The following is a 72,089-nucleotide window of genomic DNA, read 5'->3' as shown; positions in this document are numbered from 1 at the left end:
CAGCCTAATCCTTTTAGGCTCCTTTCCAGCAGCACAGAGGGAACTGCAGCATCGTCTGGGTGGGGGTGATGTGAATTGGATTCTGTGTCCAACTGCATTGCATTGGAATACCAGAAGCATTACCCAGAAGTGTGGTTTTGCTATTCAAAGCCAGCTACTTACCTACCTATCCATAGAGGGGAAAAAAAGTCCCCCGCTTATTCATCATCAGGCAGCATGTTGTTCCCAGCCCTGTAGTGGGCTTTCTAATGACCATTGGGCTTAAATCTGCCATCTTGGTCCCGATGACCAGCACCCATGATCTCCACCGTAGAGATGGCGAACCTACTTCTGAGTCCTATTTTGGAAAGTGTCACAGAATTTCTCGGATCCCTGTGATCTCCTGCAGAATTAGCGCCACCTCCTCTGGCTCCCACAGCATTTTCACCAACTCTGTTACAACTCTTAGCAGCTCTGACGGAATCATTTGTTTCCTGTGTGTCTCCAAATCCCTCGAGGACAGGGCAGTGTCTTACTCTTCTGGGTATTCCAGGATTTAACACAGGGCCTGGTAGGACTTGGTATGCATTTTGTATAAACAGCTAAATTCTTTGGACCATGGGAACCTATTTCCATAGCTGTAACACACAGGGAGAATTTGGCCTGAAAGTCTCAAAGCTCTCAGGGATTGGGAAACATTTTCCATCTGCAAGGCCACATTTGCACCGGGCCTATGAGTTTGTCTGTGGCTCTTGAACCATGTTTTTTGAAAGTGACCCCAGCTGTGGCCTGAGTAGGTCACGTTCAAGGTGCCTCTTCTCCTAGGTCTCGGATGTGAACAAATCTAAACACGAGGCCCATCCTCTTAGAGAAGCCAGGCCTTCCTAGGAGACCTGTGACTGGAAGGGCTGTCTCCTCCCCCAGGATGAGTTCCATGTAGGTCAGTGTCCCGGCCATGAATGAGGCTGGGGGGTAGGCTGATACAGGAGCAAACATCCAAGAAGGGCTTCATCCCAGCAGCTCCTCCTGTCCACTCAGGCTGGGTCCTGCAGCCAGGGGGAGTACACACATCACAGGAAGGCCAAGGTCGTAAGAACTGTTTCCTGCCTCCAAGGACAGTTTGGGGCAGTCATGTTTTGAGTCTTCAAACCTCTTCTCTTGGTTTTACATTGAACAAGCAGACAGAAAATCAGTAAAACTATAGAATACTTAAAGGACATTAGATTGATAATCGACCAAACTGATATTTTCAGAATGTGTGACCCAGTAACAGCTGAACACAGTGACTTTCAAATGTTCAATTAAAAAAAACCTCAAATTTTTCAAAGCATGTTCTTTAACTACAATCTTAAACTAGAAAACAACACCTAAAAGATATCTGGAGGTCCCCAAATATCTAGAAATTAAGCAACACATTTTAGATGAAATTCAAAAATATTGTTAATTAATCCAAGTAAAAGGAACAAAGACATACATATGAAACAAAAACTAAATAGATAGGAAGGTGGTAGATTAAATCTCCATCATATCAATAATTATGTTAAATATAGACTATTATAATTAGAGGAAAAAAGTGTCAGACTCCACAAAAAATAAGATCCAAACATATGCTGTCAACTTTAAATGTGCTTTAAATATAAAAACACAGGTAGGTTAAAAGTAAAAGGTTGGAAAAAGATATACCATGCTGACCACCAGGAACAGAAAAATACATCTTATCCCTTCCTCCTCCCATTAACTGCCTCCATTTGCAGAATCTAAGCAGAATCTAATTGTAATAGAAATGTTCATAAGGGTGGAAATAAAGCTGAGTCACAACAAATAACCAGCATTCCCTCGTATTGTAAAATGAATGACATAGCAAAGAAAAGTTTGAGTGTAGAGAATTAGAAGTGGCAAAGGGCATTAGCAGATTGCTAATTTCCTCACCTGATGAAACAGAGATGAGAAAAAGATCTATTTAAATTTGGAATAAAAAGATATAAAAAGATTTGGAATAAAAAGAAATAGAGATTTAAGAATAAATAGAGACTTGGTCTTGGAGGGCATTATGCTAAATGAAAAAGGTCAGACAGAGAAAGACAAATACTGTATGATATCATTTATATGTGCAATCTAAAAAATACAACAAACTAGTGACTATAGCAAGAAAGAAGCCGACTCACAGATATAGAGAACAAGTTAGCAGTTACCAGTGTGGAGAAGAGAGGGGGGAGGAGCAATATAGGGGTAGGGATTAAGAGGTACAAACTATAAAGTATAAAATAAGCTACAAGGACATATCATACAACACAGGGAATATAGCCAATATTTTATAATAACTATAAACGGAGTATAATCTTTAAAAATTGTGAATCACTGTATTGTACACCTGTAACATAATTTTAAAAAAGAATAAATAGAGATAAACATCAGAAAACATTTTAAATTTAGTATCACTGAAAATAAAACTTTGGAAAGTAAACAGGTGTACAAATTACTTCAGGGAAACCACTTTCCAAATCTTTCAAAGCATAGAGACTGATGACAGAAAAAATACGGGTGAATGCATTTTAATTAGAATTGTTGTAACAGTCATAGAAACTAGAAACAAAAAATTAAAGGAGATAACTTCTGAGGCTTAGGACTTAATTTGGGGGAGGGGTAATGAGAAACGTTTAAAGTCATCTGATAACTTTATTATTTGTCTTGTACTTTTATCATGGACCCTGTGCCTAAGATGGTATGGGGCAGATTTCTAGCTCTTTTTTTCTAATAATTCATTCATAAAAGTTTTTATTGAGTTACTATGTCCCAGACACTATTCCAGTCACATACACATACATGTATATATTTAAAATAAGAAGCAAAACAGATCGGCTCTCTCATGAAATTTAATTGTTAGTGAGGTTATGATATTTCTGTAGGCATATGTCACTAGCAGGCATACATTTTTTCAGAAGTAATTTGGAAAGGTACTATCTTGATTCTATGTTCAGAAAGCCAAATTGGCTAATATTCTAGGAGAAAGACATAGCTAACTATGGACTTCCCAGTAGAGCCTGTGATGACAGAATCCATGAGAATCTGTACTTTAAGGATCCCTGATAAAAATCAGGGAGACTAAGGAACCCTACATGGTAAAGTCACTCACCATACAGATGAAGTTAAAATGACCAAATCCTCAATTATCATCTCCTAGAAAAACAGAATGTGGGTCTTAAAAGGGACCTAAGAAACTATTGCATCAATTTTATGGATATGGAAACTGAGACCTTAAGAAATTAAATGAATCGTTCAATTGGTTATTCTGAAACTTCAGTCAAAAATCCATATGCCTCACAGATTTAAATTCTGTTTTCATCCTGCCTTGGTGTAAAGTACAGGCTCTATTTAAAGCATAGGAGTGTCGCTTTTCATTATATTTATCGTAAATGTGCCCCAAAATGACTAAATAGAAGGTAAAATCAATAAATACAGTGACATAAATAACTTGGAGTCAGAATCTTAGGATCTATTCTTGGCTTCTTTACCAACATGTTTGATGTTCATTGGCAAGTCACTTGACCTCCTTTACTTCAGTAAAAGTGAAGACAAAAGCAAATCCACAGACATATTGTGAGATTCTGTGACGAATGGTGCTAATTAATTCAGAATGAGTCAATATTCATGTGCATCTACGAAAGATAATAGTCATTATAGAAAAGTCCCCACACAGGGCCTTAAATATACTTCATATACTAACAATGTGAAATGGCTCCTATCAGATGTAAAGATATATAGGTTTTATCTTTCTTGTAAAGTGTATCCAGACACAAGCTGGCCTATTTCCAAGTCATTTTCAACAGAGTTGCACAGCTGTAAAATTTCTCATAGTTGGCAAATATATAGAGCCCCCAAGGGTACCTCCATCCATACAAAAATGCCTCTTCTTCTACCCTGTTTAGTGTTCTCAGTGACTGAATGGAGTTGCCAATTTCATGGTACTTATTTAGGACTTTTGGAAGGAAATTTCATTTTATTATATATCAGTGGTTGAATGAATTCATCATTCAACCTATGAGTCCCTATGAGTCCCTAGGCCTAAAAATATCATCATGATGAATGTCCCTGGGGATAACCCTCAAATAATGGGATATGAGAATCAGTGGATTAAAGTAGAGTAAGGCCAGTGACTAGAAAATTCTGGATGGATTCTATATTCTTCTCTGCGATCCCTCTGGAGAGCATATCCTCAATATTGCAACCTATATTGGCTTTTTCTTTTTCCCATATCCTTCTCACTACTGACTTATTTGTGCTTACAGGGAACATCTTCTAAATAAACTATATACAGCCAAGTTTTTCTCTCATGCTGTGCTTTTAGGAGAAATTAAATTGAAAGGCCTATACACTTATGCGTTGAATAGCTGCCCTCTTACCTAAGGATTTCACTCAGACTATTCCCCACTCCTCCCCTTTTAGATCATCAGAATTTTTTCTAATTGATTCTTTAAAAATTATCACATGGACATACTGTAATATCTCCTCTTATAGCAATAAATTTTCTTTTGATACATTTCTTCAACTACAACCTTTTCCTCTACTCTCCTTTTCTACAAAGCACCTAAAATGATTTGCCTTTGCTCTATATTAGCACTGCTTCATTTTTGCTCTCAATCTACTCTGGATAGATTTTCTTCTCCACTACTCTATCCAAATTTCATTCTACCACCAATGAGCTCTCCAATGGTCAATAATTATTCATTATCTTATGGGACCAGCATTTGACAGAATTGACCACTCCTTTTTGAAATACTTCCTCCTCTTGGCCTCCGGGACAACACACATTCATGCCTTTTTTCTTAATTTTCTCCCCTTTTGGGGGCTATTTTTCCAGATCCTATTTATATTTTTTACTTTTGAAGTTTGGAGTGCTCCAAAGTTAAGTCTTTGGACCTCCTCATTTGTAATTGCCATACTTCTATTAGAGACCTAATCCTGTTCCACGCCTTTGGATGTCATTGATAAGTTGACATCTAGCAATATTTTCCCAGACCCAACCTCCCCCTGAACTACTATTGCCACTTGGTTTTTGAATAAGCATTCGTACTTGGTAGCTGAGCTCCAGCCACACTGACCTCCTTACAAGTATTTGGGCATGTCATGCAACCTTCCACCTTAGGTCATCTGTATTTCTTCTCTCTGCCTGGAATGCTCTCCTCTTTATATCCTGGGAAAGTTTGCTTACCTTGCTTAGGTCTCTTTACAATTTCACTTCATTTAAGAGAGCTCTCCCTAATCACCCTAAAATACAACACCCAACCGCTTCACTTCTATTCGTCCGATCCTCACATTTATTAATAAGATGTATGCGGTGTGCATTTTTCAAGTGAAACTGTCCTCCCTGACTGCACTCCAGGAGATTTTGTGGGTAAAAAGAGCACTGGTTTGGGCTTCCCTGGTGGCGCCGTGGTTGGGAGTCCGCCTGCCGATGCAGGGGACACGGGTTCATGCCCCGGTCCAGGAGGATCCCGCATGCCGCGGAGCGGCTGCGCCCATGAGCCGTGGCCGCTGGACCTGCGCGTCCGGAGCCTGTGCTCCGCAACGGGAGAGGCCACAACAGTGAGAGGCCTGCGTACCGCAAAAAAAAAAAAAAAAAAACCACTGGTTTTGGAGTCATATAATCCTTAATTTTTGACCTACAATTTACCTGAGATGCTATCTTAGACAAGGTCCTTGGTTCAGTCTCAAATGTAAAATGAAGACAGCAATATGTAATATGTTCAAACCGTATTTGGACTCATATTTTAGTCATTATAGAAAATACCAAAAGAAAGTCAAAAACGCAAACGATCTAGTTAGATTTTTGGAGGGTAAATTTATAACTTAATAATATCATTATTCAACATCTCATACCATACATAGAAGTTAGAGCCAAACCATGTAATTAGAATTATTTTAGTAGACTTATAACTTAATTTCATTACTTAGCATTTTGCCCTTAGGTGAAAATTGGAGTCCCTTCCTCTGTAAATTGGCAGAATAAAAAGTACATTGCAGGTTTTTTATTGTTGTCCTTCTTTATTGCAGTATAATTGACATATAACATTATATTAGTTTCAGATGTACAGCATAATTTGATATTTGTATATATTGTGAAATGATCACTACAGTAAGTCTAGTTAACGTTGTCACCATATGTAGTTACAGAATTTTTTTTCTTGCTGTTAGAACTTTTAAGATTTATTCTCTTGGCAACTTTCAAATATGTATGCAGTGTTATTAACTATAGCTGCCATGCTACACATTACATACTCATGACTTCTTTGTTTTATAACTGGAAGTTTGTACCTTCTGACTCCGTTTACCCATTTTGCCCACCCCCAGCCCCCAGTTCTGGCAACCACCAATCAGTTCTCTATAATAATGAGCTTGGTTTTTAGATTCCACATATAAGTGAGATTATACAGTATTTGTCTTTCTCTGTCTGACTTATTTCACTTAGCTTAATGCCCTCAAGATCCATCCATGTCACTGCAAATGGCAAGATTTCATTCTTTTCGTGGCTGAATAATACTCCTTTGTATACATACAACATTTTTTCTATTCCTTCATCTGTCAATGGACACTTAGATGTTTCTTTTTTTTTTTAAGAAGATGTTGGGGGTAGGAGTTTATTTATTTATTTATTTATTTATTTATTTATTTATGCTGTGTTGGGTCTTCGTTTCTGTGCGAGGGCTTTCTCTGGTTGTGGCAAGCAGGGACCACTCTTCATCACGGTGCGCAGGCCTCTCACTATCGCTGCCTCTCTTGTTGCGGAGCACAGGCTCCAGACGTGCAGGTTCAGTAGTTGTGGCTCACGGGCCTAGTTGCTCCGCGGCATGTGGGATCCTCCCAGACCAGGGCTCGAACCCGTGTCCCCTGCATTAGCAGGCAGATTCTCAACCACTGCGCCACCAGGGAAGCCCCACTTAGATGGTTTTGATATCTCAGTTATTATAAATAATGCTGCAATGAATATAGGGGTGTGTATATGTTTTTGAGTTAGTGTTTTTTTTTCTTCAGATAAATACCCAGAAGTGAAATTGCTGGATCATTTGGTAGTTCTATTTTTAATTTTTTGAGGAAACTTCATATTATTTTCCATAGTGGTTGTACCAGTTTACATTTCCACCAACAATGAACAAGCATTCCCTTTTCTCCACATCCTTGCCAACACTTATTATTTCTTGTCTTTTTGATGATAACCATTGTGACAGGTGATATCCATTGTGAGATGATACCTGATTGTGGTTTTGATTTGCATTTACCTGATGATTAGTGATGTTGACCATCTTTTCATGTGCCTGTTGCCCATCTGCATGTCTTCTTTGGAAAAATATCCATTCAGGTCCTTTGCCCATTTTTTAATCGAGTTTTTGGTTTTTTTGATGTTGAGTTGTATGAATTTTTAAAATACTTTTGACTACTAACCCCTTATCAGATATATGATTGGCAAATATTATCCCCCATTCAGTAGGTTGCCTTTTCATTTTGTTAATGGTTTCTTTTGAAGTGCAGAAGCTTTTTAGTTTGATGTAGTCCCACTTGTTTACTTTTGTTTTTGTTGCCTTTGCTTTTGGTGTCAAATTCAAACAATCATCACCAGGACCAATGACAAGGGGTTGACTGCATACGTTTTCTTTTAGGAGTTTATGGTTGCATCCATTGAGTTGTCTTATGGTTGATTCATTCACTTTCAATTTCTCCAGCCTCTCTCCTTTGACAATACAAATTTTTAAAACTCTAAGCCAGTTTCCTCTTATTTCACTGATTTCACAATGTATCTCTTAAGAAAAGTCCATCAAATTCTTTCAAGCCATTAATACAAATAAGTTTTCTTCTGTGTACATCTTTGTCCCTCTTTTCTCACAACATAACATAACCACAGAATACATTTCAAAAATATTCATAAGAATTCCTAATATTTCTTGACTCCTAATTCTTCACAACCTGTTATACCTCCTCATTCTTTATTCATTCATTTAGCTAGTCACTTCTATTAATTACGTGCCGGCCATATGAAACAGATTAAGTATTTTGGTTTCATATGTAAAAATATATTTTTCTCTCCTAGGTCTGATACTCTTTGTATTGAAACCTATAAAATTCCCAACTTGTATGTTTCTCACCAGCCTAGCGTAGGCTTCAGAGAAGACTAAAATGATTCATAATTACCTAAAAGTAAAGTACACAGTATTTCAAAAGCATTGGAACAGAATGGTGATTTTACTTTTTTTTCTTTTAACCGTGGCACAGATATTTAAAAACTGGCTGCATAGAATTCAGGATTGGTGATCCCACTTATAGCATTATGCAGATGTAAAAGCACAGAAAATGAAAAATAAAATTAACAAAGAAAGTGAAAACTTATTCTTCTCTTGAGGAATGTTGTGCAAAGCACCAAGAATTATATCTTGAACCCCATATATTTAGAACCCATCAGTTTTTTAAAACAAAAAGGAAAGCAGAGATAATGGCTTTAGGATACTAAAAATCCTGCACCAGCACTTCTCTTTCCACATGAGCCAACATGTTCCACTGCTCTGTTTCAATCTATTTATCCTCCTTCTCATTTCCATTTATCCTAGTATCTTCTAAACATGGCTCATTCAAAATCCCCTTTCTAAATCTGGATTTAACTGTGGCTATTTCAGGGTATGATCCTTTTCCTGTATCCAACAGAGTCTTTTTCTAGTAGTTCTTAGTACAAAAAAGTATGCCCTCAGTCATGAGAGCCTCAGACCAAACAGAGTTCTTGGATTTGTGAGAAGATTAAGTAGCCCAGATAAAGTCAATAACAGAGATCTAAAACATCCCTGGCACATTTCTGATAAAATTTCCATTTAATTAATGTTCTATTTCTAAACTTAATTTTCAAAATAGATAATTTCAAAAGAAACAGTAAAAATAATTACAGTTGGGCCTTACTAACCCAAATAGTTAAAGCTTAATAGATTCATTAAGTCCATGTATACTTCAGACTATTATTTGGAACCTGAGAGTCAGGTCTCAAATGATAGTTAAAAGTCCAGCTAAAAACTCCTTTATTTAAGAATGTCAGAAATGTAGATATTATGTTTCTCTCTTTACTGATTGAATGAGGCAAGCACAGCCAAGGTACATTTCAGCATATCAGACGCCACCAATAGCATTCCAAGAAATATCCAGTTGCCATTAGCAAAATCACAAACATTTTCATAGAAAACATAGATAATTACACAAGAATAAATCTTTTAATTTTAATCACCTTAAACTTTCTCATTTCTATTTGAGTGCAAATATTATTATTTGCAAAATACAAATTTCAACAATGATTTTAGTGATAAAAAGCATTTTCTTCATTCAAATTAGCATCACCATTAAAGAATTCATTTCACTCTGAGGTGTATATCTGATTAGACTCAATTTTAGATCTCAATTTTATCGATTAAAGTTCCTAACTTAAATAAGTCTGTCATGCTATTTAAAATGTATCAAAAATTATGTATATCCTAACCCACAATTTCTAAGAGCACAAATACATCTAATAGCTATTTTATTCTAACTTTAATACAACTCTTCAGCTCATAATTTTGTACGCTTTAGGTGAAACTTTGACCAAATCTGGATAAGAAGCCTATTTATAAATTTACAAAAATATTTTCAACTCAGTAGACATATCTTCTCTTACCTAAATGGTATCTCAATTCCCAGTGTTTTATCCCACATAAAAATACATCACAAAACAGTTTGAAGCTAACTAATTTTCTCTGTTTCACCAGCCTGCTCAAGCTCAACCTGTTATCAAGCTCAACTTCCATCTTGTGGCTAAAAGATTTATTACTGGTCCCTTCTCCAGAAATTGTGTGTGAGTGGACAGGAAGGAGCTGGTCTCTAGAGTCTTCTTTTTAGACAAAAATGAAAAGGAGCAGTATATTAAATACAAAATACAAAAATATAGAACTTAATCCATTAGGTTGAAATACTTTTAATACTAGAATTTGCTGTTCATATAATCTCATAGACTTTTTGCTTTATTGCTAATAAAGTCTCTTTGAAAGGCACAACCACTTCACTCCTGTAGTCAAAACTGTTGAATTCATGCATGTAATTCCTAATTCTTGAAAAATTCTATTTTAGAGCATAAAACACATTATATAATAAGTCTAATATCAGTTTGGGAACACATGCACAATATTGCACACACTAATATCCTTCATGATTGGCATAATAATACTTTTATTCAATTAATATTTATTGAATGTTTACTATGTGTCTCACATTTCCATGCCTTTAGCTCACCTAAGTAAAACCTATTTCCCCAATAAAATAATTGAAATTATTTACTGAAGGATGTATATATTTTTAAGTTAGTACGTAGTTTTTAAAGTCTCAAGACTATTTTTCTGACATCAACATGACTATTTCAGAGCAGCATTCACTTATAGAGACAAAACTCCCCACTTGAGAAACTTAATTCTCTCTTAGAAAGGTAAAAGAAGTAAACATGAAAATCCCATGAATATCCTGGTAATAGCATTCTTCTTATCTTTTAAGTTGTTTGCCAACTTAGTACGATCATCCTCATCTTATGTGTGCAAATGTGACTTTCTCAATTTAATTGCCACTGAAAACCTTAAATAAGTTCTAAATATGCATTTTAGTTTTGTTGTTTTATGTCTATATTCCCATTCTGATTGATGAGTGGTTCTCATTGGCAGCTTCCAATGTAAGTCCTTTCTGCTGGCAGATGAAAAGCCTACAGTATTTTCTCACAAATTGTTCCCTGCAGTAAGAGGCCCATTTGTTTACATCTTAGTAGGTCTCTTATTTCTTCTTTGAAAAATCCTCAGCACACTCAGTATCTGTGAGTCTGTTTCTCCTTTGTTATACATGTTTGTTTGTTGTACTTTTTAGATGCCACATATAAGTGAAAACATATAGTATTTGATTTATCTGTCTGACTTCTTTTACTAAGCATAATACTCTCCAGGTCCATTCATATTGCCATAAATGGCAAAATTTCATTCTTTTTAATGGCTGACTAATATTCCATTGTATATATAAACCACATCTTCTTTATCTATTCATCTGTCAATAGACCCTTAGGTTGCTTCCATATACAGAGAATGAACTAATGGTTGCCACGGGAGAGAGGGGTTGAGGGAGGGTCAAAATGGGTGAAGGGAATTGAGGAGTACAAATTACTAGGTATGAAATAAAATAGTTATGACATATACATAAAATATATAACTAATAAGGGCCTACTGTATAGTGCAGGAAACTCTACTCAATACTCTGTAATAGCCTATATGGGAAAAGAATCTAAAAAAGAGTGGATATATGTATATACATATATAACAGATTAACTTTGCTGTACACCTAAACTAACACAACATTGTAAATCAACTAAACACCAATAAAAATAAAAAATAAGTAAATAAATAAATAAAATAAGTTACAAGGATGTAATGTACAGCACAGGGAATGTAGTTAATATTTTATGATAACTTTGTATGGAGTACAATCTATAAAAATATCCAATTACTATGCTATACACCTAAACTAATATAACAAGTCAACTAAACTTCAATAATTAAAAAAAGAATTAAAAAAATCCTCAGTACATCTGAAACATATAATATTATAAGTCAACAATGATTTAATTTAAAAAATTAAATTAACCTCAGCACACTCAGAGAACTACAATTGGAGTGGCCATTCCTTACGTAGTTCAGCCAGCAGGCAGCAAACATTTGTGTGCCTAACAATTGTCAGCCATATGTAATCAGACCCTTCCTGCCCAACTTATTCTTAGAACCTTCCAATTATTAATTGTAATTTTTTTACATACAAGCAGGTAGTTTCTCCCATTCTCATCTCCCCACGCCCCAGGATATTCAGAGATGCCTATCACTCTCCAGCTCTTCTGCCTTTTAGGTCCATTTCCCACACCACTTACTGCCCCAAACTGCCAGGAGCAAAGCAGCTGGTAGACCCCTATCTACCTGTGTCATGCCACATACATGGTTTGCTCTTTACCACAATTTTATGGGGTAAGTACTATTACCATCCCTATTATACAGATGAGGAGTCATGTCAGAGATTTTGAAATCTTGCCAAAGTCATAAAGATACTGTGGTTGAGTCAGCTAAGGGCATATTCAGATTGTACTGATCTAGCACATTTTCAGCATGGTCAATGTGTGAAGAACAGTTCCAAAACATTTACCTCACCCGTCCAGTACAAGCAATAGGATAGCCCATTAGCGTTGGCTTAATTAGTATAAAACTTTTTTTTTTAACATCTTTATTAGGGTATAATTGCTTTACAATGGTGTGTTAGTTTCTGCTTTATAACAAAGTGAATCAGTTATACATATACATATGTTCCCATATCTCTTTCCTCTTGCATCTCCCTCCCTCCCACCCTCCCTATCCCACCCCTCCAGGCGGTCACAAAGCACCGAGCTGATCTCCCTGTGCTATGCGGCTGCTTCCCACTAGCTATCTACCTTACGTTTGTTAGTGTATATATGTCCATGCCTCTCTCTCGCCCTGTCACAGCTCACCCTTCCCCCTCCCCAAATCCTCAAGTCCGTTCTCCAGTATGTCTGTGTCTTTATTCCTTTACCCCTAGGTTCTTCATGACATTTTTTTTCTTAAATTCCATATATATGTGTTAGCATACGGTATTTGTCTTTCTCTTTCTGACTTACTTCACTCTGTATGACAGACTCTAGGTCTATCCACCTCATTACAAATAGCTTAATTTCGTTTCTTTTTATGGCTGAGTAATATTCCATTGTATATATGTGCCACATGTTCTTTATCCATTCATCCGACGATGGACACTTAGGTTGTTTCCATCTCCGGGCTATTGTAAATAGAGCTGCAATGAACATTTTGGTACATGACTCTTTTTGAAGTTTGGTTTTCTCAGGGTATATGCCCAGTAGTCAGAATGGCCATCATCAAAAAATCTAGAAACAATAAATGCTGGAGAGGGTGTGGAGAAAAGGGAACACTCTTGCACTGCTGGTGGGAATGTGAATTGGTTCAGCCACTATGGAGAACAGTATGGAGATTCCTTAAAAAACTACAAATAGAACTACCATATGACCCAGTATATAAACTTCTAAAAATTCAGTTTTGTTCAGTTGGTAGAAATATTGAATTATCTATTTTCTATTCATGAAGAGCAAGAAGGAGTTTCTGTCAGTCTCATAAATGAAGAAAAACATGTTAATTTTTTAACGTTTCCTAGTTTTTAAAATGACTTTTATTCATAACCAGACTAATCAATTTTATAATCCAAACAATATTGACCATAAATTTGGCTATCTGTTAGTTTTAGACTCAAGATCACTCAAGTTTAGTTGTGCAAAATGTGGACTCCAACTCAGCATATTCTAGCTACTAGGATATTTGCTGGCTATTTTCTATGTAAGTGTTTTGACATCCATAGATTTCAGAGCTCCATAGGTCAGAAATTATATTTCCTATTTCTTATTTCCCATAGATTCTGCTATAGCATCCATGCACATAAACTCTTATTAAATACTTATTATGGATGAATAAAAATATCAGGGTATGTCCAGGAAGAATAAGACAACACTGAAAATTTTCATGCCACCATTACTTCTACCACTTATTATACATCGAGTTACTGCCCACAACTACCAGAGACTGCATCTTTGATTTTAGAAGTACTGTGTGGATAATTTTATGTGTTGACTTGACTGGGCTAAGGGGTGGCCAGACGTCTGGTGAAATGTTATTGTTGGATATGTCTATGAGGCTGTTTCCAAAAGAGAAAAACACTGAATCAGTGGACTAAGTAAAGAAGATCACCCTTACCAATGTGGCTAGGCATTATCCAATCCTTTGAGGGCCTGAATGGAACAAAAAGCCTCCCAGCCTTTGTAAGCCAACCTCCAAGCTGGATCCTGGGGCTCCAGGTGCCAGGCCAACTCTTGCAAACCCAGGCTTCTGGACTGGCCCAACACCAGGCTGGCCCCCATGAACTTAGTCTCCAGGCACCCCCCAGTGGTCACCAGCACGCGGTCAGCCCCAATAGACCCAGGATCCAAACCAGCCCACACAGACACATGTCCAGGATCCATCACTGCAGACTTAAGTGCCAGGACCACCTCAGTGATCTCAAGCTCCATGTCCACCACTGTGAACCCAAACACCAAGCTTTCCCACCTGCTGATCCAGGCACCGGAACTGACTGTTAGAGGACTCTGGCAGGAAGCCCAGCCCACCCAATGGCAATGGCAGACAGTCCACTCAGAAACTGGTAAAGGGCTTTCCTTGCCAAAACCAGTCCGTAAAGACTAGAAGAGGTACCTCAAATGAACAGGCACCAATGCAAGACCACAAGGATCATGAGTAATGGATACCACCAAAGGAAATCAAGAAATCTACAATGACTGACCCTAAAACATGGAGATCTGTGCACTGTCTGACTACAGATTTATCATACAGCCTGGTGACTATAGTTAACCATAATATATTATATACTTAAAAGTTGCTGAGAGTAGATCTTAAATGTTCTCACATTGCACACCTTAAACTTACACAATGTTATTTCTCAATAAAACTGGGGGACGGGGAAGAACAAAAAGGTGGAGGAAGGACAAATTTGCTCCCTCTCCTTGAGCTGGGACATCCATCTCTCGTGCCTTCAGATATTGGGCCTAATTCTCAGGCCTTCAGGTTTGAACTAGAATTACATCACCAGTTTTCCTGGGTTTCCAGGTGGCAGAAGGCAGATATTGGTAATTCTTAGCCTTCATAATCATGTGAGCCAATCCCTGGTGATAAATCTCTTTCTATATATCTATTTATATATTCTGTTAGTTTTATTTCTCTAGAGAACCCTGACTAATATGGATTTTTGGCACTCAGAGTGGTACTAGATGAACAGAATTTTAGGATTAAGCTCAGAGATTCAAAGAGGCTATTTCCTACTTTTTCATTTTCCTTCCTATCATTCAACAATATGCACACATACACACACAAATCACTTGAATTTTTGAGTTATACTGAACTCCGTTTTTATATTGTACAGAGAATATTTTGCTGAATTAAAATATAAACATTTATCTTCTGGCAGTGACATAATTTCTCTTTCAAGTACTAGGTGACTTATCATTTACAATTACTCCAAGCCTTTAACTACAAAGTCATTCTTCATCTGGGAATTGTATACAATGCTCTTTTGATGGCGATTAAGCAAGAGACTTTCTACTAAAATCCATATTATCTTACATCAATGCTGCTTAAAGAAAGGAGACATTATCAGTTTTATGGGCTTCAACACATCCTATTTTCTGATTCAACTGATGGGATAAACATCAAATGGTATAGCTGCAGTCTGAAATAGATGGATGTATATAAGTTTAGATCATGAAACATATTCACCTTTATGTGGAGGAGTAGTACTGCATCAAAATCATCACAAATTTTCAGTGGCATATAATGATAAGTATTTAATTATTTCACTGTTGGGCATAAGCTGATCTTGGTTACATTCAGCTGAGAGGAAGGCTTTGCTTTAAGCCATGGATCTCTCTGAGCACGGCTATTCTCCTCACTGAGATTTAGTGTCATGTCTCCTCTATGTGTTTATTCTAAGTTCAAGCTTGAGGAAACAGTAGCTACCAGGGGAAGCTCTTCTTTTGGTAGGGGCAGAGATGCAAAGGAACAAGTGGAAATACACACGGTCTCTTAAGGTAATTAGCACTTGTCACTTCTCTTGTATTGGCCAATACAAAACACATGTTTGAACCTAAAGTCAAGCAGTAGAAAAATATACTCTGCCCCATTTCCTGGAAGGAAATACAAAGTCACATGGCAAAGGATATGAGAAAGAAGAGTGAAAAGTTAGGACCACTTATTCAAATTATCACATACACAGAAACATCGTATAATGGGGATTCTTATACATTACCACAGAAATGGAATTTCAGAATTATTGTGCTTGACTGAATTTTAAAATTTAAATTGCTGCCCGAAGTTACAATAGGCCTGATATCACATACTGGTTATTCAGGCTGCATTTTATGAAAAGAAGCTTGACAATAAATCTATATGCTGAAGTTCTATGGGAATAGACACATTTATTTTTATCAATCTAAAGAGAAGCTATCAAAGGTGCAGAGATCCTAAGAGTTAGGCAAGTAAACAGTGGTAATATGCTTAAACATATGGCTACATTTATGTTTATAAATTTCTATAAAAATATATTCCTTTGATCTCCTTCCTATCATCCAAATATCCAAACTGCTTTAATATGAAATATTGAATATATTTATCTACATTTAATTGCAGAATGTCCAGAAATATAGGTTCCTTCAATATGATTCAAACAAAATCATCCACTTCTTGAAATTATACAATGATGACACCTGAACACTCATCACACAAAACCCTAGTATTATGGCCTCACATCATGCTATATGAGACTGAAACTTTTACAGCCTATTGAAACTTATTTATTTAGGCATTTTGAAAATTTTTTAAAAAGTAGCAAAGGAGAAACATTTGCTCTTCTATTTGTATTATTTTAAATAGACGATGCAAGTAGCTCACTAGAAATGTATACATAAGGCACTCAAAATACCCATTTATCATATTCTCTGGGCCTTTATTTCTAACACCAGAATCATGTAATTTATAGTGGTTTCTTGACTGTTGTATCTGAATCTGAGGTGAAAAAATTTAGCTGAAGTGCTTTTTATCACCTGTGATCAGGATCACCAAGGGGTTAGAATCTCCAGAAGAGAAAGTTTGAATCATTTTACCAAGAAAAGAACAGCATCGAGCTGAGATGCTGAGGACAAATGGAACATGGAAGGGGTATTGTAGGAAGGAAGCTGTAAATAAGACCCGTAGCATTCTTATGCATTGAAAAAAGGAGATATTTTATCCTTATTTTCTTTCTTGTTCTCTCTCACTCCTGTGTATGTTCATGTGTTTGTGTGTGTGTGAGTGTACTTAATATTAACCAATTACCCTTCCTTTCTCCCCATTTCTATTTTGTATAAGGGGTTGGTAGTTAATGTTAAAGTGTAACATAGTTTACAGAATATCAAAGTGAGATAATGACTAAACTTGAAAAGAAATAAACAGCACCTAGATATTGAAAGACTAATAATAATTAAAAAAAACTAATAATACTTAGAGACTTTCAGTATTGCAGGACAGTAAGCAGATTTTCACTTGTACATAATTAGATATATTATGCGGGGAACAGACATGATTTTGTATTTCTTCTTTGGTTTGTACTTTTAAGTATGAGTAGAAGGCCTATTAAAACTTACATGCGGATTCAGTAGACTAGGTGTAGATCCTGAGATCCTCATTTCTAACATCAGTACCATAGACAATACCAAGGCTCTTGGTCCATGGACAACAGTTTGAGCAGCAAGCCTTTAAAAGCTACTTTCTTAGAAGAGTATTTAATAAAAAAGCAACGAAAAAATACATCTTGGGCTTCCCTGATGGCACAGTGGTTGAGAGTCCGCCTGCCGATGCAGGAGACACGGGTTCGTGCCCCAGTCCGGGAAGATCCCACGTGCCACGGAGCGGCTGGGCCCGTGAGCCATGGCTGCTGAGCCTGCGCGTCCGGAGCCTGTGCTGTGCTCCGCAACGGGAGAGACCACAACAGTGAGAGGCACGTGTACCGCAAACAAAACAAAACAAAACAAAAACATCTTAAAACAATTTATGTGTAGGGAAAATTTTTTTAATCCATTTTGACCCCTCCCTTCTTTAATTTTTCAATTTCATAAGTACAATTCAATGTTTTTTTTTCTATACAGAGTTCAATATAAGTTTTTTCCCAAATAGTTTTGTAATGATCCCTTAGACTATATAAAGTTAAGAAAAATAGAAAAACTGATAGAAATCTTTATAAACAGGCATAAGCTTGGTCAAATTTGTGTTGATAATTACAAATAAATATAAATGTGTGTGTATTAGAATAACATTTGAATCAGTTGATAATAACCCCTCAAAATGATACTGCACATTTTTATTTATTTATTTATTTTGAATTATATTTTATTTTATTTTTTATACAGCAGCTTCTTATTAATCTATTTTACACATATTATTGTATGTATGTCAATCACAATCTCCCAGTTCATCCCGCCACCACCCCCCTGCTTACCTCCCTTGGTGTCCATACATTTGTTCTCTACATCTCTGTCTCTATTTCTGCCTTGCAAACTGGTTCATCTGTACCGTTTTTCTAGATGCCACATATAGGCATTAATATGCGATATTTGTTTTTCTCTTTCTGACTTACTTCACTCTGTATGACAGTCTCTAGGTCCATCCATGTCTCTATAAATGACCCATTTTGTTCCCTTGTATGGCTGAAAATATTTCATTGTATAGGTGTACCACATCTTCTTTATCCATTCATCTGTCGATGGGCATTTAGGTTACTTCCATGACCTGGCTATTGTAAATTGTGCTGCAATGAACATTGGGGTGCATGTGGGTTTTTGAATTATGGTTTTCTCTGGGTATATGCCCAGTAGTGGGATTGCTGAGTCATATGGTAATTCTATTTTTAGTTTTTTATGGACCCTCCATACTGTTCTCCATAGTGGCTGTATCAATTTACATTCCCACCAACAGTGCAGCCCTTTTCTCCACACTCTTTCCAGCATTTGTTGTTTGTAGATTTTCTGATAATGCCCATTCTAACTGGCGTGAGGTGATACCTCATTATAATTTTGATTTGTATTTCTCTAATAATTAGTGGTTGAGCAGCTTTGTGCCTCTGGCAATCTGTATGTCTTCTATGGAGAGATGTCTATTTAGGTCTTCTGCCCATTTTTGGATTGGGTTGTTTGTTTTTTAATATTGAGCTGCATGAGCTGTTTATATATTTTGGAGATTAATCCTTTGTCCAATGATTCACTTGCAAATATTTTCTCCCATTCTGAGGGTTGTCTTTTTGTCTTGTTTAAGTTTTCCTTTGCTGTGCAAAAGCTTTTAAGTTCATTAGGCCCCAGTTGTTTATTTTTGTTTTTATTTCCATTACTCTAGGAGGTGAATCAAAAAATATCTTGCTGTGATTTATGTCACAGAGTGTTCTTCCTATGTTTTCCTCTAAGAGTTTTATAGTGTCTGGTCTTACATTTTGGTCTCTAATCCATTTTTGAGTTTATTTTTGTGTTTGGTGTTAGGGAGTGTTCAAATTTCATTCTTTTACATGTAGCAATCCAGTTTTCCCAGCATCACTTATTGAAGAGAGTGTCTTTTCTCCATTGTATATCCTTGCCTCCTTTGTCATAGATCAGTTGACCGTAGGTGAGTGGGTTTATCTCTGGGCTTTCTATCCTGTTCCACTTATCTATATCTCTGTTTTTGTGCCTGTACCATATTGTCTTGATTACTGTAGCTTTGTAGTATAGTCTGAAGTCAGGGAGTCTGATTCCTCCAGTTCCACTTTTTTCCCTCAAGACTGCTTTGGCTCTTCAGGGTCTTTTGTGTCTCCATACAAATTTTAAGATTTTTTGTTTTAGTTCTGTAAAAAATGCCATTGGTAATTTGATAGGGATTGCATTGAATCTGAAGATTGCTTTGGGTAGTATAATCATTTTCACAATATTGACTCTTCCAGTCCAAGAACATGGTATATCTCTCCATATGTTGGTATCATCTTTAATTTATTTCATCAGTGAATTTATTTCATACAATCTTTTGTCTAGCTAGGTAGATATATTCCTAGGTATTTTATTCTTTTTGTTGCAATGGTAAATGGAAGTGTTTCCTTAATTTCTCTTTCAGATTTTTCATCATTGGTGTATAGGAATGAAAGTGATTTCTGTGCATTAATTTTGTATCCTGCAACTTTACCAAATTCATTGATTAGCTCCAGTAGTTTTCTGGTGGCATCTTTAGGATTCTCTATGTATACTATCATGTCATCTGCAAACAGTGACAGTTTTACTTCTTTTCCAATTTGTATTTCTTTTTCTTCTCTGACTGCTGTGGCTAAAACTTCCGAAACTATGTTGAAAAATAGTGGTGAGAGTGGGCAAACTTGTCTTGTTCCTGATCTTAGAGGAAACGGTTTCAGTTTTTCACCATTGAGAATGATGTTGACTGTGGGTTTTTCATATATGGTCTTTATTATATTGAGGTAGGTTCCCTCTATGCCTACTTTCTGCAGGGTTTTTATCTTAAATGAGTGTTGAATTTTGTCAAAAGCATTTTCTGCATCTATTGAGATGATCATATGGTTTTTATTCTTCAATTTGTTAATATGCTATATCACATTGATTGATTTTCATATACGGAAGAATCCTTGCATCCCTGGGATAAATTCCACTTGATCATGGTGTATGATCGTTTTAATGTGTTGTTGGATTCTTTTTGCTAGTATTTTGTTGAGGATTTTTGCATATATATTCATCAGTGATATTGGTCTGTAAGTTTCTTTTTGTAGTATCTCTGGTTTTGGTATCAGGGTGATAGTGGCCTCGTAGAATGAGTTTGCGAGTGTTCCTTCCTCTGCTATATTTTGGAAGAGTTTGAGAAGGATAGGTGTTAGCTCTTCTCTAAATGTTTGATAGAATTCACCTGTGAAGCCATCTGGTCCTGGACTTTAGTTTGTTGGAAGATTTTTAATCACAGTTTCAATTTCAGTGCTTGTGATTGGTCTGTTCATATTTTCTATTTCTTCCTGGTTCAGTCTTGGAAGGTTATACCTTTCTAAGAATTTGTCCATTTCCTCTAGGTTGTCCATTTTATTGGCATATAGCTGCTTGTAGTAGTCTCTTATGATGCTTTGTATTTCTGCGGTGTCTGTTGTAACTTCTCCTTTTTCATTTCTAATTTTATTGATCTGAGTCCTCTCCCTCTTTTTCTTGATGAGTCTTTTTAAAGGTTTATCAATTTTGTTTATCTTCTCAAAGAACCAGCTTTTAGTTTTATTGATCTTTGCTATTGTTTTCTTTGTTTCTATTTCATTTATTTCTGCTCTGATCTTTATGATTTCTTTCCTTTTGCCAACTTTGGATTTTCTTTGTTCTTTCTCTAGTTCCTTTATGTGTAAGGTTAGATTGTTTATTTGAGGTTTTTCTTGTTTCTTGAGGCAGAATTGTATTGCTATAAATGTCCCTCTTAGAACTACTTTGTTGCCTCCCATAGCTTTTGGATCGTTGTATTTTGTTGTCATTTGTATCTAAGTATTTTTTTACTTCCTCTTTGATTTCTTCAGTGATCTCTTGGTTACTGAGTAGTGTATTGTTTAGCCTCCATGTGTTTGTGTTAATTATGTTTTTTCCCTGTAATTTATTTCTAATCTTATATAGCATTGTGGTAGGAAAATATGCTTGATATGATTTCAGATTTCTTAAATTTACTGAAGCTTGATTTGTGACCCAAGATGTGATCTATCCTGGAGAATGTTCTGTGTGCACTTGAGAAGAAAGTGTAATCTGCTGTTTTTGGATGGAATGTCCTTAAATATCAATTAAATCTATCTGGTCTGTTCTGTCGTTTAAAGCTTATGTTTCCTTATTAATTTTCTGTCTGGATGATTTGTGCATTGGTGTAAGTGAGGTGTTAAAATCCCCCACTGTTATTGTGTTACTGTCATTTTCCTCTTTTATAGCTGTTAGCATTTGCCTTATGTAATGAAGTGCTCCTATGTTGGGTGCATATATATTTATAATTGTTATATCTTCTTCTTGGATTGATCCCTTCATCGTTACATGGTGTCCTTCCTTGTCTCTTGTAACATTCTTTATTTTAAAGTATTTTATCTGATATGAGTATTGCTACTCCAGCTTTCTTTTGATTTCCATTTGCATGGAATGTCTTTTTCCATCCCCTCACTTGCAGTCTGTATGTGTCCCTAGGTCTGAAGTTGGTCTCTTGTAGACAGCATATATATGGGTCTTGTTTTTGTATCCATTCAGTGAGCCTCTATCTTTTTGCTGGAGCATTTATTCCCCTCACATTTAAGGTAACTATCGATATGTGTGTTCCTATACCATTTTCTTAACTGTTTTGGGTTTGTTTTTGTAGGTCCTTTTCTTCTCTTGTGTTTCCCACTTAGAGAAGTTCCTTTAGCATTTGTTGTAGAGCTGGTTTAGTGGTGCTGAACTCTCTTAGCTTTTGCTTGTCTGTAAAGCTTTTTTTTTTTTTTTTTATTTATTTATTTTTGGCTGCATTGGGTCTTTGTTGCTGCATGTGGGCTCTCTCTAGTTGGGGCGAGCAGGGATTACTTTTCGCTGCGGTGCACAGACTTCTCATTGCGGTGGCTTCTCTTTGTTGTGGAGCATGGGCTCTAGGCGCGCAGGCTTCAGTAGTTGTGGCACACGGGCTTAGCTGCTCCACAGCATGTGGGATCTTCCCAGACCAGTGATCGAACCAGGAATCAAACCTGTGTCCCCTGCATTGGCAGGCAGATTCTTAACCACTGTGCCAACAGGGAAGCCCCTGTCTGTAAAGCCTTTGATTTCTCTGTCGAATCTGAATGAGATCCTTGCCGGCTAGAGTAATCTTGGTTGTAGGTTCTTCCCTTTCATCACATTAAATATATCATGCCACTCCCTTCTGGCTTGTAGAGTTTCTGCTGAGAAATCATCTGTTAACCTTATGGGAGTTCCCTTGTATATTATTTGTTATTTTGCCCTTGTTGCTTTTAATAATTTTTCTTTGTCTTTAATTTTTGTCAGTTTGATTACTATGTTTCTCAGTGTGTTTCTCCTTGGGTTTATCCTGCCTGGGACTCTCTGTACTTCCTGGACTTGAGTGACTATTTCCTTTCCCATGCTCGGGAAGTTTTCGACTATAATCTCTTCACATATTTTCTAGGGTCCTTTCTCTCTCTCATCTCCTTCTGGGACCCCTGTAATGCGAATGTTGGTGTATTTAATGTTGTCCCAGAGGTCTCTTAGGCTGTCTTCATTTCTTTTCATTCTTTTTTCTTTGTTCTGTTCCATGGCAGTGAATTCCACCATTCTGTCTTCCAGGTCACTTATCTCTTCTTCTGCCTCAGTTATTCTGCTATTGATTCCTTCTAGTGTATTTTTCATTTCAGTTATTGTATTGTTCATCTCCGTTTGTTTGTTCTTTATTTCTTCTAGGTCTTCTTTAAACATTTATTGCATCTTCTTAATCTTTGCCTCCATTCTTATTCCAAGGTCCTGGATCATCTTCACTATCATTATTCTGAATTCTTTTTCTGGAATGTTGCCTATCTTCACTTCATTTAATTGATTTTCTGGGGTTTTATCTTGTTCCTTCATCTGGTACATAGTCCTCTGCCTTTTCATTTTGTCTGTCTTTCTGTGAATGTGACTGCAGGCTGCAGGATTGTAGTTCTTCTTGCTTCTGCTGTCTGCCCACTGGTGGATGAATATACTGCACATTTTAAAATCACTGGTGAGCTGTAGACTGTAAGGGTAAATACAAATTAAATAGAAAAAAGTTAATAATCCCTGCAAAAGGGAAAGAGAACCCCCCAAACATGTACACCTTTTTTTTAGAGCATTTACTTTAGAAAACTTGTAATTGTGAATCCTTTCTCTGCCCCCTTTGAAATGAATATAAATGTGTTTAAAGGTGAAATAAGCCTCTTGCCAGTTTTACAACCCAGGAATATTTCCTGAGGATCTGGAAACCATCACTTTGAAGTGTAATCACTCAAGGAAGAGAGCACTCCCATCTCACACTTTCCTGGTGCAATGGGATCCCAATTTCTGCTGGTACTGACTCCAAGTGGCACACCTACCTCTGATCATAAAGATGTTTCTTTTTCTTTTTCTTTTTAAACAAAAGCAGTTAGCAAACACAGGTGGCTGCTCCAATTGACAAGTGATCTTAGGATGAACTATGTATGGCAAAAGGTGATGTCAAGTCCCTTACTTGAAGACTAGTGATTGTTTATTTTGAGAATATGTATGTAATGGGGTATATTTGCTTGACCATATAAGAGGTGAGATTTTTTTCTGCCTTTGCAGTCTCTTTAGAGAATTGCCTGTGAAGTTTATTGCATCCTGCTTTAATGTTTATTCAATAATAAATTTTTTTATATATTCTACTTTTGTGGATAGGTTTTCTGGATTTGGAGGAGTTTTTTCTTTAACCATATATCCCCAGTAATACTTGAAGGAGGCAATGCAAGGTAGGCTGCCTAGTGTCACTGTCTGGGACTTCTCCCCAGTTTAACTCCAGTGTTAAACGCCATGGGGTGAGGTTGGAATATAAGGAGGGCTACTTTTCTCTACAATAAAAAAGCTGAATTGAGCAGAACAAACACAGACCAAACACCTACTTTGCTTGCCTTTCATCTGAAAACCCAAACCTAAAATCATAAAATTTTTGCTCTCTAGTGATGGAAAAAGCCAATCCTAAATATGTCAGCAACAATAAAAAGAAAGTACGCAAAAGTCAGCAGATTTGAATTTCTTGCCCTTAGCCTGTCTTAGGTCATATAGAGTAAGAAGAACGTTCAGAGAATGATTCCAAGATTTTCTTAATTTGTTGAAGTGAGAGAAGAAGGTAACTGTATTTTTAAGGTCCTTTGAAATTTTCCTCCATCCACCTCTGGAGTTAGATTATTCCAAACCAACATTATAAATGGAGTCGGGAGGTGGAAGAATGGAGAGAAGGAAGAATGGAAGTCTTGCTAGGATAATAAAAATAGAACAAAATGAGATAGTTATCAAAGAAAACGAGATATATGGAAGTCAGGCAGTATAGGGAGCACAAACGGGCATAGGAAAAGGAATATGGCATCCACGTAGCTGCAGAAATTGGAAAGGAAAGCAGGGTATGCAAGTGCCAGGAAGCCCCTGATTTGAAGTATCTATTAATTATACCAGTGAAAAATCCCCAGAAGATGTTCAGTTTCAAATGAATTATTCATATTGTTAAACAATATGGCTTTTTTCTCTGCCTGGAAATATCTCTCCTTCATATTGTGCTTGTTCAGTGCTAAGGTATCACCTCCTGTTTGGTCTTTGCTTGCCTCATCACCATTATTGCATACACCACACTACATTTTTAAAAAAATTAATAGACTATTTGGAACTATATTCAGTATCTTGTAATAACCTATAGTGAAAAAGAATCTGAAAAAAGAGTATCCATATATACTCTTTTTCAGAGTATATATATATATATATATATATGGATCTGAATCACTGCTGTACACCTGAAACATTATAAATCAACTATACTTCAATTTAAAATTTTTTTAATTAACAGACTAGCTTTTAGAGCAATTTTCCGTTTACAGAAAAATTGAGCAGAAAATATTGAGTTCCGGTACACCCCCCTCCTCCTGTACACAGTTTCTCCTGTCATTCATATCTTGCTTTATTTGCCATTTTTATTATACTTCCCTAATTGTTCATTAACTCTTTAGTGCAAAAATTATAACTAATTCAGCGCTAAGCAAAGATATTCAATAAATGTCACTTCAAAAACTAGACAGAATGTAAACTGGGTAGTAGAATCATGTATAACTTATTTTCAGTATAGTTTTTTATATCAGGGACCATTCTAAGAAGATGATGAAAGCCATAAACTCTCTTTAGAAAAAAAACATGCTAATACATGTGTATGTACATCCAACTTTGAACATACTGGTTAAAAATAGCAGGATCTCTCAATGTCAGCACTATTGACATTTTCTGTTGCGAGGGGCTGTCTGCTGCATTGAAGAATGTTTAGCAGCATTCTCAGCCTCTATTTACTAGATTCCAGGAGCATTTCCCTCCCCTATAATGACAATAAAAATGTCTCCAGACGTTGCCAAATGTCTCCTGTGTGGCAAAATTGCCCCTGCTTGAGAATTTCAAAAGAAAATTTCTCCAGACCACAACTAGGAAAGTCTGCATTAATATGAAAACTGATTACAAAATAATGCTAATTGGGGGTCCATTTTGAAAAAGTGTAACTGAGAAAGGAGAGAAAGAGATGACAAAAGGATAAAATGATTATGCATAAGAAGGAATTGATCAAACACAGTAGACACTGGGTAAATGTCGAGCATACATTTATTGTGGGTTTTCTAACACACGTAAAACAGGTAATTATTCAGAGAAGTTTTTAGTTGCTAATCTGGTATATGAATATGACATTTGTTTCCAGCCTTTTATTTAATTTACAAATGAATTTCAAGTGTATATTTTTAAATTATTCCTTGAGAAAATGCAATAAGACTTATTAAATTAGTAACAAAAATTACCTATAAAACCAGAAACACAACTCACAAAGCTGTTTACTGGTTACCCAGTCATTGATCCACATTACTAAGTCCATCTAGAATACATAAATATGCAAACCAACCTTGAGCAGGCACCCTTATTTGTAGGGCACTTGGAGCTACAAGGAAGCCCTGTAAAGTGAAAGGAGGGCATGATCTTTGTTTTCAAAGAAACAATTGTCCACTGGTATTTTCAGGAACAGAATTTAAAGTTTAGTTCTGGATCAATTTACTTTCTAAGCAAAAACTGTGAGGCAAAAAACTCCTTAGTCTCATGAGCTCCCTTATATTAAGGTTAAAAGGTCTTGGTTAGACTCAAGGATAGTTTACTTCAGATGTAAGAAAAGGTGAGTCATAACATCTCTGTGAAGACCGTCTGACCAAATCATGCACTAAACATCTTCATGTGATAGCTAGGACTGCAAACACTGGAAGCAAGTGAGCTTGGGTTGGAATCTTGTGCCTGTCCCTTGTAAATTACATGGAATTAGAAAAATCAAATAAACTTTCAGTCCCGGTTTTCTAATAGTATAATAGAGATCATAGACGTTTAATGAGACCACGTACTGGGAACATAGCTATACTCAACTATGTTAGTTATCAGTAAAGAAACTAATATATGTTGAAAAACTACAATGTGCAGAAATTTTGCTAGGACTGATAAATGTTACAGTAATTAATTTTCTTTATATAAGTAATATAAATAATGTTGGTTTTACTATTGAAGAAACTGAATTCTCTGTAAAAATAAGGTACATAACACTTCTATGTTTTCAGTGAATGATAGACCCCTGACAGACATGTCAATTTTACAGACCTCTTAATACATTATTACGAGACTAATTAGATACTGTTTCAGTCTTAAATATAAAATTTCTAAATGGTAAAGGTGACTTTGAGCTAGTCTAACAAATCTGGATATTTCTATGTATTTATCATATTTTCACTTTTATTAGTGAAGAAATTCCCCAAAAGTTCCCTCCCTTGTGTCTTATGTTTTTGCTTGTTTGTTTCCTTGAGGCCAAAGATCTGTGTTTTATCTGTGTATACCCCAGTGTGTCCTGCACAATGCCCTTATCTGATTGATCTCTGAGAGTGGAGTTTAAATGAGGTAAATTAAATTGAATTGCTTTAAACCGAAAGCTCCTTTCAGCGCTGCTTATTCCTGTAGATTCCTGGAGTTCACTAGAGCTGAAATGCTTCAGACAGCTGTTTTTCATTACTGTATATTAAGTCACTGTGAGGTTGGCATGAAGAAATGAAAATGTCTTGACACAAAGAGTTAATGTGATTACAAGGACTTACACTATTAGAACAAAACGTCTATCTAAGGTATCTGGCTCAGTTCCAGAGCATTTGGTCTCATACTCTGCTACCTTCTTTGTATGAATAATTATGATTTTTAATTGAAGTGTATATCAACGTTTATGTACTGGTTTGGCCGCTGACGTGTCAGATGTGTAGTAACTCTTCAAATGAACCTGAATTGTAACTCTAACCCCATAAATTAAATTCCAGGATTACTTTTTAAAAACTTCTCTTGGCTGCCACCTTGTGCTGATTTTTCAAAGTAGCAAAATTCAATCTTGAAGAAAGAAGTACAGGTTTCCAGCCTTGTTGAGGCTGGTAATTTACATATGAATAACAGATAATTTTGTGATGAGGTTAATAAAGATCTAAAAGTAGCATCTCTTATCTTAAAATAGCATTTATGATAAATCTGTCTTTTTTCCCATTATTTCTACAAGTAGTGTGACACAATAAACTTGGGAAAAAAATAGGAAAAATATTACCTCAATCCCTACAAAATATATGTGATATCGTGACATTAATTTAAAACTTTCTCTTTTACACTGGTTACTTTCTGAAAACTTTAAAATTAGATTTGGCTGCTGAACAAATATTAATGTAATAAGAAATTGCATGTATTATAAGACAACTTACACCTTACCATCAATTTTTAAAAGTATGCAGTTATAATGAATTATATAGTATATGGTTAGTTTATTAGCTAATTTGATAACTATTCAAATAGAAATTACTAGTGGATAAATAACATGATTTATTAGAGTATATGCAATGTGTATGTTCATATTTTTTTCTTGTCTTGATGACCATGGGTCATCTGCTCTCTGGGAATACATCTAATATGTTCCAAAACTAAGTTAATTACTTGTCTAAGCAAAGGCTGTGAGTTTTCTCAGAAGAAATGAGATCATTCGATTGGGACTTATCATTAAAAGAGCAAGATAGGGCTTCCCTGGTGGCGCAGTGGTTAAAAATCTGCCTGCCAATGAAGGGGACACGGGTTCAAGCCCTGGTCCGGGAAGATCCCACATGCCGTGGAGCAACTAGGCCCGTGAGCCACAACTACTGAGCCTGCGCGTCTGGAGCCTGTGCTCCACAACGAGAGGCCGCGATAGTGAGAGGCCTGCGCACCGCGATGAAGAGTGGCCCCCGCTTGCCACAACTAGAGAAAGCCCTCGCACAGAAACGAAGACCCAACACAGCCAAAAATAAATAAATAAATAAATTTTTTAAAAAAGAGCAAGATAATTGCTACAATCTAATAATAAAGAGTGAAAAGGGAACATGGGTTAACCACAATGTCATCAATCATACTGATGGAAGGAGGTTAACTAATGATTGTTAAAGCTTCAAATTCACAAACCATGTGAACTATTTGAAGGTAAAGTTAGATAGTATTGGGTCTTAAGAACTCTGCTTTTTTTTTTTTTAATGCATTAACCATATTCACATACTGCCAAGATTGCCAGCGTGAGAGTTGTTGGTTTCATAGGACAAATTCATAAATCCTGCCTCAAATCTGTTTTCATACCTGAAGATGGCTAAATTCAACTGAAGTCTGAGTGGGGCACTACTCTGATGTAGTGGGGAACTCAATCTTCATCACCCTCAGTTAGGGAAACCTGGACAGAGTAACTTTCATTTCTTATTGTTCAGGAAGTAACCCTTGTTGAGATTCAAACTCAGCAGAAATTATAATTGTTTTATCTTTCAGCGAGGAAACAACTTGATATAATGCAGACCTCTCACTGCAAAAATTAAGAGCAAAAATTCCTAAGGAGACAGCATCAAAAAGAGCAGCCTCAGGTAATCTTTTTTCCAGTCCAATTCTATTTCAACAACTCCTTGATGTCTATGTTCTTATGGACACTCACAGGTATTCATATTTATTATGAATTCTAGGAATTATATTTTGTACCTACTACCATATAGGATAGTTTTTCATTATGTTATTTTAAAAATCATTTGCCGTGGTATGTTCTTTCTTCTAAGAAAGCAATGGAAAAAGAATGCAAGACACCATCATTTGAATTATTATTGTTTTTTAATTTATTGAACATGTGCCTTTCAATTAGGTCTGGTCCAACTTTCTCAAGGTTTATGCTTTAATGACTTTATGAAATCTTTTCCATTACGCCTTTGAAGTGGTCCTGTTTTCTTAATGGAAGAAATGTATTTAAATTGTCTGAGAGCCAAGTTTTCTCTCCTTGCTTGCTGCCCTAGGATATGTGAGACTAGAAACTCTATCAAAAATATTCTTAATTTACTTGCTAGCATTCGCTCTCTTGGTAGGAATCATTTTGATTAGGAGGGAAAGTGCTTTTTCATTGTCTTCTTTCACTGGCAAATAATACATTGCATTTGTGTCTTTCTTTACTGAGCCTAGAGCCTTTAGATTCATTATCCAATTAATTCTCCTAACATTGCTATAAAGTAAGAATGGGGAATATTTCCCAATCTACATGTAGGGAGATTAAATGTCTTATATTATGTCACCAAGCCACTAAAAAAGCAGAGTTAAGAAAACTGCTTTAGGCTTGCCTTCATTACAATATTGGGTCATTATTTCTCATATTGCAAGAAGCTCTGCTGAGATAGCTGGAACTAGGAGTTGAGAACTAAGCAGGTTTTTTCGTATTTAATTGTAACAGTGTTCTCTAAAATGGCCTTTTGAAAGAATAATTGAGAATATAAATGCATTTATATTGGCAGAACATAGTACATGGTATTTTAGTGATTATGGAACGAAATCACTTTTGTTTTTCTAGTTATATAAGCTAGTTAACATCCATTAATAAATGAAAATTTTAATATTCACTAATAAGTGAAAGCATTTTTACTTTCTCCTTTTCATTTTTTATGGATAAACTACTTTGGGGACTTCCCTGGCAGTCCAGAATTTAGGACTCGGTGCTTTCACTGACGCGGGCCCAGGGTTCTATCCCTGGTGGAGGAATTAATATCCTGCAAGCATGGCCAGAAACACAAAGACAAACTACTTTAATCTGTCCTCTTTATCACATGAGGATTATGCAGGTCAATCTCATTTTTATTTGATTACTTTAATCATGTATTTTTGAGACTTTTTATATTCCTACAGAAGTAATTCAAGGAGCACCATTATTTTTATTATTTTTATTTTCAAATAAGATTTCATTCAATCTATAAAAAGACCAAAAATTCAAATATTAAATATCTTACATGTTTCTTGATTTCCCATCTTTCCTTGCTGCGTAAGAAAACTAACAAAATTACTGTTTGCATGGTACGTTTGACCATACTTTGACTATAACTATAACCCAAAAATTGAAATGTCGGAAACTCCAGAAGCACAGAGTTCCTTGTGGGATTTCAAGCCCAAGTCTTCAGGCCAGGGAAGACCAGAAACTGAGATAAGCTTCAGCTGCACACTTGAACTTTAGGCTCTTTAGGAGAACACAAATTTGGGTTCATTTGAGATTTTCTTTGTTTAAGTCAATAGATAATAGAGCTGAAGGAACCTGTTAAGATGTCCTTGAATTTCTTCTTTGCATAAAACAACTTTAGGAAAAATGAAAGCTGAAGGTCCAGGGGCACCTGAAATATTATCAATGGTGTCCCTGCTCACACTGGTAGATTTGATGCCACCTTATGGAACTCAAGGTTCACTACATTACATGTTAAAAGAGCCGCAAAACCCAAGTTCCATGGGAGGGCTTATAACTGAAATTTATTCAGTAGGAAAGCATTTCAATGTATAAATAAAAGGCAGGGGATTAAATACTAAATTCTATTATAATACTTTTTAAAAGCTTAAAGCTGTTACATTTTACATTGCATATCAGATATAAGATTCATTTTCCATTGGCAATGTAAGAATTGTTTTTTTAAAGCAAATGTGTAGTCATATTTCAGACATTCAGAAAAGCTTAATTCCTTTGTTATTCTGTTTCTTATTTCTGTCCTATCATTTTATTTTACCCTTAATTTCTTTGTTCCAAGTTACATGTAGACTACTAAGTTACTCAAATGTGGCTAGAAGTAGAATAAACATATCTAATTTTTAAATTATCATAATTCTGCAAATATTGAGACTAAGCAGAAAGACTAAGCCAGAGGATACTGACCTTTCAAAGACCCCTTTGTGAGCTTGTGTAAGGAGCATGAACACAGGGGTAGGAACTTCTACTAAATCATACAAGGGAATGAATGAGTAGGAATTAGGATGACATCTGTAGCTTTTATTTTTTAAAAAAATGCTCTCAGAAAGGATGAGGCAATTGAGATGTGCTAGTCTCCAGCATGTGAAAAAGAAAAGGGAAGCTTAATGCGGATATATGCTTGGACCCCACCCAGGCTTCATGAACATTGGACGTGGGTCTAGATAAGAGCTTTCTTCCAAATGAATTCAAACAGAGTTTTAATTTTAATATCTAATGAAATATAAAAAGCAGTTTCGTGGGCATAATAGGTAAGTTATAGATTATTTGATGGCTCTAAAACACAAAATCTTTCATTGATCTAAACTCTTATGTTCAGTGATTCTCAGACCAGGCTGAACAATCAGAATCAATTGGCGTCTTTTACACGATGCTTTTCTTATCAGGAAGGCTTCCTATGATCTGGCACCGAGTAGTAGCTCAGATAGGTGTCACACGTTCGTGGAATCTGCCTAGATTCCCAGCTCCAGGGATTTGGATATATGTATAAAATTTATTGTCATCACTGGTCTTTGGTGAGCTGAAAGAATTTCATGGCAATTCTTGACCATATTCCTGTGAATCTTCTTCCTACTCCTGCTCTGCTGAAGCATTTGTCAGAAAATATGACGAGGAGGAACCTGTGAGTCTGCCACAAACAGGGTCAAAGTTGATGTTCTCAGGAATAATTTTCTTTCAGCTGTGCATAACCTTGATGTTATTCTTCTACTCCAGTATTTTTTTTAAGTATACTTTTTTTAACATCTTTATTGGAGTATAACTGCTTTAAAATGTTGTGTTAGTTTCTGCTGTATAACAAAATGAATCAGCTATATGTATACATATATCGCCGTATCCCCTCCCTCTTGCATCTCCGTCCCACCCTCCGTATCACACGCCTCTAGGTGGTCACAAAGCACTGAGCTGAACTCCTTGTGCAAGGCAGCTGCTTCCCACTAGCTATCTATTTTACATTTGGTAGTGTATATATGTCAATACTACCCTCTTACTTCATCCCAGCTTACCCTTCCCCCTCCCTGTGTCCTCAATTCCATTCTCTACCTCTGTGTCTTTATTCCTATCCTGCACCTAGGTTCATGAGAACCATTTTTTTTCTTTTTTTAGAATCCATATATATATGTGTTAGCATACAGTATTTGTTTTTCTCTTTCTGACTTACTTCACTCTGTATGACAGACTCTAGGTCCATGCACCTCACTACAAATAACTCAATTTCGTTTCTTTTCATGGCTGAGTAATATTCCATTGTATAAATGTGCCACATCTTTATCCATTCATCTGTCGATGGACACTTACGTTGCTTCCATGTCCTGGCTATTGTAAATAGTGCTGCAGTGAACATTGTGATACATGACTCTTATTGAATTATGGTTTTCTCAGGGAATATGCCCAATTGCTGGGTCATATGGTAGTTCTATTTGTAGTTTTTTAAGTAACCTCCATACTGTTCTCCATAGTGGCTGTATCAATTTACATTCCTACCAACAGTGCAGGAGGATTCCCTTTTCTCCACATCCTCTCCAGCATTTATTGTTTGTAGATTTTTTAATGATGGCTGTTCTGACTGGTGTGAGGTGATACCTCATTGTAGTTTGGATTTGATTTGCATTTCTCTAATAATTAGTGATGTTGAGCATCCTTTGTTCTAGTTCTGTGAAAAATGTCATTGGTGGTTTGATAGGGATTGCACTGAATCTGTAGATTGCTTTGGGTAGTATAGGCATTTTCACAATGTTGATTCTTCCAATCCAAGAACATGGTATATCTCTCTGTTTGTATCATCTTTAACTTCTTTCATCAGTGTCTTATAGTTTTCTGAATACAGGTCTATTGTCTCCTTAGGTAGTTTATTCCTAGGTATTTTATTCCTTTAGTTGCAATGGTAAATGGGAGTGTTTCCTTAATTTCTTTTTCAGATTTTTTCATCATTAGTGTATAGGAATGCAAGAGATTCTTGTGCCTTGATTTTGTATCCTGCTACTTTACCAAATTCATTGATTATTTCGAATAGTTTTCTGGTTGCATCTTTAGGATTCTCTATGTATAGTATCATGTCATCTGCAAACAGTGACAGCTTTACTTTTTCTTTTCTGATTTGGATTCCTTTTATTTCTTTTTCTTCTCTGACTGCTGTGGCTAAAACTTCCAAAACTATGTTGAATAATACTGGTGAGAGTGGGCAACCTTGTCTTGTTCCTGATCTTAGAGGAAATGGTTTCAGTTTTTCACCATTGAGAATGATGTTGGCTGTGGGTTTGTCATATATGGGCTTTATTATGTTGAGGTAGGTTCCCTCTATGCCTACTTTCTGGAGAGTTTTTTTATCATAAATGGGTGTTGAATTTGTTGAAAGCATTTTCTGCATCTATTGAGATGATCATATGGTTTTTATCCTTCAGTCTGTTAATATGGTGTTACACATTGATTGATTTGCATATATTGAAGAATCCTTACATTCCTGGGATAAACCCTACTTGATCATGGTGTATGATTCTTTCAGTGTGCTATTGGATTCTGTTTGCTAGTATTTTGTTAAGGATTTTTGCATCTATGTTCATCAGAGATATTGGCCTTTAGTTTTCTTTTTTTTTTTTTTTTTTTTTTTTTTTTTTGCGGTATGCGGGCCTCTCACTGCTGTGGACTCTCCCGCCGCGGAGCACAGGCTCCGGACGCACAGGCTCAGCGGCCATGGCTCACGGGCCCAGCCGCTCCGCAGCATGTGGGATCCTCCCAGACCGGGGCACGAACCCGTGTCCCCTGCATTGGCAGGCAGACTCCCAACCACTGCGCCACCAGGGAAGCCCTAGTTTTTTTTTTTTATGACATCTTTGTCTGGATTTGGTATCAGGGTGATGGTGGCCTCATAGAATGGGAGTGTTCCTTCCTCTGCTATATTTTGGAAGAGTTTGAAAAGAATAGGTGTTAGCTCTTCTCTAAATGTTTGATGGAATTCACCTGTGAAGCCATCTGATCCTGTGCTTTTGGTTGTTGGAAGATTTTTAATCACAGTTTCAATTTCAGTGCTTGTGATTAGTCTGTTTGTATTTTCTATTTCTTCCTGGTTCAGTCTCAGAAGGTTGTGCTTTTCTGAGAATTTTCCCATTTCTTCCAGGTTGTCCATTTTATTGGTATATAGTTGCTTGTAGTAATCTCTCATGATAATTTGTATTTTTTCAGTGTCAGTTTTTACTTCTTTTTCATTTCTAATTCTATTGATTTGAGTCTTCTCCCTTTTTTTTTTTTGTGAGTCTGGCTAATGGTTTATCAATTTTGATTATCTTCTCAAAAAAACAGCTTTTATTTTTACTGATCATTGCTATTGTTTCCTTCATTTCTTTTTCATTTATTTCTTATCTGATCTTTATAATTTATTTCCTTCTCTAACTTTGGGTTTTCTTTTGTTCTTCTTTCTCTAATTGCTTTAGATGTAATGTTAGGTTGTTTATTTGAGATGTTTCTTGCTTCTTGGGGTAGGATTGTATTACTGTAAACTTCCCTCATAGAACTGCTTTTGCTGCATCCCATAGGTTTTGGGTCGTCTTGTTTTCATTGTCATTTGTTTCTAGGTATTTTTTGATTTCTTCTTTGATTTCTTCAGTGATCTCTTGGTTATTTAGTAGTGTATTGTTTAACCTCCATGTGTTTGTATTTTTTCCAGTTTTTTTTCCTGTAATTGATATCTACTCATATCGTTTGGTCGGAAAAGATACTTCATACCATTTCAATTTTCTTAAATTCACCAAGGCTTGATTTGTGACTCAAGATATGGTGTATCCTGGAGAATGTTCCATGAGCACTTGAGAAGAAGGTGTTTTCTGTTGTTTGGGATGCAGTGTCCTATAAATATCAATTAAGTCCATCCTTTTTAAAGTGTCATTTAAAGCTTGTGTTTCCTTATTTATTTGCATTTTGGATGATCTGTCCATTGGTGAAAGTGGGGTGTTAAAGTCCCCTACTATGATTGTGTTACTGTCAGTTTCCCCTTTTATGGCTGTTAGCATTTGCCTTATGTATTAAGGTGCTCCTATGTTGGGTGCATAAATATTTACAATTTTGTGTCTTCTTCTTGGATTGATCCCTTGATCATTATGTAGTGTCCTTCTTTGTCTCTTGTAATAGTCTTTATTTTAAAGTCTATTTTGTCTGATGTGAGAATGGCTACTCCAGCTTTCTTTTGATTTCCATTTGCATGGAATATCTTTTTCCATCCCCTCACTTTCAGTCTGTATGTGTCCCTAGGTCTGAAGTGAGTCTCTTGTAGACAGTATATATATGGGTCTTGTTTTTGTATCCACTCAGCCAGTCTATGTCTTTTGGTTGGAGCATTTAATCCACTTACATTTAAGGTAATTATCGATATGTATGTTCCTATTACCATTTTCTTAATTGTTTTGGATTTGTTTTTGTAGGTCTTTTCCTTCACTTGTGTTTCCTTCCTAGAGAAGTTCCTTTAGCATTTGTTGTAAAGCTGGATTGGTGGTACTGAATTCTCTTAGCTTTTGCTTGTCTATAAAGGTTTTCATTTCTCCATCGAATCTGAGTGAGATCCTTGCTTGGTAATCTTGGTTGTAGTTTTTTTCCCTTTAATCACTTTAAATATGTCCTGCCACTCCCTTCTGGCTTACAGAGTTTCTGCTGAAAGATCAACTGTTATCCTTATGGCGATTCCCTAGTATGTTATTTGTTGCTTTTCCCTTTTAATATTTTTTCTTCTATTATTTTTTGATAGTTTGATTAATATGTGTCTTGGTGTGTTTCACCTTGGATTTATCTGTGCTTCCTGGACTTGATTAACTATTTCCTATCCCATGTTAGGGAATTTTTCAATTATAATCTCTTCAAATATTTTCTCAGACTGTTTCTTTTTCTCTTCTTCTTCTGGGACGCCTGTAATTCAAATGTTTTTGTTTTTAATGTTGTCCCAGAGGTCTCTGTGACTGTCCTCAATTCTTTTCATTCTTTTTTCTTTATTCTGCTCCCTGGCAGTTATTTCCACCATTTTATCTTCCAGCTCACTTATCCGTTCTTCTGCCTCAGTTATTCTGCTATTGATTCCTTCTAGAGAATTTTAAATTTCATTTATTGTGTTCTTCATCATTGTTTGTTTGCTCTTTAGTTATACTAGGTCCTTGTTAAATGTTTCTTGTGTTTTCTCCATTCTATTTCCACGATTTTGAATCATCTTTACTATCATTACTCTGAATTCTTTTTCAGGTAGACTGCCTATTTCCTCTTCATTTGTTTGGCCTGGTGGGCTTTTACCTTGCTCCTTCATCTGCTGCATATTTCTCTGTCTTCTCATTTTGTTTAATTTACTGTGTTTGGGGTCTCTGTTTTGCAGGCTGCAGGTTCATAGTTCCCATTGTTTTTTGTGTCTACCCCCAGTGGATAAGGTTAGTTTAGTGGCTTGTGTAGGCTTCCTGGTGAAGGGAACTGGCACCTATGTTCTAGTGCGTGGGGCTGGATCTTGTCTTTCTGATGGGCAGGGCCACTTCTGGTGGTGTGTTTTGGGGGTGTCTGTGGACTTAGTATGATTTTAGGCAGACTCTCTGCTAATGGGTGGGGTTGTGTTCCTGTCTTCCTAGTTGTTTGTCATGGGGCGTCCAGCACTGGAGTCTGCTGTCCATTGGGTGGAGCTGGGTCTTAGCGTTGAGATGGAGATCTCTGGGGGAACTCTCGCCAACTATTACATGGGGCTGGGAGGTCTCTGGGAGTCCAATGTCCTGAACTCACCTCTCCCACCTCAGAGGTTCAGGCCTGACACCAGGCTGGAGCACCAAGACCCTGTCAGCCACATGGCTCAGAAGAAAAGGGAGAAAAAAAGAAAGAAAAAAGTAATAATAATAATTATTAAAGTAAAAAAAAAAATCATAAAAAAAATAAGGAGAGAAACCAAACCAATAAAAAAATCCCCCAATGATTACAAGCGCTATAAAATATACTATGATAAACATAAAAACAAATCAGTCACAGACAGCAAACCCCAAGTCTACAGTTTCTCCCGAAATCCACTGCCTCAATTTTGGGATGATTCATTGTCTATTCAGGTATTCCACAGATGCAGGGTACATCAAGTTGATTGTTGGGATTTAATGCGCTGCCCCTGAGGCTGCTGGGAGAAATGTCCTTTTCTCTTCGTTGTTCGCACAGCTCCTGGGGTTCAGCTTTGGTTTTGAACCCACCTCTGCGTGTAGGTCGCACTCAGGCATCTGTTCCCACCCATACAGGAAAGAGTTAAAGCAGCGGTTGATTAGAGGACTCTGACTCGTTCAGGCTGGGGGGAGGGAGGGGTACAGTAGTTATAATTGGAATGACCTTGCAACAGCCTGAGGCACGCCGTATGTTTTCCCGGAGAACTTGTCCCTGGATCACCGGACCCTGGCAGTGGCGGGCTGCACAGGCTTCTGGGAGGGGAGTTGTGGATAGTGACCTGTGCTTGCACACAGGCTTCTTGGTGGCTGCCGTAGCAGCAGAGTTAGCATTTCATGCCCATCTCTGGGGTCCGAGCTGATAGCTGCGGGTTGCACCCATCACTGGAGCTCATTTAGGTGGTGCTCTGCCTTCTTTGTGCAGACAGGAAAGGAATCCCCTCTCCTCACGCACCCTAAAAAAATGGTATTTTGCCTCTTAGGCAGTTCCAGGCTTTTTTTCCTTCTGCCAGCGTTCAGTAAGTGTTCTGTAGGAGTTGTTCCACATGTAGATGTATTTTTGATGTATTTGTGGGGAGGAAGGTGATCTCCACGTCTTACTCCTCTGCCATCTTGAAGGTCCCCCTCCTATTCTTCTACTCCTTAATCTCAGTAGCTTCAAAGGGAGTCCAGCAGAAGATTGCCGATAACATCCTCCTTAACAGCTGACCTCACCAAGCAGCACAGGTGCTTTTCCCACTTTTGCAAGGCTCCAGTTGAATTTGTGTTTTATTTTCTGTCTAATGTCATCAGGGTTCGAGGTTCAGGTGAACATGGTCTCTTTCAGTTCCTCCTATCATATAATTCTGATTGGTCTTTTCCGTTACTCTTTCTTGCCTTGCCATCCTCATCTTTATATCTACAACTGAGAAGCTAACTTACTTTCTTCATTGCCACATTTCTTTCTATCCAGTCATCATGATTCATTTTACTCTCTTCTTTTTCTCCAGATGAAAGATAACTCTGCTCTTTCAGAGCAGCTATTCAAGTATTATTTCTCAGGTGTTTTTGTTTTTGTTTTTGTTTCCAATGAAGGCGTTATTTTCATTTCTTAGCCAATGTGCTCATCATTGTCAATTCAGATGGTGAAGGGATCTTCTGGAGAGGATTCTCAGGCAAAATTTTCATCACAAAGATGAGAGTTGTGATAAAAACAAGTAATCTGTAAAGAAATCAATACAAAATTATCTAATCTTAAAGATGTACACCTTACTTTGCAGACCCCTCATGAAACATTTGAAGCCAGTCTCTGAAGTAGATCCCAGACTATCAGTTATTCTAGTCACTGCCAATAACAGTGATGCTACAATGTTTACCCAGTGTCCAACTTATAATGTATATTACGTTTCCTTAATGGCTTCTAAAGCATCGAAAACAATCTCCTTAAGGAAAGTTTAGTTTGTGAATAAAAAGTGAATAATAACAAATACAAGTGCACAGTCTGCTGGAGTATAAAGGTCTCTGTCTCCTTCCAATATGTATGTTCTATAGGAGAGTGTGTTTGCTGCCAGAGAGTGGGTAGCTGCAAGGAAACTAAAGTGGGAAAGAAGACTGGTGGTTTAGATCAGAGGTTGGCAAACATTTTCTTAAAGAGCCAGAGAGTAAATCTTTTAGGTTCTGAGCACCAGATGGTCTCTGCTGCAGCTAGTTAACTCTGCTCTTGTCACATGGAAACACTCATAGGTGATATGTAAACAAATGAGCATAGCTGTTTTCCAAGGAACTTTACCAAAAGAGGCAGCAAGCTGGATTGGGCCATGGGCCACAGTTCGCCAACCCCTGTATTAGATTATTATTAATATTTGGTGTAGTTACATTATAGAAAGGGAACAAGAGTCATGAGTTTGAGATCCACCTCTGGCACTATGTAGAGACATTTTTTTCTATTGTGTGATTTTACAGAGACTAAATAAAAATCATTCAGAAAATGATGCTAATCCTTTAAAATTTTCAAAATGGTTAATTTGTCTGGTACAGAGAAAGGAAGGGAGCTCTTACTCCAAATATATGGAATGTTTTCTTAGTTTCATTCTGTGTGAGTCATCAGAATTTGTCATGGCTCCCTTAAGAAGTTCCAACAGAGGAGAGGGCACATGAATCCCTGAGGAGTACAGGAAAGATGCAGTTAAAACTTTTTTTCTTTTCTCACTAAATTCTTTCTGATTTTCAGGAAAGGGACAGCCAGTATTTGCTGATACCAAGCCATTCTTTTTATTTCAACCCTCACTCCTGACTAAAATTATTTTTTCTGGATCCCATTCCATGCATTTATTGACCCCAAGATTTTCAAGATGACCCCTTTTGTGGGATTATGGAAATCATGGTATCTGTGTTTTGTCAACAAAAAAAATAATGCAAGAGGCTGCAAATAAAAAAATATTTATTTGCGGTCTTAAGAATCGCAGTTCAGAGATTATCATACTAAGTAGAGTAAGTCAGACAGAGAAAGACAAATATTATATGATATCACTTGTATTTTTTACAAAAAAAATACAAATGAACTTATTTACAAAATAATACAAATGAACTTATTTACAAAACAGAGACAGACTCATAGACATAGAATACAAACTTATGGTAACCAAAGGGGAAAGTGTGGGGAGGGATAAATTAGGAGTATGAGATGAACATGCTACTATATATAAAATAGATAAACAGCTAGGACTTAATGTATAGCACAGGAAATTATATTCAATATCTTGTAATAACGTATAATGGAAAAGGATATGAAAATTATGTATATATATACACACACACACATATATATATATATCCAACTCACTTTGCTATACACCTGAAACTAACAAAATATTGTAAATCTACTATACTTCAAAAAAAAAAAACAAAAAACAAAAAAGAATTGCAGTTCTGGAGACAGAGTACAGTAAAACCCAAAGAATGTTTTGAGGAAGAGAAAGAGAAAGAGTCAGGGGCTTATAAAGACAAAAAGGTACAACGTTATTAAAAGTTGCCTGGTGAGAATTGTAATTGAGCTGAGTGAGAAAATATTTGTCCTTAAGGAATCACAAGTTGTTTTAGGGTAGGGGTCCAATAAGAAGATAGACTGCCACAAGATATTTTACCATAAGGTTCTGATAAGTATCTTGAGTTTCTAGCAGATGTTCTGGATGTCTTCATTAGGATAATAAGTGGTCAAAAGTTCAGATTCCTTCCAGGCTGAGACATGCATAAGTTACACTTCCTCAGTGGCCTCCCAGCTACATTTTAGAGAGCTCTCTTAGCAATACGGATTCCATTTTGATTTTCCTTCAACAGTTTCTATCATTCCCAACTTTTCTATCTATGTAGGCACTTTGTGGCATGTTTGGATCAACTTCTTTGTACAAAACCATAATTGTTCAAAAACCCTCCAGAAGCTAATGTGACCCTGCCCTCCTTGTACTTCACCAGAACCAGCCCTGGAGACCACATTTGTAGTCAGCCTGCGCCACAGAATGATCAGACCTCTCTGGTGGGTCTAACCATTCCCTTAACCCAATCCTCAGCTTGAATTTTACAAAACCAGAGCTATGCGTTTATTAATCCTATGCTCAAAATTTAAACTACAGACAATATGATGAGACAGAGACCTCACCTATTCATTAAATATAATACATATTTGCTCATGGCTTATTTTATGTTAGGCACTGAGCTAAGAAAAGGGATTCAAACATAGCCATTTACCTTAGGATTGAACCATCTCCTGGAGGTACTGAAAACGTTCATCAGTGCTTGTGTTAATAGCATGCAGTTAGTTACACTTGCCAGCATTCGTTCTAGATAAACTTCATTGAGGACCTACATTCCAGCTGTTGCTGAAGGGTAAGTGAGGTGTCACTCAACAATCAGAGAAAAAGGAGAGTTCAGATAGATGGAATAGATTAAGCCAAGGTGAGAAGGAATTAATGAGAATTTGGGGAGAAACCGCAAGCTCAGCATGCAAAGTATTGAGAAATATGACCTGAGGTCAAGATGAAAATGCAGGCTGAAAATGAATTATAAAATCCTTGAATCCTGTATTGTGGAATTTGGATATTTTTACCCACAAGGTGAAAGAGAAAACCCTGAAGATTTTTGAGAGGAGGACTAACATAATCAGATTTAGAAAGTCAGCTTGTATGACATGGTTGAAAATGTATGAGGAAAAATCTAGAAGCAAAAAGGCTGGATTGGAAGGTAAATTATGTGTCACAAATAAGAGGTAATTGAACTTAAGCTGGAGTGTTGAAAATGACAAGACAGGCAAACTGAGACACTTTTCAACTGAAGCAGTGAAAAGTTAGGAGTTATATAATACCTGGTGTTTCTGCTGTTTGTACATTGTGCTACTAAATGTACCTTGTTCACAGAGATGGCTCATTTTAAAAATGTTTTTACCATGTATTTATTGTTTAAACTGATGGCTAATAAGAACTAAATTGTGTCTACCATACCGATGTTTGAGCTTAGCTGGTATTGTCCCCTCTAATTTAATCATTTACTAGCTTTTTAAACCTGATACCTTTTATTCTTAAAATGTTTACTTCATATGGTGATATTCTCTATTCCATTACTATTCCCCTTTCCCACTTCATATATCCCATGTTCCTATGCCACAGAGCCTCATGGTAGTGAATTTTTTAAAAAAATTATTTATGTTATTTATTTTATTTTTGGCTATGTTGGGTTATCGTTGCTGCACGTGGGCTTTCTCTAGTTGTGGTGAGTGGGGGCTACTCTTTGTGCAGTGCGTGGGCTTCTCATTGCGGTGGCTTCTCTTGTTGTGGAGCATGGGCTCTAGGCGCATGGGCTCAGGAGCTGTGGCTCGCGGACTGTAGAGCGCAGGCTCATTTGCTGTGGTGCAGGGGCTTAGTTGCTCCGCGGCATGTGGGATCTTCCTGGACCAGGGCTCAAACTCATGACCCCTGCATTGGCAGGTGGATTCTTAACCACTGTGCCATCAGGGAAGCCCAGTAGTGAATTTTTAACACTCTCTGGGAATTAATATTAGCAGCTATTTTTGATCCTTAAAAGAATAGATTCAATAGAATAATGGTGGCCCAATCCATAGTTTATCAGTAAAGAAATATGGGAAGTTAAGGCCAGTAAGGTAAAATATTTAATTGTGACAGTAAGAGCAATGATGTGGTAATTTGTTAGAAATAATCAAAGGAAATATTTTGTCCTTTCTATATAAGACTGATATGATCTTTTTATTTTTTGATTTCTTCATTTTATTGTTGTTGCTCTTTTTAGGAGTTCTAATCATGTCATTATTTTTCTGTGATACAAAGAAGCAAGTTGAAGTGAAAATATTTCAGACTAGCAAATTACTAAATATTATATTTTAATGTTTATTATTATATAATTTTAATGATCATAATATATGAACAAATTTTTTACTTTTGCCATTTTATAAGTGATTCATGCTGTTTTTAAAGAAAATGTATGATTTATCTACAAATGAATTGTTATTTTTTTATTGAGATATAGTTGATTTATAGTATTATATTAGTTTCAGACGTACAATATAGTGATTCAAAAATTTTATGTTGTTGCTTCTTTGTTTTATTTTTCAATGTTAAAAGAGAAGCCAAGGGGCTTGCCTGGTGGCGCAGTGGTTGGGAGTCCGCCTGCTGATGCAGGGGATACGGGTTCATGCCCCGGTCTGGGAAGATCCCACATGCTGCGGAGCAGCTGGGCCCATGAACCATGGCCGCTGAGCCTGCGCGTCCGGAGCCTGTGTTCCGCAGCGGGAGAGGCCACAGCAGTGAGAGGCCCGCGTACCGCAAAAAAAAAAAAAAAAAAAAGAGAAGCCAATAGAGATGAGAGTAATATTAATATGTAAGGTGGTGTATCTTTAACATCTATTAGAATACAACATTTAAAACTATGTTTCAATAAATATTAGTAGGCAATTATTAAGAAGTATCTATAACTAATACATATTAAATTAAGAAGTATCAATGTTGAAACAAATGTTTAAATGTGGTTCATTTTAAACAATTATATTCAACAATAAGAAAATATTTAATTTTAATATTTATTTAGCAGCTACTATGTGGCATTATATTCTGGGAATACAGATGAATAAGAAGAATCTTTACTCTAAATGGCTCATAGTGGTGGTCATAGGAGAAAGCCTCATTAGTAATTATGCAATGTGATAATACAATATCATGAATGCTAAATTTGATATAGGTATGCTTGTCAGAACATATAAATTTGATAAAACAGTAGCCAGGAAACACGTATTACTCAGCATATGTTAGATTGTGCAAGTCCCACTCTCATTTACCAGATAGTCTAAGATCACCTAGTCCAGTAGGGGCACAGACATGCAAACAAATGCATTTTAATATCCTGTGGTAAGTGCAAAAATAGAATAAACAGAAATAGTACACATGAGGGTCCGATGACCACTGTTTCAGTTGGAATCCTCTAAGAAGCAGAAGCCAAGTTGGGATTTGATGTGTAAGAAATTTATTTGGAAGACTGCTTATGAAAGATAAAAATAAAGGGATCAGGGGTAGGCAGGTCTCATCTGTAAAAGGAGAGAGTAAAGTAACGATTGGGTAGAAAGGGCCTTATTGTAGCACAGCTCTAGAAAGTCTTGGCCAGACTGATGAGGAATCTCAAAGCAAAATTTTCCCATTGAAGAAATATTGCACCTGGCAGGAAGGGGCTGACAATAGTGCACTGTCATGCTTCACCATGGGCTGGTTGCAACCCAGGGAAAGTGTGGCCTGAGTGTAAATACAATAACGGATCAAAGAATGGAAGCTGGGCTGTAGGTCAGTCATGGCCATAGCATCAGATTCTCTTGAAAGAGACCTGAGTGTAGCCACTGTAGAGGCCACTTTTCCTTTCAAGTTTGGAAATCCGTTCTTCTAGTGTTCCCTTTGGCTTCTCTTCCTGAAGGAATTTGTAGAAAGGGAGGTTAGGGAGATGAACTATGACCTCTGTCACTGCAATTTGTCTTGGGAATAAAGCTAATACTCATCTTCCCTTTTGTCCACTAGCCATTCTAAACACCCCTCAGCCTCTGTCATCACTTTAGCATGTTCTGATGGATTATTTGGTGATGTGACACAATCCTCCATTCCTGGGGGTGGGATCTGAACCTTTGATAGTCACACGCTTCCCAGTGCAGGTTGTTGAATGTGTCTATTGTCTATTAATTAGGTGAGGGAGTAGCTAGAGGTGCCCAGTGCAGATTGTTGAACGTGTCCGTTCTCAGTTGGGTGAAGGAGTACCTAGTGGATCACCTGGCTTCCACATGTATTCTTATGCCCCCATTGTGTGAAAACAGTCCTACATCCTCCTGCTGATCAGGGTCAATTATCCCTGCCGACTTGGTGACTCCGTTTCCCTGGACACAAAATGTCCATGGTGGCCTGGCATATGTTCTAACTTAAAATGCAATGGGGCTTCCCTGGTGGCGCAGTGGTTGAGAGTCTGCCTGCCGATGCAGGGGACACGGGTCCGTGCCCCGGTCCAGGAAGATCCCACATGCCGCAGAGCGGCTGGGCCTGTGAGCCATGGCCGCTGAGCCTGCGCGTCTGGAGCCTGTGCTCCACGACGGGAGAGGCCACAACAGTGAGAGGCCCGCGTACCGCAAAAAAAGAAAAAAAAATACAATGGTTCCTTTACTACGTATTTCTTTTCCGTGTGCCCCCTTTGAGGATTCCCACTTTCAGAGCTGTGAGTTTGAGGTATAAGGTACATCAGATCCTCCAATGAGTCATAGGGAGTGATAATTAGTAGGTCTACTCTTGCTTCTACCCCGCCTTAGTCTGTTGAGGCTGCTATAACAAAATACCACAGACTGAGTAGCTTATAAACAGCAGAAATATATTGCTCACAGTTCTGGAGACTGTAAGTCTGAGATCTGGGTGCCAGCATGGTTGGGTAAGGGCCCTCTTCTGAGGTTGTGGGGTGGAACTGATAGACTTCTGTTTATCCTCACATATGGAAGGGGCTAGGGATCTCTCTGGAGCCTCTTTTATAAGGCACTCATCTCATGCATGAGGGCTCTACCCTCATGACCTAAGCACCTTCCAAAGGACCCACCCTCTAATAACATCACATTGGGCATTAGGATTTTAACATATGAATTTTAAAAGAACACAAACACTCAGACCATAGTGTATCCCTTGACTCTAAGACCCACATATTCTTCCTACTGGCGGCACCAAACACATTTAGAGCTCTTTGATTTAGTACATGTCTTACTCCTGAAGGATGACACCTCATCATAGCAGAGTATTGCTTCTAAGATAGCATCTTGGCTGTGTCTTGGTTAGCCATTTCAGCACTCTGTGAGAATGTCTGCTCCTGGAGGGGGTGGTTTGTGATACAGTCAGTGAACCCTGTTATCACAGGTCACACTCTCACACCTGTTTTACTATAATGTGAGTCCCCTGATTAGATACTAGGCAGTAAGATTCCCTGTCTGTAGATAAGGCATTGCATAATCTCCCAGACTGTGTTACTGGCTAAGGCTTCGCAGGCAGGAGAGTCAAATTCATACTAGAATAGTTATCTATTCCAAAAGGACAAACCACTGACACTCTAGGGTAGAAGTGACACAATGTGGTAGAATTGTGACTAAGGAGTTGGTTTCTCACCTCATGGAAAAGTACCCAGTTGGGGGCTCAGCATTAGCCTCTGTTGTTAACATGTTGGACATTGAGTCATTTATGCTTGATTGACTTCGGTGAGTGGGAGTCCATGACATTGAGCCTATGCACGGCTTCTATACCAGCCATTATTGGACACTCCGTTTATGTGCTCGTGATGCAAGTTCCAGAACAGCTTATTATGAAGGCTGGTGAAAGGCCAGCCTTTATCTACTTGGCTTTTCAGTACCTCTTCCACTTCACTCAGCATGGATCATCATCTTAACAGTGAGTTTGCCCCAATCCCTGGGGTCCTTGATGGCTTATTAAGTCCTGTGTTCCAAGAAAGTGCCCATAATTCAACAAATTCACGCTTATCCAATCTTATATTCTGATCAAGCACTCCCAGGAATATTCCTCTGGCTCCTGATGGCACATGCTAAATCATTCTTGGACGTACCATGGTGTATAATTTCTGTGTTTCCTTATGAGTTGCAGCATGACCCCAGCTGAAACTTAACACTAGCCACAGACCTAGCAGCCAGGTGAGGGACATCTCCTGAGGGGACGCCTCTTGCCTTAGGGTGGAGAGGATGGGTCCTCCTCAGTACATCCTGAACAGTGAAGTGGTACCTTTCATTGAGGAAGGGTGAGCTACCTCTACTAACACTGAGGACTCAAGGCAGCCAACAGAGCATAAATCCTCGAGGGAATCCAGCCTATGTTTCAGGGTCCCAGTTTTTTCCAACTAGGCCCCTGATTTTGCCGTGGCTGAGCATTTAAGTGTTGCTGGAGTTTTGCAACATTGTCAAATCCTGCAACTGCTCCTCAGCTTTTTGTCTGCTGGTGATAAAGACTTCTTTTTAAGCTTCTGAAGATATTCTCTGTCTCTCTGGCTTTAACTGTTTCAAACAATGCTTGGTTTTTCATCATCTGTTTAGACTGGCCACGTAACTCAGTAATAACCTGCCAGTTCCATTGTCCTTGGAGGCATAGTTCACCCACATATTCTCCAAATGCCTGAGTCATCATATCAACAAAGATTTTTCCTCTACCAGACTATTTACCAAGTCCACCACTGGTGAAATCTTTAGCAGTTGGGCAATCATCTTGTACTGGGAACTGTTAGTGCCTCATATTCCACTCAAGATAGGGCCCCTTTGCAATTCCCCAAACCCCATCTTACTGCCTATTTTATTGGACCACTCCTGACTCCATTTGCATGTGTTTGAGTCCTCTAAAAACTCATGTGAAGATACAAGAAATTTATTGGGGGAAATATTTGTGAAGAATAAAGGGATGGGAGCTGAAGTAGGCAGGGAGAGCCTTTAGACCATGATTCAGGTCTGAAAGATGTAAAAATAGGGAGGAAAGTAAGAACTGGGTAAGAATCCCACTCATAAACACTCATAAATATATTTTCAGGCAAATAGCAGTATTTTCAAGTTATCCAAAACATGGACAATAAAAATATATGAAATTCAAAAAATAATCAACTTGCATGTATTTTCCCAAACCATCATTTAAAAATCCTTTTCTGACCATTACTACAAGTAGTCTATCAAAGATCCATCCAGAGTAAAGAGTCTTTTAATCTATTTATTCTCAGGAGAACAAAGCTTCTGGGACCAGTGTCAGGCATGGGATCTAGTTACTTGAAAGAATGGCAGAAACAAAAGCAGCGTGAGGACTATTCATTTATTTAGATGCGTGCAACGTACAGACAGTAAAACACTATTGACATCATCAGAAATCAGTTGAGATCAGAAAGTCCCTCAAGAACAGAATACCAGAGAGAAGATTTTATAATATAACTATTTAAATTCTCTTTTATGTAGGGAAAAGTAGTTAATCCCAGTGAAAAATGCAGATTTCTTTAAAGTGGCATTCTTTCCAGTGCTGCAGTTACCAACATTATAATTTTCAACAGCTACCAATGAAAGTCTTTATTTTCAAATTGAGAGCACATTATATGCCATGATTTATGAAGTTAAAGATAAAAGAACTGGGCTTCCCTGGTGGCGCAGTGGTTGAGAGTCCACCTGCCGATGCAGGGGACACGGGTTCGTGCCCGGGTCCGGGAAAATCCCACGTGCCGCAGAGCGGCTGGGCCCGTGAGCCATGGCCGCTGAGCCTGCGCGTCCGGAGCCTGCGCTCCGCAATGGGAGAGGCCACAACAGTGAGAGGCCCACGCACCGCAAAAAAAAAAAAAAAAAAAAGATAAAAGAACTGTTCTTTTATGAAAAGGTTTCTAATTTCATAGGAAAATTACTACTATTATAATTTATTTCCTAGTAGTAAGATTGCTGTCACGAGTCATTTGAGCACATTTGCCTTAAAGATGTTGTTGTTATCCTCTGGCATTTATAGAATATAAGATGTTCCTGTAACTAATACTTTTAAGATGTTAGCAGCATCAGCTATTAATTATGTTGCCTATAATGCATGTGTATAATTCAACTTCTGGAGAATGATGGGCCAGGAAAGAATTAATATTTATTGAAAGCTAACTTTAAGTCAGGAGCTGTGCTAAACATTTTATGCACAACTTCTTATGAAATCTTTAGAGCTGGATGAAATAGGCATTATCCCCGTTTTAAAGATGAGGGAACTAGTGGCCCAGAGAGCCTGAGTAAGTGTATCAGGTCCAGTGGCTTCTAAATGGCCAAGCGGGGACTGTGCCACACCCCAGGATGCAATTGTGCAGCAAAACACAAACATATTGTTACTCCAAATACTAATTGTGATATACTATATCATCTTATTAATTAAATGTTAATTGACAACACTGTGCTTAAATATATGTTAGACAATGTTAGGACTATAAATAGGGTATACAGCAGGATCCTTATTTGCAATGAGCAAATTTCTTATATATCAATTGACAGTAGGGATAACTTCTTGCAAATTTGCTACCAAGAAGACCTCTGGACATATTCAAATGTACAAGACCCTATGTTATGCTCTATCATAGGGGGTTTTACTGATCCTATCATACGTGATTTTAGCTAAGTTTATACCTATAGACATGTAGACATTCCTTGATAATTATATAGAAGGAAGCTCTGCCTTAGTTGTCATGTCAGCAAAGAAGGGAGAAACACTAACAGGGAAACTATAATGAACTATTATGCAAAAGGAAAGCCCGGATAATATTTTATGTTAATGTATTCACATACCTGCCATGTATCTGTCAAAATAATGTCAACATGCTTTCATGTGCATCATTATATTGAGAGATACAGTGCAAATCTTAATACCTTCATTGTAGAGTGAAGTATCAAATAATGCAAAATTAAGTGGTTCACTGATCCAAGCTTAATATCTTGTTAACCCTATTCTGTGTGACTTCATAGGTCATATTTTTGTAAGTAAATAATGCAAATGGCATTTTTAATCACCAAAGGATTTAACAACTCATTTTGATCAAAAATATAATCTGAAGTGTGGAAAAGATCAAAACATATGACATGTGACCTGATTGATTTTTGAAAAGGATTAATGGAGGAATATATGTCTAATGTATAATAACGCATGTATTTATGTGATTAAAATAATAATTTCATATATAAAATTGGTATGCAAATGAAGACCCTCATCATCCTTCATCAGAAAGTTCAGAAAAGTTTAGATTTAGTATTCCTTCCTCTCCCTTCTAGGACACAGTTTCATTTCATTAGCACCTTTATTTTCCATAGCTTCTACTTCCATAGATCAATATCATAAAAGTTGGTTTATTACTATAATAAAGATTTATTTTTAAAAGAAAAGCATACTAGAATAATGAACACCTAATAGCAGAACTTCTCACCTTGGAGGATATAGATGTAAGCATTGACACCTTAAATTTTATAGTTTACCTCTTAATATGTCTTTGCATAAGGTGTTAAATGTTACTATCTCTAGCTGGTTATGTATGGTCTTTGTAAGGTACATCATGACAATTCTGTAAAATCACGTTACAATACATTGTTTTGTGTGTCAAATGTACATTAGATTTCCTTACAAGTAACCAAGAATTCCTTCTTCCCAGACAGCTCCTATTCAGTTTACTAAAGTTTTCCCATGAAAACTAAACAAAAAACAAACAACCTTTATATCCAGTTTATTTCTACCATTTCCCCACCTTAATGATATTTCTTAAGCTTTGTCTTTGTTCAGCAAAACTTGTAATTTGTCAAGGCAAGAAAGTTTTGAGACCTTATTAACTGGACTTAACTACTGATCATTTTGTTCTCCCTAAACATCACATCTCCTCTTCTAAACTTTTTGCCTGCAAATATATTCTCCAATTGTATTCTTTCATATCTTCTGTTTCTTTCAGGGGTCTCTCTTCTCTGTTTGCATTTTAACCAATGCCATGCTATTTTATCTGTATATTATAAATGTGCAACTTCATATCTCTTTTCAACGCTGCATTATGTGACAATATGTTGAAATCTTAAAATTGGCCGTGATGGAAGTATTTACACCATGGAAATCAGAACTTACTACAAATTAAGTCCTGATTACTTGCTTTGTTGATTTTCTAAACTTAAAAAGGTGTTGGAGAAATGTTAATAATACAGTTTAAACTTAAAAGTCTGTGTGTGTAACCATTACATTGTCAACAACACAAAAATGAGAAAATATTCTTAACTGTGTTCAAAAACTATTTTTTGATTCAGCAAAGAAGTCTCACATTATTGACATGAGTAAGGTTCCAAGGTACAACTTCATTGTTTCACTTTCAACTTACTACTTAAGAAGAATATCAACGAGCATTCATATAGGAACTACAGTCGTTCATCAGTTGTTGCCATGGATTAGCTATGGATACAAAGAGTGCAGCAAAAATCAACAAAAGCATTCTGTGGGAATTGATTGACTATGAATAATTTTCAGTAATAAGTACTGTACATTTTACTATTATTTAAAACTTTTGTCACATTATATTAGTAAAATTTATAGTAAATGTATATACTTATAGACATGATTTTTCTTTTTCCTAGAAAGTCTGTTGTTAAACATTTACCAGTACACCAGTGACTTTAACTATTGGAATCTCTAGAGTTCCCATTTATGCCCATTTCTTTTCTCTTTTTCACTTTCTATTTGTAGTCTATTTTTACTAATATTTTCATGTTGACTATTCCAAAATTTGGAATATCCAATCCTGCTTTCTTTCTTAAACTTTGGTGCATATATGACTCTCCACACTTTTGTTCCATAAGAACCTCAGGCAGAAGTTCAAAACATGACCTTACAACTGTCAATTTATCATTGCTAACAACAAAACTGTTCTCCACAATTGGGCCTCTTTCTATGTTCTCTATCTCAGTTAGTGACAACATCATTTAAAATCCATTTAAGCTTTGTAGTTTACATGGTGTATGAGACCTTGTCTGAAATGGCTCCAGCCTCATCACTCAGTGGGTTCAGCTTTGCTTCGTTTTTGTAATTTAAGTTTTAAAACAGAAAGCTATTCTTTACTTTTTGTTTTCATTCCCCATCCACTAGGTTTTCAATCAAAACTTTACAAAAACTGATAACTTTACAAAATCACTATTTCTTGAATCTGTACTCTACTCTGGCCTCCTTTGCTCTAGTTAGACCCTCAGTCTCTGCCTTCAATTACAGAAATAATTCCTCCCCATGTATAACCAGTTTCTACAAAGCTTCAGTGATCTACCTAAAACAACTATCTGACCTTATCACTTCCCTTCTCATAAATTCTTCAGTGTTGCTTTATTCCCCATACCGTATGAGAAGACATAGTTCCTTATAGTATACAGGATCATGCCTGATATGGCGTAGGCTTTATCCCCCGTGCGGCCTGATTCGTATTTTATGCTCCAACATGCTAAATTGTTTCTAGTTCCTCCCATAAATGATTCTTCATCTGGAATGTATTTCATGAGGCTGCCACTTCTTTCTGGAATATTCTTTCTTTCATCTTTTTCTAACTCAACCTTCAAAATTTTCATGAGGGATCATCTTCTCCCCAGAATTGTTTGGGAGATCCCCAGTCAGAGAACTTTTGTTCCCGTGGACATTTTTGTTTACCATTTTACTTAATACCTGTGTACTTGCACATTGCCTTGTCATTATGTGTTTATGTCAAATGTGTCTCTCTGCAGAACTTAATTTTTTTGACGGTAAGGGTCTCTTTGTGTCCCCAAAACTTATCACAATTGCTGGTTCAAAGTAAGTGCTTAATACCCTTTATGTAACTGAAGTGCTTAAAGCAGACTGTTTCCTACTTCTCTTAAAAATATTATTTTTTTTATATCTATGTTAGATTTTAATTAATATGTCCACTTATTTTGGGACATAGCTGAGCACATGAACTAATGAAGGTTTTTTCTTGTGTGTTATACAATATAGATCTCTCACCTCCACTTTTCTTTCTCTTGCTAGCTTTTGTTTTAGAATCCATAATATCTGCCATTTTGTAATGATGAGCTGAAAAAAATATTATAGCTATTTAAATATGTTAATCATTGTTTCTTTTAAATCTCACATTTTTAAAATGTCAAGAGAGTTATATGTTTAGGAGGTTAAAGCATATGATTATATCACATGAAATTGTCAACAGGGTGAAAAAATTTAGAATCCTTGAAAAATAATTAGTCATATATCAAAACAAAATACTCATGTGTCTTTAATCAGGTATGTAATATATTCAAAGAAAACCTTAAAAATTGCACTAAAACTCAGGTCTATTAAACTTAAATTATCCCAATCTTTTAAGTCATGAACAATCTCAGATTTAGATACTCTGTCCCAGAAGATCAGGTCTCAAAGCGCACACACACACACACACACACACACACACAAACACAACTGTCATGATTTTTTTAAATTGAAAAATCACTCAGAAAATTTTCTCTGATTCTTCTCTTCCACACCCCCAAAATACTGACTATTGAATACCCTCCATTGCTGGGAAAAATACCTAATTAAGGTGCAGTTTCCAATGATAATATCTGAAATAAAATTAGTTTCAATCTTAGGTGCTAGTGACCTTGAATCTAAAATTTGGTAAACATGTCAGCACTAAAATATAGTCATGTGGCCATACAAGGAACTGTTTTCTGCAAAAGTTTATGATTAATCACAATAATAAAAGCATCGTGATGTCAGCAGTTGAGAATTTGAAAAAGAAAGAAAATGAGGCACAAAACATTTGAGCAGAGATAAAACATAAATTACGTAACTAATCAGCAGCAAAAAAAGTGAAAAACCATCACTAAAATTCAATTTAAACTCCCACTCTGATTTTTTTTAAATTAGATGCATTTGACCTAAAGTGATTTTAGAGTTCTTCCAGGATTTAACTATAATGAATAATTCCAATTACATTACTGCTTCAAAAATTAATTATATACCTTATAAAAGGCCAGCGGTATTAGCCCCATTTCATTGTTCCAGCTATCTATTGCTGAGTAACAAACTGACACAAAACTAGTGGCATAAATAAATAACTTTATTATATTCCAGACTTCATGGGTCAGGAATTTAGACAGGGCACAGAAAGAAGTTTATCTCTGATCTGCAATGGTTGAGGTCTTAGCTGGCAAGACTCAAAAACTGGGGACAAGAGTCATCTGGAGTAGTCTTCACACACATGCCTGGTGGCCGATGTTGTTTGCTGGCTGGGATCTCTGCTGAGGCTGATGACCAGAAAAAATCCACATGCCCTCTCCATGAGGTCTAGGCTTCAGCGCAGCATAGTGACTGTGTTCCAAGAGCAAACACCTCAAGATGACCAGGCAGAAGTTATATCATCTTTAATGACCTCTTCTTCGGTCAGTGCCACTATAGGCACAGATCCACTCATATTCCAAGGGAGACAACGTCAGCTTCACCTCTCACGGAAAGAGTGTCAACATCATATTGGGAGAACTGTGTGTGGGAAGACAGATCAAGCTGTAACTACCTTGGGAAGTACACTCCTCTCTATTTGCCTACAAGGAAAATCAAGGAAGCAAGCAGTGCACTTTCAGGTAGTTTTTCAAAGTGGATGAATGCCGATAAAGTGAACGTCAAATGGATTGTACTTTCTTAAGTTTTTTATTTTTAATCTGAGTTGAAACCAAGCTTGGTTTTAGAGATCAGTCCAAAAACACCAAATGAACCTATAATAAACTTGAGAGGCAACGCCTGATAGTGGGGAAGGGCATGGACTCCGACGCAGATTGCTGTCTGCTGGTCCTGGTGCCAACACTCAGTAGCTGTGTGACCTCAGGCTAGTTATCCTCTCTATGCCTCAGTTTCCTCCTCTGAGGGGTTGTGATGCCTGACAACTTGTTATGGGGATTCAATAAATTACTAGTGTATAGAATAGTGCCTGAAACATCATAAACACTATAATCTGGAAAATTAAAAACCGTATCTCCACCGTATATCCAGGCAGCAAAAAACCTGACAAATATTGTTTGTGTTTTTAATCTCATGCGTGAGCTTTGTATTTTCTGTCTGCAGATCACTTTCCAGTGGAGCAAACTGGGCATCCTGATTTAGCAAAGGTGTCATTTTAACAAATTCTACGGAGACCTCCCCAAAGCAGATATATTGTAGCTAATGAGTCAGCTATAACAATTCTAGGGGCAGAAAGCATAGAAATAGTTAAACCGAGTGCAGTTATGTCTAGCCTGGTTCCCTGATAAAGTTCATAAGTATGCATGCAGAAGTAAAGAGATCATCTATTTATTCTCCTCTAAGGTAGTGACAAGAATTCCCCTACTGGTGAATTTGCAATTAAAATATTCTTTATCCCAGGCACAAATATTCAGCTTTATCTGCTATCTGCACTCTGTCCATTACATAAACCTTGCAGAAATAAATGACATTCTCTTGTGCCACCATTCCTACCACATAAATCGTCATTTTAAAAGACAAGAGATTAAGAAACTTCTGAATAGTAAGTTTTCTGATATTTCCAGAGTAAATAAATTGTAGTGAAAAAAATTAACTTCCTCTATCAAAGAAATAGTATCAGTAATCCTGCCTGAATTGAGAGCAATACCATCCATGGCACTACACACAAACATTACATAATATGTTTAGGATTCAAAATCCTAACTAATATTTGCTGCAAGCATTTATTGCCAAAGGAGAAAAGAAGGGATTTCATCTCAGTGATATATAAAAATTAAACTGAGGCAGAGACACAGGAGGGAGAAGAACATTTTTTGAAAAATGTTGTTCCTTATGGCCTCAAACATGCAACAGCAAGCAAAAGAAAAATAGTTTTTAACAAAATATATACACTCTCAAAAAACACTTTTCCTTTAAGAAATAAATATAAATGAGGGAATTGTAACGAGCCAAACACTAACAAGACATTGAATATAATGGTGAACTAAAGCTTAAATGATCTCTGCCCTCATGGAACACACAGTTCAGTGAGAAAGGAATTTAAGTAATCAAATCATCACATAACTGGTCACAAAACTACAGATCTGGTAAAAATTACAAAATAATTTAAAGATTTAATAGGGGGATTGCTCTAGTGAGGGATGTTGGGGAAAAATAAGTAAAAATATAACTTGAGAAATAAGGTATGGAAGGCTGGATTGCTCCAACAGAGTGAAGGGCATTATGATCAAAAGCCCCAGGAGTGGAGGCAGGTGGGTGTGCTGAGGAACTGGGATTGCCAGGGTGCAATGATTTACTAGAAGGGGACGTGTCTGGCCAACTGAGCCTGACGGGTAGGGAGAGTCAGATTCTACTGATGGTTGCTGTTTATATAATTTCCATAATGTAACTAAGTATTTCTTAGATGATGGTCAACTCTTCAGTGCCTTTGAAACAGTATTTCTCTGGACTTCAATTTCTTAACATGATGATTTTTTTTTTCTTCTGCTGATAATAGTTGAAAGTCTTTAAAGTGTTTTAAGCAGAGTTTACATATTCTGGCTTATATTATGAAAATTCTCGCTGGCCTTTAGGTAGCAGGGAATAAGAGTAGATGTGAGGAAACTGTAATAAGATTATCATAATCCATGGAGGAATAAATTAAACTAGTTTTGGGGCAGTTGAGATGGAAAGACATACATCTAGAATTATATTATCTTTCCCTAAAACTTTCCCCTAATGGCAGTTATTCACCTGAGTACCAAGGAAAGCCAAAGTCCTTACAAGCTCCATCCTATCCCTCATTTCCAATATCCATTGGCCTCTTAAGGAGCTCTTAACTCACCTCTTCGTTTATGACTTCATCAGTTAATTATCTGACTTGCTGTGGATTTCTTCAAATTTTGTATCTTGAGATGAGAAAGAAGCTTGGGTAGGGAAATGGGGTTTGCAAGACAATTGAACAATTCCTCAAATGACTTTGTGTGCTGAGAACTTTGTATAGTGGGGACAGCAATTCCCACCAATAGTTGCAGATCTGAGCTGAAGTAATAAACCCAAAATATTGTTACTAATTCCAAGAAAGAAAAATTAATAATAAAGAGATGAGAAACAAAGCATGTTCTGAGTCAAGAGAGGACAGACAGGAGGCAGTTTGGAGCTTTGATAGGAAAGTTTATGAGTCAGAACTCTTTTGAGTCCAAGAAACTGAAATACAACTCAATCTGGCTTATTTACAAAAAGAAGTTTTTCTGTTAGAAAGCCTGCCCATAACTAGATGGACTTCAGACATGACTCTAGTGAGGCTGTAAAATTATATCTTCAAGAAATAATTTCTCCCCATTTCTTTTCTTTTTTTACATTTCTTTTACTGTATCCACTTATTTACCTTTCTTTTTCTAAATCAGGGTATAGCTGTTTTACAATGTTGTGTTAGTTTCTACTGTACAGCAAAGTGGAGTTCCCTTTGCTATACAGCAAGTTCTTATTAGTTATCTGTTTTATATATATTAGTGTATATATGTCAATCCCAACCTTCCAATTCATCCCACCACCCACCCCCCGTTTTCCCCCCTTGGTGTCCATACATTTATTCTCTACATCTGTGTCTCTCTTTCTGCCTTGCAAACCAGTTTGTCTGTACCAGTTTTCTAGATTCCACATATATGTGTTAATATACGATATTTGTTTTTCTCTTTCTGACTTACTTCACTCTGTATGACAGTCTCTAGATCCATCCACGTCTCTACAAATGACCCAATTTCGTTCCTTTGTATGGCTGAGTAATGTTCCATTGTACATACGTACCACATCTTCTTTATCCATTCATCTGTCGATGGACATTTAGGTTTTCTTCCGTGACCTAGCTATTGTAAATAGTGCTGCAATGAACGTTGGGGTGCATGTGTCTTGTTGAATTATAGTTTTCTCTGGGTGTATGCCCAGTAGTGGGATTGCTGGGTCATATGCTAATTCTATTTTTAGTTTTTTAAGGAACCTCCATACTGTTCTCCATAGTGGCTGTATCAATTTACATTCCCACCAACAGTGCAAGAGGGTTCCCTTTTCTCCACACCCTCTCCAGCATTTGTTGTTTGTAGATTTTCTGATGATGCCCATTCTAACTGGCTCCCCATCTCTTTTTTCTGTTTCCTTCTATATTGGTTTTAATCTGAGAAGGTTCCCTTCCACAAAGTATCAGAGATGGCTAACAACAAATAAAAACTTGCATTTTATGATTTATTAACCTCAGAGAAAATGAGCATGTATTTTTTTTCCTGATGGTGCCATGCAAACTTTATAAGGCTAATTGTTCTTGGCTTGGATTGGGTCACACATTCATCCTAGAATCAATTACTGTGAATCTCATTGACCAGGCTTGTCAGTTCCACCTGCAATACATGAAGGAGTAGTGGATACTCAGTAAAAAATATTGAAGTGCTTTTGTCAGTAAAAGGGAATCCAGAAAGGCAAAGCCAACTTCAGTTCACTACAAATAAGCATAAATCAATCCACTGATAGTAGAGCAATAACAGCTTTGTTCTTTTTCCGCTGCTCTAGTTATGAGTAAAAAGGTAACCTGATCATTTTGAGGCAGTCAGGTCTTGGAAATGAAATGGACAGCTAACTCATCTCCCTCTAAGTTTCTGTATCTAAGAAATCTTCTCCTCATGCAGAAATATAGTATAAAACAAAGATTGAACATATCATTCCTATACTTAGCATACTCCAATGATGTGTAAGTTCTCTTATAACCAAGTCTTAACAAGACCCTATCCTAAACGCTTGTCTAGCAAAAATGCATTTAGACTTCCAATAAATGCTTTTATTTTCCAAGAGTTCTGTACGCTGCTATTTCTCATACTTGAATTGTCCCTCTCCTTTCTACTTAGCTAGTCAACCTGAAGATTTACTTCAGTAATCACAGTTAATTTCCCACCCCAATATAATTATATTCAACCTAAGACTGTAGGAATTTAACAGGAAAATTGTTATGAAACCTCTTAAACATTACTAAGTCAAGTGACTAAGGAGAGAATCTCTCTTCATAGTAACCTTCAAACTGATGCTCCTTTTCCTTGGGATAGAGTTTGGGGTCTAACAAAGTAAACCCAAGTCAAGGGAACACAAGAGGACCCTCTAATCTATTTCATCAAGCCTTTCACAAACACCCATTCTTTTTTACCTCTGCCCAAACAGGAAAATAGGCCCAAAGAAATATTAATTTGACTAGGCTTTTCCCTATCAAGAAGGAGCAGTAATAACTTCTGTTCTGCCATTCATTGTACCACCTTTCACCCTTTTTAGCAACTAATAAACTCCTTTTATTATTACTACTAATGATTGCTTCTTTTAGGAAACTTTCTATAACCCCATTCATTGTGGTAGAATTAGGAGTGCCCTAACTTTGCACAGAGCTCCTAGTTTAGACTTTTACAAAAAAACTTATTTTTTTCTGGGTTTTAATTGCCTTTTGTTCCTCCTCCACTATACTGCATGTTCTTTCAGATCAAGGGTCCTTTCTTTAATTCCCAGAAGCTGGCAAAATGTATACTCAATAAATACTTGGATACATGAATGAATAGTTAGATGGATGATGGATGATGGACAGATGGCTGTTCTAGTAGCTACTGTTATTGCCCACTTTTCCTCCCTCCCCCTTCTCTTGAGAATGCCTTTGTTTCTGTGCCTTTCAAATCTCAGACCTTGGCCAATGATTGACTAAAGTGGAATAATTGCCACAAGATAGGACTAATTCTGTGGCACAATTTGTGCCACAGAATATCCCTCATGGATCAGACTGCAGCCAAGTCTCCAAGAGAGCCACAACCATGTTTAGATTTTTCCCTGCTTTGACCTGATTCCTTTCCTTTCCTCTTCCTGAGAGCACTCCCACAAAAAATCATTTGAACAAGAACTCCTCATGTCAGGTTCCAGTTCTAGAGAAACTGTCCTAAGATATATGAATAGATAAATGAATAAATGAATGGATAGCTGGATGAATGGATGGATGAGTGAATGAAGCAATACTTCTGGGAGTATATGTGAGTATAAAAAAGTCTATTAAGGTCAGGACCACGGGCAGGAATGCATCATGAATACTGACACTGGAGCTGGAGCTGAAAGGTCTGTGACAAAGTCTGGGGAGCAAAGAAATCAAATACAGATATAGAATCATCCTGGAGCTATTCTTGAATCTTGGTAATCAAGTTTAAGTATGGTCTAGACCCAATGACAACTGTAATTCAAAAACACACAGCTAAGTAGGGCAAAGCTAGACAGCATTTCTACAATCAGTAAGAAGTATATAACAGGACACAGAAGTTGGTAGAATCCAGGCAGATGAACTTCAGGCCCAGATATCTTGAAAATATCTCATCCAGGTTAGAAAACCATCTAAACCTTTTTTTTTTTTTTTTCTGAGAACAAGAACCAACCTCAATATGCAGTGCTGCAACACTTTATTTTTGTGGTTATAGTTTTATGTATATAAACCTTTTATACCTTTTTCAGTATCACAGGGTTGATCTGTAAATTTCCATATAAGCAATGAAATTACTAGTTAACAACCCCCCCTAGCTTACCAAAATATTGAGTTATGAAGTGAAAGGTAAATGTGATAGCATGTAACAAGTATAAATGTCAGGAGAGGATCATCATAAAAAATTATTTCATATATCTGGGTACTCTTTGCCCTGTAACAGATGACAATTCTCATTGTCTATTTGATAAATTTCAGTAAGCTTCAATAATACAGAAGGATATGAGGGCTAAGGAATACTATAGCCACAGGAGAAAGCCCAAGACTTCCAGTGGCAGAAACACAAGGAATTCCAGTAGAAAATGTCACTCAGTGTGTTGTAGGTCAGATTCTTCCAAAACAAACTCTGTTAAGATGCGGATCTGAATGCAGGAATTTGGGGGGATGTGCTCTCAAGAACACCACCTATAAAGGAGAGAAGAAGCAGACTTGAGAAGATAGAAAAATTAAACTGCTGATGCAATTGAGACAGGTGACTCAAGCAATCCCGTTGGCACTCTGAAACAGGAAGGGTTCTGAACAGCAGTGTAATGAATAGAGGGAAGGGGGTGGGAAATTTGTATCCCAGCATGGACCAGACATTGTAGGTGGGCTACTCCCAAGACAAAAATTATAACTGGGTGAGGCTACTCCCAATTCCAGGAAGGGACTGAGCTATGAGCCATTGGATACCTATATCTTAGCCGCTGCACAATACCCACCACAACTGGTGTGTGTGTGTGTGTGTGTGTGTGTGTGTGTGTGTGTGTGTGTGTGTGTGTGTGTGTGTGTGTGTGTGTGTGTGTGTGTGTGTAGCACCTGTGTATTCCACTGTGTTAGCCTTCCCTGTTAAAAAAAAAAAAAAACAGGTTTTTTTCCCCATATGCCTGCTTTTGCAAAAACCTTCTCAAGGGAGTAAAATCCAAGCAGCCTTTGTACAATAATGGTGTTGTTACTCTCACAGCTTTATCCCAATGGGACATTTACAACCTCCCTTAGTAAAACTCTAGCTACAACTGGAACAGCAGAGGAACATGTTTTCTTCAGATTGGTGTGATCCTTCTTCAGCAGAAGCTATTAAGAATTGCCATACTCAGTTTTGCATTTTAAACCTTGTTTTACCTTCAACTAGAAATATCAAACCATTTCAGAAGCAGTCTCCATAAAGAATCAAAATAACGTCTTACGACAAGCTAACAGGTTCATGCAAGATCCCAATTTTATACAGTGTGAAGAATAAATAACCTAAATTTCCCTTCTTAAGATTTTTGTGCAGAATGAATATATTGAAATTATACAAAAAATCTTTCCACTGCCTAAGGACTAAAAATCCCCAAATGAATAATTTGATTTGCAAAATTTTAACAAAAATATCCTAAATGTTCATAACCTAATACTAGCTCTCATTGAATTTAGTTATATTTACCTGCAATATATATCTCTAAAATTCATTTTAAATAACCTATCAAAACAAAATAACACTTGTCTCATCCAGTATATACTTTCACTAGGAAATTATTTTCATAGATTATTGCCAGGTTTGCCTATTTCCTTCTCACAGAACTTCTGGTGCCTAAAACTCTGAATTTTCTCTGAGGGCCATATTCTTTGAAGATAAATTATACGTTTGTGGCATTGATTGTGGCGATGGTTTCACGGGTGTGTATTTATTTCCAAGCTCATCAAGTTTTACATATTAAATATGTTTAACTTTTTGTAATGTCTCTCATCCCTCAATAAATTTTTTTTAAAAAAAGGATTTAAGCTACATGCAAGCAGAGCTTGCCTGGTTTTTTTGCCACTGCATTTCTAGCAGCCTCTCTCCCCACTAACTATTAATGGGCAGAATAGCTTTTATCCCAAGACGTAGGCTTATTAGCTAAAGAGTTTAAACACATTGAAAGAAAGAAAACTATCTAAATAACACATAGAGCATTAAGCAAGATTATTGGAACACTTTGATAAATGTATTTACTATAGTAAACATTTTCAAAATGACAGTAGAGGATATTTTTAACCAAAACAGGAGTAAGAAGTCATACAGATATCCAAGTAAAATATGAGTTATGCATATTATAATGATTGAAAAAAGAGCAATGAGATGTGATAAAATGGAAGAAAAATGATCAAGATGATCAGTGTGAATGACTCTCTAAGAAGGCAAAAGAAAAGGATAAAAAGTAGAGAATACAAAAGTAAAGCTTTTGGGATTGACATGTATACACTGATGTGTAAAAAACTGATGACTAATAAGAACCTGCTGTATAAATAAAGAAATAAAATTAAATTTAAAAAAAAGTAAAGCTTAAGAGATACATAGACTAGCGTAGAAAGTAGACACCAATATACAGATAATGTGAGTTCCAAAAGGAAAGAAAATAAATGAATAAATACATATATATACACACACACACATATATGCTTACATACATATAAATGGGAAGAGATATATGATAAAATGATAATAAATATCAAATAAAGAACGATTAAAGACCTCAGATTTACAGTATTCATAGAGTGCAAAGTATTTTATATAAAAAACTAACATACACTTACAAACTTAAAATAATAAAAGCTTCCAGAAAAAAAAGAAATATTACCTACAGAGCAGTGAGACTTAGACTGGCATCAGAATTCTCAACAGCAATCCCAGATGTAAAAAATAAATGAATAAATAAATTGAGTAAGAATTATAAAGTGGTTGATGGAAAATAAATTTGAACCTATATTTATATATCTAAATGAATTTAATTTAAGTGGTAGATCCATGACAGCCTCCAAAATTTGCCACTCAAATTGCCACTTCGAGAACACTCCTGGAGAAATAAGAAAATAAATAAATACAGGAAAATGCTGCAGAAAATGTCAAAAGTAAAAATGATTAAGTAATTTTACAAAGTATATTGCTGTCTAACTAGTCAAGTAAATATATATATAATTATATGTATATTCACAAAATATGTTCAGAAAATGCAGAACTAAATTTCTAGACAAAAGAAACAGGATGAGAGATAAAGATGGAAGAATTATAAAATCATGCTAAACAACTAATGGTGTTCTGGGGAACAAAGGGAGGTAGCAGGTTATGATATAAGTAGATGACAGATATGCAGTGCCCTTTATGCCATGCTAAAACAATACTGGTTTTCACCTGAAACCTTGGAAAGATTTAAGTGGAAAAGGATTATGAAGTGTAGAGATTTTTAAATGATAATTCTCTCAGTAATCAAGATGCATTTGAGTTTTAGTGGGAGAAGCTATAGTGAAATTAGAGTTAAGAAGTCAATTTATTATACTATAGCATATCATATCTCATAGTACATTAAAATATTGTTATTATTATATATTATACTAGTTTTGTTGGTAGGCAACTTGGCCAAAATTAGAGCAAGAGGAGTAAGAATGAGTAGATGAGAGACTGGGAAGCCAGTTGGTTTAATAAATGGATGGCATTTATTAAAGACAGGACATGACAGACAGGTCGACATTAGAGGAGGTGTGGGATAGAGATACTGAGTTCATATTTTGTACTTTGTGCCTACAATACCTTTGGGACATTCAACTTGACTGTGCTCTAAGCCGTCTGGAGGCCTATCAGGGTGGTGCAGGTGTGAATTGTAGGTTTGAAAACATTAAGGCAGAGTGGATAATTACTGTACTATCACGGCAAAGACTGAGATTGTTCAGCAAGGAATGTGAAGCAAGAGAAGTACAGGGCCGTAGGCGGAAGACTCGAGGGTGCATGCCCTCAAGATGGAAGTGGAGGTGGACCAGCTAGAGGATGGATCCTGGTGTATCACAGCATCTACCCCCACTGAAAAGTAAACCCAGGAATTGGGAATTTTATCATTTTTACTCCTTAGAACCTAGATTAATGCCTGGCACAAATAGCTTCTCAATAAATCCATATGCTGTTGAAGGAAGGAAGGAATGAAGCCAGATCCCCATAGGAAATTCTCAAAAATACAGATTTTTATTGTAATAGATATGTGAAAGATGAATCCTTTGGCTTTTTTCATTTTAACCCTCAGGAATACCCACCTTTATACTGCAGATATATAAGGAATGCATCTTTAATTTTCTCCCTTTCCTTTGATGTTAGACAAGTCATTCAGAAAACAAAGGGATTGCACTGGGGAAGTTAAGTTTTGGGAAGTGAATTACTTATGGGGGACATTCTCAGTTTGGAAGCAAACGGCGAACAAAAGCCTTCTAGTCCACACCAGAGCACATCTAATTTATTTTTGGTTAAAAATTTTCTTTTACACTAAACTAAGTTATTTGGTTAGTTTTATAATTCTCCCTCCCTGTGCAAATAAGAATATAGCATTTCCCTAAAGGAACACAAACTACAATTAAACGAATTCTCTCTTTAAATGAGTTGGGGAAAATAATGTGAAAAGGACGTTCTAAGGAATACACTATAAAGTTTTAGTCTATAAAAACAAAAAATGTAAATATGGTTAGATATGCAAGAAAACTAATAAGTAGTCCTTTCTGAAATATTTTCAGAGTATTGTTTAATCTGCTAATATCAGTAGGAATTTTGTACATATACATTTCTTAAAAGTATGAATAGGGCTTCCCTGGTGGCGCAGTGGTTGAGAGTCCGCCTGCCGATGCAGGGGACACGGGTTCGTGCCCCGGTCCGGGAAGATTCCACATGCCGCGGAGCGGCTGGGCCCGTGAGCCATGGCCGCTGAGCCTGCGTGTCCGGAGCCTGTGCTCCGCAACAGTAGAGGCCACAACGGTGAGAGGCCCGCGTACCGCAAAAAAAAAAAAAAAAAAAGAAAAAAGTATGAATAAAACCAATTGATATCAGGACATCAATTTAACAAAGGGTTAGAATCTTAGAATCTGTTTACTAGGGTTGCAAATACATGTAGAGATGACTGGCTCCCAGGTAAAGAAAACATGAATATTTAACATAGCATAGAAGTGAGCAATGTTTTTGTTCTCGTAAGTATATTAAACTAGTATTTCAAGACTACAGTATTGTCTGTAAAACTAATGCAATATTTAATGATATTATTTAATGATTCAGCAAGTACCCATTTTAACTACAGAGCTGTTCTAAAAGGTTAATCTTTACCAATATTTTAAAAGGTGTGACATTGATTGTAATTGGGAGAAACGGGGCACAGTTTGCCTTGATATAGGCATGGAGGTGCTCAGCATTGCTTCAAGACACAGCCAGAAATGGTATAAATTTACAAAGGAATGGAAAGATAACTTGAAGTTAATTGCATATATTACTAAAACAGAAGCATTCGTTCTAATTATTTAAGGACAGAATTGATCTCCTCCCCTTTCATGTACGCTAACATACTGCATTCTTAGTAATATTCATCAGTGTGAAAGACTGGGAGAAGAAATAGTTACCAAAAATATGATTGCAATACTTTACTGTCCTTCAGAGGACCTGTGAGAAATCACGGAGCAAAGGATAATAATTATGCATTTAAAATGATTAAATACTAATACTACAAACCTCACAAGTGATGAAATGATGAAATAAATTGCTGGTACTTCCATCCAGACACATTTAGATTAACGGGATGTCTGTAAGACAGTTTGATAAATGCCTTGTTCTTACACAGTACAGCACTGACCAGAATTCAAGAGCCTTTGCCTCTGGTACCCTCTTTATTAATTGGCTGGTATCTGTACATGTATTAGAACCATGCTGTGAAGTTAACGAAAGCTTCTCATTCAGACTCACATAAATAGGTGGTTGGATAATTCAGAGTTTTAAAACATGTCAGAGTGGCACAGTAAAATTAATGGCTATGCTGTAGATATTAATGATAATTGTTAAATGGAAAATATTTTTTCTCTAACTAAAAGATGCGTCTGCATCAGATGAAGATATCATTTACATAGGATAATTGAAATGTTAATTCAGCTTTTCATTAAATTGTATTTATCTTTTCATATCAAAATATTATGTCAAATTTAGATATATCATATTTTAGGTAACTTTTTACTATAGATATTTACCGTTTAACATAGGATGAAAATAGATTGAAGTGAAATATAATATTTTCTTAAAATTTTCTTTTCAAGTTGACATAAAAAATATGTATTACCATAAATTCTTCTGAGACAAACACCCTCAGTTTTTGTGCATTGTGGGCAAATACTTAAAATATTTTAAATAACAGTAAATTATCAGAGATAACCTGTGATAAAGGAAGGAAAGAAATTCCCCTTGGTTCAGATAGCTAATATATATCCCTATTCCACAACCACTTCATACCAGCCAATACATAGAGATTAAAACCTTACTCTATTTCAGTTTCTATATCTATGAAACCCCAGTACATTCCATATAATGATTAGCTTCATTACTTTATTTGTTGTATTTTTCTATTAGTTTCCACCAAAGTGGAACAAAACGTTGTTTTTGAAACAAAGCTCTATATTTATTGTCTAGCTGAAAAGCATAATAATTTTCTCTTCAAAGAAAAAAAATCCTTTTGAAATGATCCAAGGAAATTGTGAGGAATAAGCTACTACTTTAAGTGCTCTTTTTCCCATAAATGGAACAAGACACATTCCCCATCCTCACTTCCACACTCCCTGCAATGAGAAATACCAGTGTTCTCTTCTATGTTTTCCAATAGCACCATTATCCTAAAGAACAAGATGCAACTTGTAAGTAAAATGCTCCTTGCCTGACTTCTGGGAAACAAGCTACCTGAGGTTTTTAGAAATCCTCTAAAAAATTACCTGAATAGCATAGCAGAACTAGTAATCCAATAAGATTTAAGCATTGTCTGTCACCTGGATGGATTAGCGGGTGAGGGGGTCATACTGGTAGTCTTGGATCTCTTGTATTATTGATTGTCATTGAAGCACATTAAATCATTTATTTTGTAATTATAAGTAATTGATAATTTATCAATAATTATAATTTTGAGAAATTAATTTCTCTAAAATACTATAAGACAACTGAGACAATTACTCCAATAAAGAAGAGAGGTAGTCAATTTTCCAAATGTTCTTGATACTAAAGGAATGGTTTTAATTTGCACTTCTTTTTGCCGGTATTTTATCCTTCACCTCTCTCCTGTACTTCAAGTTCTGTGGGACAAATTGGGCTGAGCAGAAACCATTATCAGACACATAACCTCTGCACATCATGTTATTTTCTGAATGTACTTGTTCCTTGGGAAAGGAAATGACCATCAGCAGGGCTGAAAGTAAGGCTCTTGGGCATTTTTAGAACAGTGTATCTTCTGTGGGTCGGGTTACTACCCACAAGACTGTATGTAGACCTTTACATTTTGCTTCAATACTGTGTCCTCTATGGCTTCTGTCCCCACCCTTATCTCTCTGACCTTGTCTATGATTTCTGCCCCACTCACTCCCTCAGGCTCTGCCGTGCACACTTATTATTCATTCTATAAAGACAGGCTAGGGTTGCTCGCCTCAGGCCTTTGAACTTTGAATGATGACTTCAGTCCAGAAAGCTCTTTGTCTCTTACCGCCTTACAGTAGTTAATTATCTCACTTTCAAGTCTACTCAGATGTCACTTTCTCACGGGAGCTACTCTTGACAATCCTATTTAAACCATAATCTCCTCACCTGCTTCCACTCCTGAGCTCCTTTATCCTACTCTATGTTTTCTTCCACAGCCCTTAGCACATTCTACCTTATTAGAACTTTATTTTTATTGTATTTATTGTTTATTATCTATTAGATATGTCTAGATTATCTATTTGATATGTCTACCTTATGTATTTCAAATTCCTAGAAGAGGGCCCCGCACATAAAGTTCAAAAATATTTTTTGAATGAATTAATTTAATTAAAGACAGTTGTTTAGACTCAAAATGACAACATGAGCACATCTTAAAATAAATCACAAAATAATGGAAAGTTTAGAATGTTTCAAATGAATATGATTGCAGTTATCATTTATTCCATTTGCTCATTTTGCAGCTAAATCATCAGAACTTGTGAGGTTAACTGATTACTAAGAATCAACAAGCATCTGACTTTTAGTCTAGGTATTCAGGAAACCTCCAGTTTCCTGAAGCACATCACTCAAATCACAATCACATGTATTCATTGTTTAAACTATCACGACCAGCTTATTATAATAGAATTTAACACATTTCTCTCTGGATTGTTCTTAAACACCTCCTTTCTTTAGCCTTTAAGAAGGCTAGGGTTCCTTTAAGTTGTTTTGGTTTTGTAAACCTCCTATTTTACGTCCAGTAGAATCCAAGGTTGCTTCTCGCTTAGATCTCATGATCTCTGAGAGAGCGCCCCCAAATACACACTTTGACTGCATAGCAAAATTATATTCTCTGAAGTTGCTTATATTAATTAAGGTTCATAAACATAGAAACTGACTTTGGTTAGTAGACGTAAAAAATAACAGGATGGTAAACTGGACTCTGATTAGAGTTTCAGCAGTACATACAAAGAACATGAACAACACAAGAGGTGCCAAGAAGACCCATAGCTTGGGGTGTTGGATCACCTGCTAAGACATGTACAACAGTTTTTTCTGCCCTTAGCTTTCTCCTCTGTATTAGGCTGTAACAAAAAGGAGGCAGAAAAAATCCTAGAGGGGATTCCTTTGCAGCAGTCTTCCAGAATGATGTGCATCCTCCCTATCGGGAGTGGGGGGGTGAGGGGCGGTGGTGTTCCCTTCTCCACGGTGAAGGAGAGGGGAGTAAAGGCAACCTTTCAGAGACATCCATGACAGGAGTCTCCTGAAGGCTGAGGATCATGGGGGCCTGTAACTGACTCACACGTGAGAGTCTGAGGCCAGGACTACGGCTGAAGCTGACTTGGCTTGAGTGCAATTTAAAGGGAGTTACACTGAGAGGTGCCGCATTTCCACTGAAGGAGGGCAAAGGTTCAGGAACCCAATCAGTGCCTAGGGAAGGCTGCCCGTCTAGGACTAGCTCGAAAGGGATTGTGCCAAATAAAGCAACCAGGAGGGACAAAGGTTAGGGAACAAAGCAACATAGATACTGGACCTAGAATGAACTTTACATTTTTGGCCTGCCATGCAATTAAATGTTGCATAATACAGTTCATTCTTTTTTTTTTTTTTTTTTTTTTTTTTGCGGTACGCGGGCCTCTCACTGTTGCGGCCTCTCCCGTTGCGGAGCACAGGCTCCGGACGCGCAGGCTCAGCGGCCATGGCTCACGGGCCCAGCCGCTCCGCAGCATGTGGGATCTTCCCGGACCGGGGCACGAACCCGCGTCCCCTGCATCGGCAGGCAGACTCTCAACCACTGCGCCACTAGGGAAGCCCCCAGTTTATTCTTGATAATATCACATTCATTTACGAGTGAGATAATGAGAAAAATGAGAAAGTCTTTTGATGGCATATTATTAAACAAAAAAAATAAAACCCTTAGACATATCCTGTTTATAGGCCAAGGTTTATGGACATTTGTTATATAAACATCGTTCCTTTATTTGTGATAATTTTGTGTTTGACAACCTGCGGCTATGTTCCTAGGTCTTGATACCACATGGCCTTTTGTATTTCATCCCCAAAGATAATTTATATAAGATATAATACAATAAAAGAAGAAAAGAAATTATGCACACTTGCTACTTTCTAACATTTCTATTAAATAATAGAGAAAGCCCAATACTCAGTGTCCCAAATTAGGAAATTACATTTGTATATCATCAAATAAAAATCATTTAGGTCATAAATCATGGTGTCAGAACATCTCATCTCTTTGAAAGCAGTGATAAATTTGCATCCACACAGCTTAACTATGAAATAAGAGTATTTGTTTCCCTGTCTGACCTTGAAGGAATTTGAAACAAAATTAAAGAAATCTCAGAGGTTTAAAACTAAGAAACATCAATATTATCTTCAGTAGGAAAAAAAGGGATTTTAACAAAATAAGCACTTTTGACTGATTGTTGGCTGTTGGTTCTAAGTGTTAATCTAGCCACATAATAAAAAGTTCTAAGTTTATTAATTATAAGAAAAGAAATATATGGTTACCATTCATGATATTTGTTAAATATTCTAATAAATATATAATACGTTATCATTATAGGATTTACTCAGTGACTTCTATTAACAGTACTCTCATATACACAAATATATGGGCCTATTTATCATTTATCTTCTCTTATGTCTTAGTGACTTTTATTTTTCTCTTCTGTATTTATTCTTTTATGACCAATTTATTTATTTTTTAAATTTTAATTTGAAAACTATTTACATTTAGAGAAGAGTTGCAATAATAATGCAATGAACTTCCATATATCTTTCACCCATTGTTATTACTTTATCTTCTTTGCTTTTTATCTCTGATAAAAGTGATACAAATATAATAGTAAATATTATTATTGTGTCTGTGTTCTTTATTTATGGAACCATTTGAAAAAAAATGTTGCAAACTCCATGTCCTTTTATCCCTAAATACTGTAGCATGTGTCTCCTAGGAATAAAGATAATCTCCTTATACTTGTAGGCAACAGTTGGGCTCCTACTTGCTGAATACCAAAACTGGACAAACGTCCATGCCTAGTAACAGGCTATAGAAGAAGGTCTTTAACACTACATTTACAGGAAAGTAAAATTAATTAAGAGCTCACTGACTCTGCAACAGGTTCAGAGGAAGAGGGTAAAGCAGAAGCCAGCTGTGCATGACCAATTTCTCCTTCTTAATTTTTTTTTAACATCTTTATTGGAGTATAATTGCTTTACAATGGTGTGTTAGTTTCTGCTTTATAACGAAGTGAATCAGTTATACATATACATATATCGCCATATCTCTTCCCTCTTGCATCTCCCTCCCTCCCATAAGTCATAGCAAGATTCTTTTTGACCCACCTCCTAGAGAAATGGAAATAAAAACAAAAATAAACAAATGGGACCTAATGAAACTTAAAAGCTTTTGCACAGCAAACGAAACCATAAACAAGACAAAAAGACAACCCTCAGAATGGGAGAAAATATTTGCAAATGAAGCAACTGACAAAGGATTCATCTCCAAAATTTACAAGTGGCTCATGCAGCTCAATATCAAAAGAACAAACAACTCAATCCAAACATGGGCAGAAGACCTAAATAGACATTTCTCCAAAGAAGATATCTTATTTGGCAAGAAGATATTGCCAACAATCACATGAAAGAATGCTCAACATCCATCATTAATCATTAGAGAAATGCAAATCAAAACTACAATGAGATATCATCTCACGCTGGTCAGAATGGCCATCATCAAAAAAAATCTCCTCCTTAATTTGACAGTATGTTAAGTCATGGTTTAACCCCTTGGGGAAAGAGTGTGAAGGTGGAGAGCTGCCAGAAGGGTTACACAGTGCATTAGTGGAGCTATGTGGATAAAAACACCAATAGCATAAAAGAAGCTTGTGTTATAAAATGTATCATATATTTGCAATGTTGTGAAGTTTTACTGTGTTGAGGAGACTAAATATATGAACATACCTTTCACTAAAAAAAAAAAAAAAAAAATGCAAATGGTCCTTAACCATAGATAAGCTACTGGTTCTTACTTGCATTCATAATAAAAAGAAATGTAAATCAAAACTACACTATGATATAATTTCTCACCTATTAGTTTGGCAAATATTAAAAATTTGAAAACATACTCTGGTGACACACCAGTGGAAACATAGGCACTCATACATCTCTAGTGGGAGTACAAAATTTGGACAGAAAAGTCATAATATCTAGCAAAATTACATAAGC

The sequence above is a fragment of the Globicephala melas genome, chromosome 10 (assembly GCF_963455315.2).
Source record: "Globicephala melas chromosome 10, mGloMel1.2, whole genome shotgun sequence".
NCBI lineage: Eukaryota > Metazoa > Chordata > Mammalia > Artiodactyla > Delphinidae > Globicephala > Globicephala melas.
This window is presented reverse-complemented; position numbering follows the sequence as displayed.